Here is a 59,938-nt window from a genome sequence, read left to right as displayed (position 1 = left end):
TTTTTTAGTTGAATGGTTAGTAACTAAATAATAATATTCTTGAATATTAATATCCTAATAAAATCTTGAAATTAATAACAATTCTATATCTCATTGACAACTTATGCGTGAAGGCACAACATCTTCATCGAAAATTCGAAGTAGCCTTTTTTTTTTTTTTGCTTCTATATGAAGAAAAAATACCATTGAGTGAAAGAAGTAGTGAAATCATATTTACTGATAATTAAATTAAATTAAATTAGATTAGACTGATGCTTTATTATGAACTGATGGGTGACTGTGGATTAGGTACGTGCTATGTGGGGTGGGGTTATCAGCACACCTCATTTAGATATTTTGGATATGGGCGACGACGGAGCTCAATTAGTGGTAACAGAGAAAAGTCACGTGCAAACAAAGTTTACGCTCTCGCTTCTGGTCCCATACCTATTTATGTGAGCTCAAGCACTCTACTCGATTCACTGGCGCGTATACTACACCACCGCAGTCGATGTTTGGCGTCATGCAGAGAAAAAGGCTTTTAAATTAAGAATCAAAACGTGAGTCATCATTAGCATGGTGGGTGGTCAACCAATGCTTCGAATTAAAAAATAATAATAATAATTGCTTTTTTTTTATGCATATTCAATCTACTGTTTCAGAATTTGGAGTCTCGTGAAGTTAATGTATAAAGAATACAAGGATTTTAGAATTTTGACATAATTTTTATTTTTATTCTATAAATTTCGAAGGTACTTGTATGTATCTTTATGTTTTAAAGCTTGTTTTATATAAAATATATATTCTAAAAATTATTTATTATTCCACAACTATTTTTAGTTTAGTTAATGTTTATTTCGGTAAGGAATAGAGAAAAAAAAACGTTAATATTTATCTCATTTAGTTTTATCTCCACATAACTCAATCCAAACCGAGTTCTTCTGGGATTTATCAGCAGAACCTGTTTGTTTATGCATTTTAAAAGTGTTTTTGAAAAATATTAAAAAAATTTTATTTTTTTCTTTATTTTAAATTAATATTTTTTTAGTGTTTTTAAATATTTTAATGTGTTGATGTTAAAAATAATTTTTAAAAATAAAAAAATATTATTTTAATATATTTTCAAGTAAAAATTATTTTAAAAAATAAATACTCTCTGCCAAGGATTAAGGTTATGTATTTTTTTTTTAATATAAGAGAAAAGAAAAGAAAAGAACAGGGGGGGTTTTTCACGCTCCAATGGCTGCGGATTGGAAAGGAAGTTCTGGCACACCAGTTGCTAGTGCTACACATGCACAGCCAGAAGTATTCATAATTTTGAAAGATAGAAGATATTCAGTATTATCCAAGAATAACCATTTTTTCTGTTCAAAGTTTTTGTTTGTTTCTCTAACTCTATTAAAACCAAGAAAGCAAATCATCATCACTCAACGAGAGAGAGAGAGATACAGAGATGATAAAGCTTTTTTTGGATAAAGCTTTTTTATTTATTAGAACTTAGAACAGAGAGAGAGAGAGAGAGAGAGAGAGGTCTGCCATAGAAATGTGCGTTCTGATAAGGACTTGTGTTAAAGAGAGCTAGGAATAATTACTTCTTCCTTCACACACTCATTCTTATGCCCTTTCTTTCTTTGTGTACATTATCAGTCCTGAACAAAACTGCTCGACCTTTAATGTCTCTCCTCGTATGTTTTTTTTCAAAACTTTCCACTGCAGAGTTGAAAAGTGTTCGACTTTTAACACCGTTCATTATTTTGAGTTATTGTTTTTGTCCTTGTTAGTTTTCAACTTCTTGGTCTGGGAGAGAAAAAGGGTTGTCTTTACATTTTCAAATTCTGGGCTTTGAGTCGTTTAGACAGTGGCATTGACTTGAGGCAAATCTTGTGTTGGTTTTGGGGTTTGGCTTCATCTTTAAGGTTTTTTCGAGTAATGGTTTGGTGAGATTGTGGACCTGTTTATCTTCAAAATGAAGGGTTTTTTTTTAATATATATTTTCTATGTTGTTTCTTGTTTGGTTTGGTAAGCTGTAAAAATTAGCTAGCATTTTTGTCTTACCTTTTAAGTTCCTAGATTCTCAGATTTCAATTTCTTTTCCTTCCCCTTCTTGTTGCTTAAGATTCTTCGCTTTCCCATTTATTTAGCCTTTTTTAATTATTTAATTTTGCTGTTTACAATCTCTTCCTTTTTTAAGTTTCTTTAAACCTTGGAGTTCTTTTCTTTGCTTTTTTCTGCATTTCTAGCTTGTTAGGTTCTCATCTCTTGAGAAAATGTTGCTTTTGTAGTTTTGCCCAGCTTGAATTGAAGTACATTTTTTTTAGAATGTGAGCTGTATGATCCAGTACTCTCTATAGCACTTGTCCCCATCATTTGCCTCGAAGGCATACCGTGTAGAAAAGTTCCCTTCCTCGCTGTTCATACTAAGGTTTCTCACTAAAATTCAAAGAAGATAGGAGAAATCTATTTTTGCAAATAATTGAAAATCAGGTTCAATTTTCTCGGGAGCGAGACTAGCAAGTAGTACATGCATGGATCGAAGGGATGCTATGGCGATTTCGGGCTCTGCCTCATTTTATATGCACAGAGGGATAACTAGTTCTGGTAGTATGAATGTTTCATCTAACATAAATACTTTATCTAACACAAATGTAGCATTTCAACCAAATATTGGAGCCAATACCATGGGATCGACATTACCAATGGAGCATCCAGTAGCAATTTCACCCCATGGAGTCAATGTGGGTGTGCCATCTACAATGCCACCCTCCGGTGAACCTGTAAAAAGAAAAAGGGGAAGGCCCCGGAAATATGGACCTGATGGGGCTGTATCATTGGCACTGTCTTCCTCATTGTCTACTCATCCAGGGACAATAACCCCATCCCAGAAGCGGGGTAGAGGGCGGCCACCAGGGACTGGGAGGAAGCAACAATTGGCTTCCCTTGGTAAGATTTCTTTGTAAAAGTTGCTCTTTGTGTTTCGTTTAGATGGACTTGGATGAATTGATGCTGGATTTTACTGAAAAGGTTATTGCCTTGTGTCATTGTGTCGACATGCAGATGAAATATTACCGCTTTGTGTAAGGGATCATGTTGCATGCTTTAATTAAAAAAATTTCAAGCATCATAATGCAACTTCTGTACTGTGAGTGATCTTCTTTTTAATCTAAAATAGTTGACCAAATTGCTTGTCATTCATCCGAGATGAATCATAGGTTCTTACTTAAGGAGAAGATTCTGTCATTACAATTCAAACATGCCAGGAAGTGCACAAAATCTTGAATGCTTCTCTTTCATATACTTAGAGGTGAAATTGCACGAGTAGAATTTAAAAACTATTAGATGCATCCAGTGACATTCTAACCTAGATCAAGTAGGGATAAACAGAGCCAAAAATAGGTTAATTTAATTTAAAATGATGGGCTATTAACTTAGTATTCAGAAAGAAAAAGAAAAAAGAAAAGAAAGAAAAAGAAATGATTAGTTAGTAATGCAACCTTTAGTCAACTGTAAAGCGCATATTATAAGCAGCTAACACAGGTGAGGTCAGTAAACAAGTCTCCAAGTTAACCATTAATATAGATGAAGCTTCAAGGAGAAGCCATAGCAGCAGTTGATAAAGCATCCTGGATTGCAAAATTATGTTCTTGATGAAAAATTATGACCTAATTTATAGTGTTCGAAGGTGCTGAAAATTCCACATGCAGCAGCGTTTGCTATACGTGTTTATGTACATATGGGCACGCGCGCGCATAACAAAAAATACATGTTATGCTTGTATTTAATTGTTTGTGTATCTTTGATATGGGTATCTAGAGGTGTTCAATTCCTGGATAATTTCAAAATTCTTTCATACATTAACTGTCTAAGAGTGATCCTATTAAAATGAGACCCAAGTGTTGGTGGATTTATCTGAGATCTATAATTTGAACTTAAGTTTGTTTTTTCTGCTCTTGTCCTTGCGGTATTTGAATGATGCAAACTGTAATTGTTTTGCTAGGTGAGTGGCTGTCTGGTTCGGCTGGGATGGGTTTTACTCCACATATCATCACTATTGCAGTAGGAGAAGTATGCTGTTTCTTATTTAATAATCTGTTTTTTTTTTTTTTTTTTTGTCTACCTTGTAGCATTTATTTGAAAAGGGCCAAAAGCTATAGCAACACGCTGTTCCCTCTATAATTATTCTGGTCAACCTATGATGTGGCTGGATGGAGCAGGGTTGATGCAACATATTAACTTGTGTTATAAAATCTTTACTAGCAAATAGGACGCACCAAGTGCTCTGATGATACTACAGCAGCCTATTTATTGTGTTCTAAGAGAGAATTTGAGAAGGATGAAGCAGGAGTATGCAGATGACATTGGTGTGCAACAAAATTCAGATGAAAATATAGATGAAAAAGAAATAAAAAGGATCTACTCTTGGCTGGTCTGATATCATTTGATCGTTCTCTGATGACTAGTATCTATTTCATTTATTCTTTCTCTGATGGCTATTGTCTATATCATTTAGTCTTTATCTGGTGCAACATAATGCACGCACCCAAGAACAATCTCTACATGGAAAAAAGAAAACAATAACGCCTGATTTGTTGTTTATCTTACCCCAGCATGCTTGCTTCATCAGTGTCCTTTGATATTTTGGTTCTATTGGCATTTGTTTCTTTCCTATTGAAAATGCAAACTTCTTCTGCAGGACATTGCAACAAAAATAATGTCATTCTCACAGCAGGGTCCAAGAGCTGTATGCATCTTGTCAGCAAATGGTGCTGTTTCTACCGTGACTCTACGTCAGCCATCAACCTCTGGAGGCACTGTCACATATGAGGTCTGATTTCTTAATCTTTAGATGTGTGAGCTTTATACCTGGAGGTCAAGCTTCAAGAATATGCTCACATCCATAGAAGCTTGTGACTAAAGGTGTTATCCTAATTGACACTTGTTGTTTGACCCAAGCATATGCATCGGGCATTATGGATCCTCTCTTCTCAATGACTGATACAAGGAGTTCTTTGAATTTAGGAAAGGTTAATCTGACTTATTTTGATTTGGACGAACTCGCCATGTGAAAAGTGGTTTTGCTTCTAGAACTTGTTAAATGCTCACTCTGCACAAGTCTTTGTTGGTTGTTTAGGGATTTAGACTCTATGATAGCTGGATAACTTCTTCTTTTTTTGCTAGTGAATTTTTGAGACCATTCTGGCATTAAGTGATCAATGTATCGTTCCCTGCCCTCCAAATCCACCATGTACAGATAGGGACGTAGATTGACATGAACACTCATTTGTTTTTATAATAAAACTCTCATCTTGTAACTACTCAACTAGATGTGCAGACCTGTCACCCTTATTTTAGGCCTTTGCTTTGAGATATCTGGTTGTTCTCTTTCTCTATCTTTTGCGGATCTTATATCAACTGAATCCCTTTTTTGTTTGTTTCTATAGGGACGCTTTGAGATTTTATGCTTGTCAGGCTCTTACCTGCTCACTAATGATGGTGGCTCTCGCAATCGATCTGGTGGTTTGAGTGTCTCCCTTGCTAGTCCTGATGGTCGTGTTATCGGTGGAGGAGTTGGTGGAGTGCTTATTGCAGCAAGCCCTGTTCAGGTAACATTTTGCTTGTTCTGGCTCTCTAGTATACGCGCTTTGCACTCAAAACTGCAATCCTTAAATTGGTCATAAAACTTATCGATGGTGAGATATTAAATGGATTTAGTGCCATTTTGATATAAATGTGAAAGTTTTATCAACAGGCATTCAATAATCGCACAGAAGTAGATGTACTTTGTTAATAAAGTTTCAGTTCAAATTAATTTCATTGTCCATGGTAGAATGAGGCAGGGAATGTTTTGCCTTGATTGTCTGTTGCAAATTAGCCCTTTGCTTTGTGCTTGATAGTTAGGCATTATGTTTATGCCATGAGTCCATGATAAAATCAGGCATGATTTATGTCATGATGTAAAATGCTTTACTTATTTGATGTGATTCCAGGTGATAGTCGGGAGTTTCTTGTGGGGTGGTGGTTCAAAGACAAAGAACAAGAAAGTGGAAGGTCCAGAAGGAGCCAGAGACTCGGACCATCAGACAGTTGAGAATCCAGTAACTCCAACTAGTGTTCAACCAAGTCAAAATCTTACTCCAACCTCCTCTATGGGCGTCTGGCCTGGTTCACGGCCAGTGGATATGCGTAGCACCCATGTTGACATTGATCTGATGCGTGGATAAAGATTCTGTTGATTAAACTGTGAGCAATGTATATAATTTCCTGTTTCAGCACAGCTTGAATATAATCTTCTGAAGTCCAATGATGAAGATTGAGGACATCTGATTCTGCACTTGACATTTCTCGCTTCATTTACTTATGATTGACCATGGGTCGAACTCATCTTATGTAGCTTAATGACATTGTAGTTCCACGTTTTAGTGTTATTTCAACTTATCTGTTTTTCTGGAGGTAAAAGCTTTTTTCTATCCTACAGGGCACTTAGGCTTAGTGATTCTTCATATCTTGGTAACGTCACTCTTTCTGTTGTTATTGGGCAAGCATGTCATTGTCCTGTACAAATCAGCAGATTGCTTTTTTATCCTTCCCTCAATTTTTCCACAGAAATAGAAATGCTGCTTTGTTCTGGTTATAATCTTTCAGTTCTTTTCTTTATGTGATTTATAGGCCGTGGTCATAGAGAGACACAAGTGACATAACCTTTGAATTTCTTCTTCTTCCTTTCCTTTTTCTTCGTTGACAAGGACGAGAGCAAGAGCAGAAAAAAACAAGCGCATATCAGCAACCAACGTGCAAACAGGCACAAAACAAACAACAATAAAGAAATTGAAGTAGAAAATGTTAGCGATTCTTAAGCTTCTCCCAGTTTCCATGCAAATATCTCTTCTTATTCGTAGAATTTCAATCAACTATCGTTGAACACATTATTTGTTACCTTGAAAATTTCCTGTTAATTGACCCACAAGAAAAACAATCGTGCAAGATTTTGTAAAACCAAAAGACATTGTTAAAAAACTAAAACCTGTGGCGCGAATCAAGCATCAGACCAGGTAATATCTAAACCACCCCAGTCATCACTAGGCACACCCAAGGCTACCCAGACAGCCTTTGAAGCATCAACAATGTTGTTATCACATGGAGGTTGATAATCATGGGCTTCATCGCAACCTCTCATGGAGTCACACTCATCCACCACCATGGCCTTCACTTTGCGTCCGTTACCGCTAATGGTGATGTTGTTGAAACACCTACCTTTCTTGTGAAACCAACCGGTCGAGAGTGCCACAATTGGTATGTCATCAGAATGGAATTTTTTGTCACATTCAGATGGACCTCCGCCATCTCCATTCTTCTCGAAGCTGTTGAGAGTGAGATATGCCTTGGTATGATGAGTGACTGGTGGTGAACAATTGAAGGTTGAGTAAAGCTCGCCTTCGGCGCAGCAAACAGAGTCGTTCTCTTTGTTGCATTTTTTTGGAGGTGGTTTTTTGCCTCTAATTTTGCCACTAGGCTTGCAAGCCTTGGCTTCAATCTCCCAGAAAGAATTTGTAACAAAGAGCACGAGTAACATAATTATGTACAGTGCCAAGCTGAAATTCTTCATTTTGTCCTCAATCTTTGGCACTTGATGCATAAAGCGAATGATGGAGGCTATATATAGAGATTGCCTTAAGTGATAAACAATATGCAGAAGTAATAGACTTCGACAATGAGCTTCGTAATAAACAATCCATGGCTGGCATAATGGATTTCTCCTTTTTAAATTACTGGTGACAGGGCCGTTTTTACAAGGTGACTAAAAACAGATTGACAGCATGGCAATGACTCGACAAGTAATGTTTGTAGAACATGTACTCGAGCAGAAACAACGATGCCACCAATGTAATCTTCTTTATTAATTAATAATAGGAAAAAAGTATCCAAGTGAACCTATAAGTCGTTTGATTCTTGTAATGATCGCATCACGTCAACATGTCCATGTACTAGGTAGCTTTATCAAGTAGATTCCAATGCTGAATATTCTGGGGTTGTGTATGGACAGAGTTGTAGATATGAAATAGCAGGGTAGCATCTTGGTTTAATCACTGCTGAGAAATGCTAAACATTACTGCTAATAAGATTTATACCTTCAATATTGAAGTGAATAGATATGATATTAATTAGCGTGATTCACTACAGAAAATCTGCAAGGCTACAAACTTCCATGTAGTTAAACAGCAATAATACTAGGGATGATATTTTTGTTCATAGGAAAATGATATGAAAACTAAGCATGATCAGTCCATGTAATTTCAAGCCAACCCCAATTATCTTCCGGCACGCCCAAAGCTTTCCACACCGCCTTTGAAGCATCAACAATGTTGTTATCACATGGCGGCTGATAATCATGGACTTCATCGCATCCCATAGTCGAGTCGCACTCGTCGACAACCATGGCTGCAACACTGCGTCCGTTTGCTGTTATGGTGATGTTGTTATGGCACCTACTCTTATGATTAAACCATCCAGTTGATAATGCAGCAACTGGTGTATCATCAGAATGGTACTGCTTGTCACATTCTGATGGACCACCACCATCACCACCTGCCTCAAAACTGTTCAGAGTGAGGAAGGCTTTGGTGTGGCTAGTCACCTGTGGTGAACATTTATAAGTTGTGTAGTACTTGCCGTCTTTACAACAATCTGAATCATTTTCTTGGTTGCATTGGTTGGGAGGTGGCTTCCTGCCCCTAATTTGGCCACTTGGACGGCATTGCTGAGCTTCAATGTCTAAAGAGTATGTTAAAAGGAGAACGATTAGGAGAAGAACAGAATTCTTCATGCTAAAAACCTTCATTCTCCTCAACTAATTCTGCCTGGCCCCTATTAGTTGTTTTGCTTATTGTGTTTGACGTAGGATAGGATTTCCCCGGCCGTCAGTATTTATAACAATGAGCTGATCCCATTACTGTCAGAATATTATAGAATGACCAGGCACGTCTGTTTTCCTTATCGTTTGAATTTTGATGGTTAAAATGGCATTGTGCTACTTGGGTTTTCCAGCAAAATCAAAATAAAGGCATCAGAATTAAGTGTGGCGGCATTCAACGTCCGCCTGACGGACCAAAAAGTGGCACCATCAGAATAATTGTCGTTTGTTTTTGTGTGGTTGTTTTATGCAGACTCCTTTAATAATCTTTTCTGATGAAATTCAAGAGTATTTTAATGTTGCAATAACACGACTCTGCCCCGTAACCGGATCATAAATTTTATTATGTTTAATAATTTTATTTTTAAAAAAAAAATTATTTTTTATTTAATGATACGATAATAAAAATAGATATTTATAAATTTAAGCACCAATCAAATATCATGATTTTTATTTGAAACTGAAATAACCTCACAAAAAGCAAATCAAAACAAGTTATGAAGACAATTTAAAATTAATCAAATATTGAATGATTAAATTGAAAAACAAAAGGGCAAAAAAGATTTAATCAAAAGAAAAAACAAATTAGAAGATGGAATTTAAAAAAAAAAGACAAAAAAGAGCTCGATCTAGACGATCAATCTTGAAACCTCTCGACCTAATTCCTTACTTAACCTAGGTTAAAAATTAGCATTCTTGACGTGATCTAATCAACTTGGTTGGTCCGAAGATAACACGAATGATCGTTAGAAAATGTGGTTTGTTTTTTAAAATAATGAAGATGAAATTTTTTTTTTAACATTGAGATAATGACATATTAGATCGACCTGAGTTTTATGGTTTAACCTGTCAAATCCACGATACTGACCATAGACTCCACTGAGTTTAAATTTTTTCTAACTATCTCTAATTTAATGAAATGATAACAAAAATATGTGCTTACAAAAATTAAACATCAACTAAATATAAAGATTTTTGTTTGAAATTGTGATAATCTTATAAAAAACAAAATAAAATAAATTGTGAAAAAATTCATTCGAGGAAAGGAAAAAAATCTAAAAGAAAAAAAACAACTCCTTCACTGTTTATATGAACACTGTTTAGACTTCAGATCATTTTCAATCCAGTTTCATGAGGTAATTAATCGATCTTCAAGTTCAAACCTGACATAATAGTCTCAGAAAAAAATCTCAGCATCATTATGGTGCCATACCTTATATTCAACTTTCCTTCGGTAAATTTCTGACAAATTTTGATTAAATAGACTAGAATTTCCCATTAACCTTTTCTCGATCTACATTGGATTTCGACTGAAATCTCACTGACGTACGTGTGTAATTTGTTAGCCTAAGATAATAATGCGCGGCTTGTTAATTCAACGAAAATTTCTGTAGTTAATTTATCTGCCTGAAAGCATGATATCTTGTAAGCAAATGTGACTTCAGCATGGAAGTTTCCACAAACTTTCTCATGTCCTCCCCCCTGTCTCGTGAGGGGAAGCTGATAGCTGATTCGTTTGAGAATTCAGAGGCTGTCACAGTGTAGTCATTAAATGCTTGTATAATCAGTAGCCTGATCAAGCTAACAGTTCTTGTTGAAGACATCATTTCTTTTATTCAAATAAAAACAGAGTCACATTTTCAGAATTAGGATTTTATGGATAAAGATAAACATAATATTACAACCCTTTTCTTGCTTTAACACACAATGTACCGGTTACATGGTATAGGGTATGCATCAACCAGATGCCACAAAAAAATGAGAAAGCCACAGGTATCGGATCAGGCATCAGACCAGTAAATATCCATTTCACCCCAGTCGCTTTCAGGAACTCCCAATGCTTTCCAAACAGCTTTCGAAGCATCCACGATGTTGTTAGGACAAGGAGGCTGATAATCATGGTCAGAATCACATCCCATTGTAGAGTCGCATTCATCAACTACCATGGCCTTAACACTCTTTCCATTACCATGGATATTTATGTAGTTTAAGCATCTATTCCCGTTGCTATACCATCCAGTTGAAAGCGCCACCACAGGTGTGTCATCGGAGTGGTATTGATTGTCACACTCTGATGGTGCACCTCCATCCCCACCCTTCTGAAAGCTGTTCAGGGTAAGGGTTGCTTTTGTGCTGCTGGACGCCGGCGGTGAACATTTGTAGGTTGTGTAGTACTTGCCGTTTTTGCAACAGTCCGAATCATTCTCTTGGTTGCATTGGTCCGGAGGAGGATTCGTTCCCCTGATTCGGCCGCTTGGATGGCATTGCTGAGCTTCAATGTGTAAAGTATAGGTTAAGACTAGAATGGCTAGGAGAAAAACAGAGTTTTTCATGCTAAAAGCCTTCATTCTCTCACTCTTCTGTATATCTGTTATTGCCTTAAATGAGTTTGCTGGACAGGATATCCTAGCCTGCATTTATAGCAATGACCTTATGAAATTTACCACGTTACTCTTGAAATATTACAAAATGACCAGCTATACTGTTTTCCCTTCTGAGTTTTCTTCGAAACTTGGTTTTGTTAATAAAAACAATATAAAGGCATCAGAATTGTGGAAGCACGCAGCGTCTGCCTCAGGATACTATCAACACGATTGTCCTGTCCTGATATAGTGTGAACTAATATTCCACTTCCAATTATTTACCCTCTTTTATGTGTTTATTATATATGACTGCTGTCTTCATCTTTTTTGATAAACTGCTGAAAGGCATCGTATCCGATATGCAGGTAGGAACGATTCCTGCTCAGTCGCATCACAATGTCTCGTGGCAAGGAAATCTCAAAAGATCATCTTGTCACATCTGCATCATAAATCCATGATCAATAGTTTGTCTGCTTGAGTAATTTTAGACCATTCGTTTAGAGCCTCAGAGTACCAGCTTTAAAATATTTATCTTTAAACATGGAAAGGCACTTTTTACACGAAATATATCAGCTGTGTTTACTATATGTTGGATTATCTTTATGCAATCATAAGCTGAAATAAATTTTCTGGTAGTGGCAATATACCCTGAGTTGCTACCTGAAATTTTTCAACGGCTTCTGTAATCTTTGAGCCTCATTTATGGTGCTAGAGAAGCTTTAAATCAATAGTCTCTCTGGTTTTCCATGTTTTTAGAATTCTCATTTTATGAAAACATTAAAAATTATGTCATCTGATATCCAGTGGGTGCTTTTCCTGTCCATGATCCTCATTTCCAAGTGATTGAAACCAAATGCTGTCACACCCTTTTGGCTTGTTAGTTTCAATTGAAGCTTGAGTTTTTTTTAGAATCAATCTCAACTCAAAGCAAAACCAATAATAAGTTTGAAGCTCATCCTGCGGTGAGTTCTTTGCTTTTTCTTAGTTGCATCATGCATGGTCTTTCTAAAAATATTGGTATTTCTGACTTGATTAAAAATAACTGCTGCGATATTTGGCTACTTAATGGCAGAATCATTAGGACTAAAAAGCTTTTTCAAGAAAAGAATCTTCATATTTAATAGAGGATCATATAGGCTGAATGCAGGCCACCTAATTGGATTGAACTTGACAATTTTTTTGGAGAAGAGTTTTTGTTCCCACTAAATCAAAATGTCATGGAATCGCATCTTCATAATATAGATTCACAGACATAATCTTGCAACTCCTTCTAGCTCCATTAGACGTTTAAACAGAGAATATAATCTAGAGTGTGCATCAAACAGATACAAGTACAACAAGACTGCAGATATGATAGATCATGCATTGGACCATTATATTTCCATTTCACCCCAGTCAATTCCAGGCACTCCCAGGGCTTTCCAAACTGCTTTTGAGGCTTCTATGTTGTTATTGCAACGAGGCTGGTAATGATGGTCAGAATCACATCTCATTGTAGAGTCACTCATCAACTACCATGGCCTTAACCATCTTTCCATTACCATGGATATTTATGAAGTTCAAGCATCTATTCCCATGGTTGTACCATCCAGTTGAAAGTACCACCACACCACAGGTGTATTATCCGAGTGATATTAGTTATTATTAGAGAATAATATAAATCATGTCTTGAAATCTTACCTAACAGCTTAAGTTTTAGGTTGAATTGGTTATTTGACATGGTATTAGTTTTAATGACCAAGCGGTCACGAGTCCGAATCTCATCATCTCTATTTATTTAATAAAAATTAAACACAAAGTTTTGTGAGTCTGTTTAAGTTTCAAGCCCAAAAAACTTTCACTTAAAGTGATGTGTTAAAGAATAATATAAATAATATCTTAAAAACTCACCTAACAACTTATATTTTAGTTTGAATTAATTCATTGACAGTTATCATATTTTTGTTGTGCATCACCATCTCCACCTTTTTGAAGGTTGTTCAGTGTGAGGGTTGTTTTTGTGTGGCTGGACACTGGTGGTGAACACATGTTAACAGTTAATGACGAGATTAATTATTTTTCCTAATTGAACTTTAGTAAATAATTAATTATTTAAATTCAATCAAAACAATTTTAATGAAAGGTATAATGGGAATATAGATGAATTCAAGCCCTTCTTTATCCTCGCAAAAATCTAAACTTTTTGTTCTGTTTATGTAAGATATTAGATGTCTCTAAAATCTAATAAACCTAATCAATTAAAAGTTTATAGATGGGGAAATATCTGCTGAAGTTGAGAGCACAATCGAAAAGATCAGTTGAAGACAGTACAATTAAACAGGCGAGTTTAAAGACAGGAGGCTATTTATGTTACGGCACACTAGCCTTGTTCTTGAATTCATGGATGAGTTTCTGTCTTTGTTCTATGACAATGACTTCGGAATTTTAGAAACTCTAGCAAACCTAAATGAAAGTACATCTGGGCTAGATAAATTTTGTATGGGACAGAGTTTAGTCCTGTTGGGGCAAAGCTTGATGCAGTGCGTTTCTACTTTGAAATGAATCTCAGACAGCCAAAAATAGTGTGCCACATTTGAGTGATTCCAGCTTTAAGAAAATGCTGTCTTGTCCTAAAAGGACTGGATGAGAAAGGGATCAAACCAGCCGCACTGCATGATAATACGAAGTTTCAGAGCACAGCATTTTGGGGGATTGTGATTGAGCACCTAATAATTTGATTCTATCAAATGGAACTATATTAAACTAAATGGTGCTGTTGCATTGCTGAAGAGTGGAGAGATGCCTCAAAGGCAGTTTGGAAGGCCTTGGGAGTGCCTGAAACCAACTGGGGTTAGATGGACATATACTGCCTGATCCAACATGATTGATTCATGCTTGGTGTTCTGAAATATAGCATCCTATCTGTAAAAAGTTCTCAAAGACTAGAAGAGTTAGGTGATAGATGGTTGCAGCAATGCAGTTTACGAGCCTATTCTTTTCTTAGTTCTGTTTCAGGTGTATTGGGTGATCAAGGATTTCAAAAGTTTCATGCGGGCATTTTTCTTTTTGTAATCTAATCGCCCTTGTTTGCTATTTACTCATTGTTCTATTTGTCTGGAACTACTCAGTCCCCATGAGCACAAATACCTTCTAGTGAGCACAAGACTTGCCGATGGAGCTATTGGTCTCTGCCAACAAGAGCTATTTTCTTGACCAGAAATGTGATTGGACAATTTTCTGCAAGAGAAGCCATGCCCTTCACCCATTCCCAAAACAAACCCCTGTTCTAAAGAATGCAGAAACATAACCATAGGCACCATTCTAAAGCATCATAATTTCCTGCAAGGATTAAGCAGATTTTTTATGCATTAAGATCAAGAAGTAATTCATAACACCAGTATCACTAACAATGGCAAAATGATATCATGATTCTGCTCAGAAACCCAGAAGCAACAGTGGCATCTGATGCTGAGTCCGCTCCATTATATACCAAAAGCATAAATACAAGATCTCTATGGTTAACTTAATTTACTGTCATGTATAAATTTGTACCGATATCCAGGGAAACAAAACACCAAGTGAAAAACAAGCATCCAGAGATTCACAAGCACTACTGAGACCATCCAGATCTGGCACCCTTGCGAGGCTTTTGCCTGAACAAACCAATTACAACTTCACAACATACTATCTGTCCTCGCCGGCAGACGACGGAAGAAATTAATTGGTGCTGATGGAGTCTTGTGACGAAACCTAGGATGCCTCATAAAGTAAAACCCCCCAAGAAGAGCAAGCACCTGAAAAGGTGTTGCATACAACACTATGGCAACCACTAGACAGAAAATCAAGAAGATAGTTGTGGCGCGAGGATCCCTCCAGCTTAGTAGCGCTTGAACCCGCTCTCCTTGGGTAGCCACATCACCCACAACAGTCTGGATCCTCCCAGCCACACTCCTTAGTCGATCATACCTAAAACGAACTATCTCTGGACTCTGTCTTGATGGAAATGTGTCGAATTCCTCATCAAGCTCATCAGGATTCACTGCATCTGCATGAGAAATTCTTGTGTTCATGTGGGGAGGGTAACGTGGTCGGAAACGATAATTCCAAACCCCTATCAGAAACATGTATAGAAACGCAGTTGGCAAAATCAGTTCTGGAAAATAGAGAAGCATAACAAAGAGGATTTGTACTAGAACTGTAGTGATGGGATTCTTCCACATGCAAACTTCACCAAACCATTTTCCTACAGAAAGTAATCCCGAGAAAACTGACATCAGCCTGAAGAAGTTTGCCTTGCTACGCCTCATGCTCCAAAGATGCGAGTCTGCATCAGATATGTATTCTATGACTTCTTTCCTAAGAGGAGGTTCAGACCGACCAAGACGAGCTGCTACTACATTGACAGCCTGATGACGTAGCATGTCCTGCTGCATTACAGTCAATGGCCTTACATAGTGCATCTTTGGCAAAAGTGGTCGTGAGTATTGAAACACCATGTTTGTGAATGATGTGTTGGAGAATCTTATGGCTAGATGTAACTCACCCATCTTCTTGACACCAGAAGGGTGAAGGACTAGCAGCGGGTATGAATGTGTATAAACACGACCAGTTTCAAGGGTAGAGAGTCGAATCCGAACCTTGCCAATTTTTGTGTCTTTATTACCATTGGAACCACCATGCTGGTTGTTATCGAAAACCCCTACAATGAGAACTGTTGCAGTATCAAAAACCTCCCATGTGTACTGCTCGTTGTATTTTGGGCTGAGGCTGTTGATTATGGTTCGAGTCCGAATCCATTTCTGACCATACTTTGCCACACAGTATGTATCTGAGGTACCCTTCCCCTCTCTTGTTTTCATTGGGTGGAGCCCTTCAGCATTTAAAACCCCAAGCTCCAAAACACCTATTGATGGCTTCCAAAGCTGCTTTGCTGTTGGTCGAAGATCACTGCTGTAGTGAGTTGACTCATCAAGCACATGGTACCCTCCATCAAGCACAACTTGCAGATGGAGTCTACTAGAAAACTTATCCTTCTTCACCTGATGCTCATCCATGGCAGCTGACACGGACCTTTCAAGGCCGAACCACCGACTACGAATAATGTGATCATCAGCACGCTTCTCAACAGTGTTCAATGGTATAACAACCTTCCCTATGCTCTCATCTTTGTTGGGCCCAGTGCGGTCTTCAACCACAAGGATCAGATGATCATCAAAGGGTTCAGCAGCAACAAACATTAGCTCGTCATTCCACACTGGATTCATTGTCCGACTCTGAGCCATCTTTGTCTTCAAAACCTGGTTACCAATCTGTACCTTGACATAAGCTTCTGGAAACCGATTCTTGTCAGATACCACTAGGTCTTGAGCCTCAATCACCTTAACACGGACATACCACAGTCTTGGAGAATGATATACTTTAGAGCGGATAAGTGTAGAGATGAAGGAAGAACTATCAGGAGAAATTGCATCTGAGTGCCAAGCATCAGGGAATGCCTCATCAGCTTGAGTACCATACCAGACAGCAAGCATCAGTTCCCCTTTCACTTTCTCTCCTTTCTTGTCTTCAAGCCGATACCATTCTGGAGCCAATGGACTATCAGGTGGAACCCTAGTAGGAACCTCATTCCTGTCAAACCTTACAATCCCAACAAAGTCATCCTTAACCAGATCCTTATCCTTGACCATGACTTCCAATACAGATGACTGCAATCTATCACCTGCAAAGGCAAACACCTCATTCCACTCAGGGTTTTTGTTCTTCTCAAAGTGTTTTGTGATTCCTTTATAATTCCCAACTTTTACTTCAACATATGGATCAAGGCTCCCAGTCACATCCATGGTAGGAAGGTCATGAGCCTTCACAACTCGCACATAAAGGTACTTCATCTGTTCAACAAGATCATAGCTGCTGGAAGGTCTATCTCCACGTATGACTCGCCCTCCGACTATTTGCCCCCCTCCAAGAAAAGGACTAGTCTCTTTAAGTGCGTAATCGACAGGTTGTGCTGACGAGCCTGAGAACATGCGAACAACTCTTGGAGCCTGAGGTTCAGATTTCATCTCATGAATCCCATAATCCATTGGTGGCTGAGTTGCTGCAGGTGGAACATGCTGCTGTTTCTGTGACTGACTAGGGTTTGGAAGGTGATGAAATGTTTGTCTTGACTCAGATTTGTCGTCAGAAAACATTTTTTGGGCCACATTTGGAATCTGTTGTTCTGAAGCTTGAGTTTGGGTAGCACGAGAGTCTGAAAACGGAGAAGATTCCATAGCAGGGAGTGGGTTTGAGGATCTTATAGAAGGACCATCCGTAACAAATACTTTCAAACCAAGCTCTCCTTTGACACGAGATAAAATGCCTTGTTTTTCAAGTGGGTAGTGCAAAACAACAGCATCCGAGTAGGGTACAAAAGATGTCCCAGTGAGACGAACTTTTCCAAGGATGGATTGGGAGCTGTTCTCTCTGTTATGGTGGTAGACAATGGCCTCGAGACTGAGGTTAGAAAGTTTGTTTGGATCAGAGATGTTGAAGTAGAAGCTTTCATTCCAAACAGGACTGAGATCTTTGTCTTTAATAGCAGTGCGAAATTTCTGATGGTCAAAACGAAGCTCAACAAACGTATTGGCTGAGCCCTGCCCATCTTTGGGCATAAGGTCATGGGCGCCCACTACCTCCACTCCCAGCTTGAGATTATTCATCAGATCTCTATATCAAATTGACAAAGGACTACGTACGGGGAAATTTAATTTGCTTTTGCAGGAATTGACAGGAAACAACTGGTACCTGAAATGAATGAAACAGAGAATTACAGTGTAATCAGATAATAATACAAACCGATATAAAGGTGGTCGCAACAACATTGATTTGAATGCTTAACAACCTTCGGGACCCAAAAATAAATGGAAAACAAAATGCAGAAGACTTCAAATTCATGGTGGTGCCAAATGGTATAAATTAGAAGTGAACAATTGCAAGGGAGAACTCAAAAGTGAAAAGATTCAACAGCTGATTAACCCATATGCAGCCATGTGAAAACAGAAATACAACATGTACCAAACATTTGCAAAATAGCCTAACAGACAACCAATTACCAACTTCAGTCTAAACTGATGGTAGACTAATTTATAAACACAAAGTTGTTCCATACAGGTATTTCAGCAGAGAGTTTTAACCTAGATTTCCACAAAAAAATTCCAACAGATCCCTGTAAAATTACTTTTAACAAAAACAACAACGGTTGTTAACATTTAGTTTGTAAGTTAAATGTAATATTAAGTTCAAATCTCTGATCTTGACTGCTTAAACACCATAAATAAAAATCCTTTAATTCATATGAATGACCCTCCCTCCAAAAAATAAAATCTAGACACCATAGAAAATTTGTTTCACAATTTCCTTTCCGTTAAGTAACTAAAATTATCAAGAGAGCTAGAAGGAGTACCTTAATAAGCTGAACAAAGAGAAAATACATTCAATTGAACAAGGGAGATTCTCTTGTATAAAGTTTAGAGGCTTTTTAGCTTCTTATAAAGAACATACAAATCACAAAGTAAAGAGAAAAAAAAAAGGGAGAACCAAAAGGACCTTCGGCTGTCCAGATTCCATGAGTGATTTAACAAAAGAATTTTCCTTTTTTTTCCCACTTGGTCTATTAGCAAAAAGGTGGACCAGAATATTTGGAATCATCCCATTTCACTTTTGCAATTTTCTCAGCCACCAAGCAGAGCATAAAAGGAGACATAGCCCAGGAATTATTTTATTTTATTTATGGAGTATTTACCACTTATCTCGAGTTAACAGAAAATCAACAAAGCTTCGCTTACTACGGCCACTTGAGCTATTACTTGCTTTCTTTTCTTTCTTCTTTTTCTTCTCGTTCCACGGAAAAAAACTCAAGCAAAACTTTTTTCTTTCTTGCCAAACAGAGAAACAGACAACCTGATCATTCAAAAAAAAAAGGCCCAGAAAACTTCTCAAGACCAAAGTTTTTTGCTTAATCTCTCAAAACTCAAACTTTCTTTGATTCCATCAACGATCAAAGAACCACGACCCGAAAAAAAACAAAAGAAGATTCCACACAAACGTGAAGCAAGGACAAACACAAAACATGTCTTACTTAAAACTCATTAAACCCAACAAAAATACGGGTTGCAAAACTCCCCAAACAGCTCAAAAGAAAACAATAAAAACCCATTAAAAAAGAAGACCAAGGGAAGCATACCTTTTTTTCCTTCAAAGCTCGAGAATTAAGTTGAAATTTGAGGAAGTGAAGAGAAGAGAAAAGAAGAGAAGAGAAGAGAAGAGAAGACAAGTCAGAAAGATTATTGATATACTTGAGAAGTCTAAAAAAAAAAGCGGGGACTTAATAGAAATGTTGCAGAGAGGATTAATAATTTCAATGATGCTTCGCAGAGAAAGACTGCAAAATAGTCGTCGAAAACGAGTTAAATGCTCGTTTTATTTCATTTCATGGACGAAAAGGAGAGGAAGGGTCTCCTTTCCTTCTTGTTGAGAAAATGAAACTATTTGGTTTCTTGTGTTCGTTTTCATGTCCCACGACAGGGCAGATTGATTCGAAATTAAATTACGAATACCATAATTAAATTCTTTTTTTCTTTTTAAAAAAGAAATTGCTAATAGGGGCCACAGTTCACGGACAAATTGTTAGCATACAAAACAGAAACAAAATAGAAATAACGAATTATCATATCTACCAAAAAAAAAAATTAAATAGCATTTTAAAAAAAAAATCTAAACCACAACATCAATTAAATATCATAATTCAGAATTGTTTTTTATTAATATTACGATTCACAACCATAACATTAATTAAATTCATAACTAATTAGTTCATCGGTTCATAATAATTAGTTAAATCGATCAACCAGTTCAAAAATAACATGTAAAATTATAAAGGCAATATTTTTGAAAAATTAAAGATTTGACGATTAGATTTGCGATTCCACAACTACTTTATGAAAAACAGCTTTTGAAAATATCTATAAAAATTTGAGTACGATCCAATAGTCAAATCAAAAGTTATGTCCCTTTTAAGATATCATTCTAATTTAGCACAATCGTCTTCTCTTAAGTTTAGACTTATCACATTGGTCCATAAAATGCGTTTATTTGGCCATCCACGTAGAGTATGTTTGGTATAATAGTGGCGGTTGTTTTTCAAAGTTTTTTTTACTTTGAAATATATCAAAATAATATTTTATTATTATTTTTTACATCAACGCATCAAAATGATTTGAAAACATCAAAAAATAATTTGAAGCAAATAAAAAAATCATTTTTTTCTGAATTGTTTTTGAAACCCAAAAACAAACGGGCTTGTAATCTGTCTGGGGTAGATCCTCATCTAGTTATAGCAGTGTCATGCCTAATTGCTCGAAATCATTTATTATCGCAAGCCCAACTACATCATCGACACTCATAAAATATATTTGAAAGAAAATTTTTTATAAAATTATAGTTTTATGTAAAACAATCAACCAATTCATATAACTAGATTAATAGGTCAATCGGTTGAGCTAAGAAATTGACAATGAAGCTACATATTAAATTGTTGCCGCTTTAGAAATACGATATGTTTAATTGTCTCTATAATAAAGTGCAACAATTATCTTGCTCTGCTTAAAAATATCAGTATTTAATAAATATAACGCTTTAAAAACACAACAAAATGAAAATATGTTTTTTCATTAATTTTTTCAAATAGTGTTGTTAATCATAACTTTTATCTTAATGTGCTGATGATTTTTTTTATTATTAAATCCAACAATTCACATCGCTTTCCGCTCTAAAGATCAATTATGGAATCTATGTTGTTAAAATGGCGCAATCAATGGCAATCCTCATGGCTTTGAATCTGTTTGACTGTTACATTTTAACTGTGGTAACTTAATTTAACTTTTATTTACTGATATATTGCTAAAAATAATGTTGCTATGCACTATTTTAATTAACAAATCTTATCTCTCAAAGCTTATATTTATTGAACTCTATTAAGATTATTATTTTTTGTTTTAGCTGCGAGAGTATTATTAGATTATTTTTATTTTAATTGATGAATTATCAAAAGTCATTTTTCATCTTAAATAATTATGAATTTCTTAGTATAAGATGATAGATTCTCAAATTCTTTTTTTATTTCTGGATTTGATTTTTTTTTTTTTGTAAATCAATGATGAGTATTTTAGCTAAAAATCAAAGTTTAGTAAATTGCATAAATATCCATAATTAAACACAAAATTCACTGAAATTATTTTAAATGAGCAGTATATATTGATACCGAAACGTATAAATGATACTGAGAAAAAGTAATCATATGATGCAAGCAATATTGGACTAAACAGCCTCCTTTTCTTATTTTCAATAATAAAGCAGTTCAAATTGATTGATCTTAGCTTGTTTGGTGGAATTCTGATTAAATTAATTGTCTTTTTTAAAGCATGTTTGTGGTTAAATTAATTGTCTTTTTTAAAGTAGGGTTTGGATGTTTTTTATTTTAAAATAAATTAAAATAATATATATTTTTTATTTTTTAAATTTTATTTTTAACATAGAAAAAAAACATTAAAGAAAAAAAGTTGTAATACTGACAAATATGAAAATGACAAATACCTTCGAAGATGGGTACACAGTACACTGCTGTGCACAACAGGAAGGAATATGAAAATGACTGTTTCGCCCTCGGAATTTGACTTCGCTGACAAGCATGCATTGCATACACCACAATGAGCGAAGTTGTCAGCTGTGAAGCTCCTATCAGTATCCAAAAGAGTCGTGACAACTGACAGAGCAGGGCCCACTCCACGTAGATAAATGTGGTGGCAGCCAAGCTACTTTTTTATTGGGATCTTTTTCTTTTGTTTTTTTTTACTGATTCTATTCTTTATGTCAAGTTTTTATTAAATTTTATTATTTGATATTTAATTGAAAATAAATTAATTTTTATATTTTATATTATTTAATGAAATTAAAAAAAATTAATTTAATCTAATACAATCTATAACATATTAGGATTAACCGAGATTATTTTTAAAATTTTTTATTTTATTTTTTAACTTTGATATGCTTTGTCTATAAAATCATTAAAAATTAATTTTTATATAATTTAATTTAAGATGCAGGTTAAATAAAGAGTTGGCCTCGGTGTTTTCAAATTTCAATTGTTGAGTTCAATAACTATCTCAAAAAAATAATAATTAAATTCAGTGTAGATATTATTTTTTTAACTTTCAAAATAATTTTGGTCCAAACCACAATAATAGCACGGAAATGGGCTAGCTTTTGCTAAACCAACCAGAGGCACAGAAGCCTTGACAAAATATATGTTACTAGCGTATAAAAACAAATGTCTCAATCCTATGGTTCAGATGTTCGTTCGTGCTTGCAAGACTGGGCTACCACTACTTTTTGGGTGACTAGACACCTAGAAAGCAAAAGATATACTGTTATTAAAATTAAATTAATTTTTTTAAAAAAAAGTATTACTTATAATCTAAAATATATGGGCTAAACATTATGCATACACAATACTATTTATCTTCATATATTTTACTGCGGACACGCTGTCAAAATTTTATTTTTTTCAATTTAGTCCTCAAAGTTTTTGCGTGATTTGCAATTTTTTTTTTCCAAATTCAAGGACAATTTAATTAAATTTGATAACAAAGGACAAAACTAAAAAACATAGAACCAAGACTAAAAAGACTCCATAAATAGATAATAGTTTCAAAGTTCACATAAAATATTTATTTAGCACTTGAAACTTTACAATCTATATATATTCGGTCCCTAAATATTTTTTTCAATTCAATTTTAGTACAAAACTTCATTTTTGTTATTTTATAGTCTTTAGTTTTAGAAAGAAAAGAGAGAAGTTGCTGGAAATCAGCAATAGAGAGACAAAATTGATATTTTTTTTAATAAATTTTGACCATAAAAATGATCAATTTTAATGTTAAAGAGTTCTATTTGGAGAGAAGAGTTTTATTTATGTGTTTTTTAACCTTCAAATGGCCTAAAAACCAAATATAAGCTCATAAAGATTTTTTGTTTTAGTTTGTAAATGTCTATGCCTTTTTCTGGATGTTTTAGATCAAAAATTAATTGATTTATGTAAAAAAAAACATATATCTTGTTTTCTTGGCCACCATAATGACCAAAATTTAAGGAATCTCATGTGAAAAATTGTCTAGGATATTCTTTTCAAAAAATATTAGGTTCATCTACCCCTGTTATATTTTAAAAAAATAGGGCTCATGCGCGACCTACTCTTTAATGCGTCAGGCGTTGGCATGGCCTGTCTCTTTTATTTTTTTTGTAATTTTTCCTTTAAAAAAACTTATTTTTTTTATATGTGTTTCTAATATTTTTAAAATTATATTTCAATTAATATTCCTTCTTTATGGTTTTTATTTTTTGTATTTTGTTTTTTTAATTAGTTTATTTTGCATGTATTTAATTTTTGAAAAGGTTATTCTAATTCTTTTTATGTTATATATAATTGAACTTTAAAAAAAAATTATTTTTATACTATTTCTAATAAATGCAAAGTTGCGATCTAAATTTTCCTCTCAACTTTTCTAGATATATATTTAATTATTATTGATGTTATTTTCATTTATTGACACAAATTATTATTGATTTATTAAATTAGACGTGTTTATAAGCTTTTTTTTATTCATTTTTAATATTTTTCATGTAAAAAAACATATTAAAAAAGATTACACATTTAAAATATCTATTTTCAGATAATATTTTTAATACAGGTAACCTTATATTTTTCCATCCCTTAATTAAAAAGTCATATCAATGTCTTCTTTTTTTTGTATTAAAAATTAACTTAAAATTTTATCCTGCGCAGGGCATGCGTGTTAGTTGCTGTATATAATTTCTGATGGCTCTCTCTTGTATTCTATCTCGGACCTTGTAAGAACGTGGAATATAATGGAACCATATTAACTATTTTGTACACCAATTTCAATAAATGGCCATTATTTATTTTACCTTGGGCTTGTGGTTTTTGATTTTCCTTGTATTATGCTTTCAAATTGGACGAATAAGTCCTCCTCTATTAATAGCCTTTCGTTCTTGAAGAAATCTTTCAATACCAATTATTGAGTAACATGTCGTGTTGATAATCAAGTTTGTGGTTGCCGTTTCGCAGTGTCTGGCTTGATATGGCCAGAAATAATAATAATATTTTTTTTTAAAAAAAAAATCATACGTGTAATCCTTCTATGAGGATATGACGAGTCTGTGGTCTTGTCGAAGGAGGACTCGAAGGTTGTGGTTTTGGTCGTCCATGCGGCGGTCTTGGTCAACGGAGATGGTGAAGGAGATGAGAATGGGTAAATAAGGGTATTTTAAGTAATAATAAAATCATAGTACATGTTGAATGATAAACTTATAATATTTTATATGTTTTTTATTGATTCGATAAATTAATATTTAACATAAAAATAATAGCATATAAATTATAATAAATAAAATAATAGCATATAAAATACTATCGCTAATAAAACACGAAGTATTTCTAATAATTTATGTTTTTGTTTATTAGCAACGGGGAATGGCTGGGAAGAGGAGGATTTCAAAAGGAATATTCTCTAGCTTTATATCCCACGTGGCTCCACGCAAGGAGCAAAAGTAAAGCTTGAGATAACATTGACAGATGGAAAAATTAATTCAAATTTGAATAATTTCAGTTTAGTTTACCTCTTATCAATATCACTAGTTACATGACCGGTCAATTTTTTTATATATATAAAAAATATTAAAAAAATCTAAGATCTAAAAAGTATTAGGTTTTTTTACAAAGGTATACCCAAGAGTTTTGGGTTTGACTGCAATGTCTGATCCAAGTGTAATATTTATAATAACATTAAACTTGAATGATCTAAGTTTAAATGGATCTAGTTGCAATACCAAACCCAATAGTTTTTGATGTGGGTCTGGCTGTAAGGTTATATCATAAAAGTATGATAATTAAATAGATTAATTAAAAAGACAAAAACAAAGAGAAAAAAACTAACATGAAGAAAAAAACTAATGAAGAAAAAAAAAATCTGAATTAACTGGTTTAACCCGTCAAACCTGAAATCCGTGTCATGAAAGTCTGATAACTAAATAGAAAAAAATTTAATATCAACAAATTAAATAAAAAAAGTTAATTAAAAAGAAAAAAAAAGCATTGGCCTTTTCATCGTGGACTGTACTGTGCAGTCCACAATGAAACACATAAAAAGCAAAAAAAAAAAAAACTAAAGACATCAGTCATTTCACCGTGGACTGCATACAATATTAAAAGATGAAATTGAAATAACAAAACTAATGAGGAATAAGAAAAACAATCTGACTCAACTGGGTTAACCCGCCAAATCAGGTTAACCGTCAAACATGAGATTCGTGTCATCAAAGTATGATAACTAAATAGAAAAAAAATTTAATACTAATGAACTAAATAAAAAAAAATTAATTAAAAGGAAAAAGCAAAGAGAAAAAAAACCTATAGAAAGAAAAAAAAAACTAATGAAGAAAAGGAAAAAAAATCTGAATTAACTGAGTTAAGCCGTCAAACCAGGTTAACTCGTCAAACCAGATTAACCCGTCAAACCTGGGATCCGTGTCATGAAAGTTTGATAATTAAACATAAAAAATTTAATATTAAGAAACTAAATTAAAAAAAATAATTACAAAACAAAAAAAAGACAAAAAAAAAACTAAAAGTATCAGCTTTTTCACTGTGGACTGCACTATGCAGTTCACAGTAAAAGGCTTAAAAAGGAAAAGGAAAAAAAAACAAATCAAAGGCATACACCACAGGTTATTTTTTTTCCCTGCACAAAAAATATCAAAAAAATGCTAAGATGTAAGAGTATTATGTCCTTCTATAAAGATATACCCAAGAGCCTTTGGTTTATCTGCAACGCTTGATCCAAGAGTAATATTTATAATTTTAATAATAATATTAAACTTCTATGACTCCAGTTTAAGTAAGTCTAGTTGCAACATCGGACCTAGGAGCCTTGGATGTGGGTTTGGCTGCAAGGTCGTGTCATAAAAGTGTGATAATTAAATAGATTAATTAAAAAAAAAACAAAGAAAAAAAAACCAACAGGAAGAAAAAAAACTAACGAAGAAAAAGGAAAAAAATATGAATTAACTGGGTTAACCCTTCAAACCAGGTTAACCCGTCAAACCTTAGATTTGCGTCATGAAAGTTTGATAACTAAATAGAAAAAAACATTTGACGGGTTAACCTGTTAAGCTCGGGATACGTGTCATGAAAGTTTGGTAATTAAATAGAAAGAAATTTAACATTAACAAACTAAACTAAACGAAAAAAAATTAATTAAAAAGAAAAAAAGCAAAAAAAAATAAAATTCCGGGCTAACTCGTCAAACCAGGTTAACCCGTCAAACTTGAGATTCGTGTCATGAAAGTCTGATAACTAAATAAAAAAATTTACTATTAACAAACTAAATTAAACAAAAAAAATTCATTTAAAAAAACACAAAGAAAAAAGCAAAAAAAAAAAAAAACCCCATAAAGGCATAAAAAACAAACAAATAAATAAAATATAAAAAAAATAAAAAAATATGTTATAATATAATAATAATAATAATAATATATAAGTACAATTAAATTAAAAGGCATGGGGAAAGCTACATTGCTTTCCATATACCTTTTAGAATATTACTTAATGTTTCTGTTAAAAAGATTACCTGTACCATGTTTTTTTTTATAAAAAAAATATTAAAATAATTTATTATTATTATTATTATTATTTTATTTTTAATATCTACAAATCAAAATCATAAAAAAATTAAAAAACATCAATTTAATATTTTTTAAAATTAAATATAATTTTAAACAATTCTAAATGAGAAAATAAATTGAGCCTCCGACTAAAATTTGCATATATATTAAGGTTGCAATAACAAGGAGCAGAGTTTGGAACGGACAATGAGGGATTAGAGCAACAATAACAAGGAATTTAAAACACTCCTGTCTTCTCTATCCCAAAATATTAAGAATTTAAACAAATACTAAAAAAGTTTTGCCACCTGTGCATACCCGCTTTTATCCGATGCAGGACCAACATCCTCACACTAGCAAGTGTTTTTTACCTTCTTTTGTAAAAAGTTTGTAATGATTAGTACACGTGTTTAAACTCTTCAAGGTACAAATTAATTATTTACAGCACATATGTTAGTACCATGCCATTGATAATGATACAATTATAATATTTCACAAATACCACCAACTGCATGAAAAATCAGATATATTAACTACTTTGTTTGTATGATTTTATAAAGGCCCAGCTGTGTGGGCCTTAATAAAATGGTCAAGCGATCTGACCTTAATTGATAGGCCCAGTGGGCCTGACTTTTTATTTTTATAAAAGAATATTTTTTTTTAAATTAATGATTTTGTTTTATATTTTTTATTTGTATTTAGATTAATATCTTTTATCTTTTATCTCGTTCAAAGAACATCTTTTAAATAACAATTTTTTTTTGTTATTTTGTATGTATTTAATTTTGTAGAAGGTTCTTCCAATTCTTCTATATTTTTTTTTATCTTTGTATAAGTGAATTTTTTTAAAAAAAAGGTATTTATTTTCATATAATATTTTTAATATGTGTAGCCTTACATAATATTTTCCTTTTCCTTTTATTTTATCCAACCAATTTAATGTGTGTGTTTATTTTTATTATCGTTCGATTGAATAAAAAAATTATTTTAATAAACAAATTTAGCAAACACGACTAAATAAATATTTTGTCTTGCGAGATTAAATATTTTTATCTATACCCATCTCTTAATTTTTCCAGTTTTATTTTTAGTTATTATTTTTAGTTTTATTTTTATTAACACATATAATTCTTAATTTATTTGATTATATGTATACATAAACCTTTTGATTTTCGCTTAGAATATTTTTAACTTTAAAAACATTTTAAAAAAACTTATATATATAATTTTTTTTAAAAAAAATATTTAACCAACAACAAAAACACGAGCATAACTATCTTAATTATATATATTTGGAAGTTGTCGGATAACTTAGTACACGGGATTAGCTGGATTGGATTTTTCTAAATATATATATTCACCCTACTGAAATTAGATTTTTCTAAAAAAATGCTGCCTAAAATTAACTCTAACTTCTCACTACGTTAGAACCTGGGAATGGGGGAACGGTCAAATTACAAGGGATCTTTTTTTTTTTTTTCCCTTCATCTTCAGGTTAATCTGATTTTAAAAAGATATCTAAAAATTTAAATTTTTGAATTAAAATAAAAATTAAATATAAAATAGTGTAAATTTATGTAAATTTTAAATTTAAAAAGCTTTTATTGAAGAAGATATATTAAAAAATTATATATATTTTATTTTAAAACGTTACGTAATCAAGTTTAAATTATTGAGTCGAGGTAATTATTATTTGATATAAATACTAATGCTGACAAAAACAGCCACAAGCTTGATTACAGTAACAAAGTGGACAGCAATTAGATTTAGGAGATAGGGTAATTGCTTGAAAGCACCTATTTGGTTACAACAAATAAGAACGAAAAAAGAGAGAGAGAGTAAATTAGATTAATCGGTTTCTATTGCTTCTTACTTAATTTTTCCCAATATTCATTTTCCCACGACTCTACTTGCTTAGTTGATTTGTCTTTTCTATCCCGCAAACTTCCAAGAACCGAAGGATCATGGGGAGGCAAGGTGCACGGGATTGCATCACTCGGAGACAGCACCATGGATTCCTCCATGAACTTTCTATGTATACCATTTGTGGGGCACGCCATTGTTTCTGGACATAGCTCATCTGCTCCTGGGGGTATTTTTGGCTTGAATTTCAAGAGCTTTGCATACTCGTTTAGTAGATGAAATATGTAATCATACACATAATCTATCTTCATATCCTCATGAATGAAGTTGCTAGCAGCCTCTCCTATGGCTTGTGCCTGCAACACCAGAATTTAGTGCAGAAGTTACGTCAATGGCTACAGTTTTGAGATAAGCATTGTTTGGATATACAGTGTGTAAATTATCTGGACAATTATCCACATGAACATGAGGTATGCAAGTAGATAAAAAGCAATGACAGATTCATGACACTTATCTTCACCTACCTCTTTGGTGTGATTGTTGCCCCATTCCACGGCGAACTTGAGAGAAGTGCACTTGCTGTTGTCCCTAATAGGCCAGTAGTGCTGCAATGGCACCATGCCTCTTATAAAGAAATCATGGTAACGAGGCCTCACGTACAAGGTCACTGAATCACAAGCTAAGATATATTTCTCGCTTACAGACCAGGCCCATCCTTCTATGTAGATCTTATATCTGCAAAGAAATAACTTTCATCAATATTAACAAGAACCTTTTCTTCTTCTTCTTTTTTTTTTTTGGGGGGGGGGGGGTGCTTTCTGCTTACCTATGGGTGCATTGATCTTGTAGATTTGATTCTCTGTACCCTTCTTTAGATTGTTTTACCCAGTCCTAAAATAATGTTGAAGAGAAAATTGTAGATGCCTCCATTTAATCATCATTGACAAATTAAAAAAAAAGAGAAGAGAAAGCACGTATTACCTGAAGATACAGGCGAGTGTTCCAGTCATTCTGTTCAGAGACATTGCACTTGAGGAGGTCCTGCCTTATTGGAGACACCCATGGGTTACCTCTCCAGTAAGCATAGGGTGTCCTGTCCTTCCATTTAGTTCTGCTGTTACCTTCTTTGATTTCCTTCAACAAGTTTTTCCATGGCCGTATATTGGTCTCAGCCCTACCATACCAAACACAACAAGAATGTTATAAATGGCACGGGCCTTTATAGAGCCGAAAGGGCCTGGGATCAGTAGCCCAATAGAGCCTATTTGCCAATTGATTATCATTAGATCCTAAGATTATGCTTTTAATTTTTTGGAGAAGAATGATAAAATTTGCCTTTAAATTTTCATATACCAAACTTCTTAGCACATCGAGTCAATTGGGTAAAGCTCAAAGCTTTTCGTGGATCCAAAAGTGACGCAACTAATTTAAATTAGTCATGGAAAATTAATTGTTAGGACATGGAAGGAATCCGCAGAAAAATATTGAAAACAAGAATGAATAAATAAATAAATAAAGATGGAGTTAAGAAAGGGATAACGTACCAGCCCCAAAATGACCAATCCGGGAACACAATATCTAAGCTCTGCCAATCTGAACAGTATCGAAACAATGGCGGTGGGGCAGCATTTGGGCCCCTAAAATGCTTCGATGGAATGACCGGCCGATCGTCACAGTCAAACATGAGCTCCAAATCAGGCAATCTACCAGGATACAATCTTAGAAGCTGTAAAATACCCCATAAGGTGAACATATCTCTCGTCTGTATTGATTGCCTGTACTTCTCTACATAGGCCTTCCCGTTGACAATCACAAGCCTAAAATGTGCTGTTTTTCGAGCCCGTTCGATCATGTCCTGCGTGATTCCTGTCTCTTTCCAGTGTCGTAGATCATCATGGATCCATTGGAAGTATGATGGGCATGTAGAAGTAAGGTTTGACGGGCGGTCAGGATTTGTGGTGGGGTTGTGTTTAGTAGGATAGTTTTCTGGACAGGTTTGCTTCAGGTTTCCTGTGGCGCATCGGAGTGGGAACTCTGAAGGCATTCCTGTGGGTGTCAGGGTTGGTTTTCGAGAAATACCTCGAAATACCGACTGAAAATTACAGGCATCGCTTGTATTAGCAATATGTAAACAACAACAACAAATTAACACCATTCTCTTCTAAAATTTAAAGAAAATAAGCAACCAAACGAAGTAAGACAACAAAATTATAGAGACAACCCCCCCCAACCCCACCCCAGCGATGTTAATTAATTGGAAAACAGTAAAAATAGGGGGCTGGAATAAACACCATATATTGATTTTGTGAAGGAAATTATCATGAAAGTTAAAATTACTACAAACAAAAAAAAAACAAGAAAAGGGGTTTGATAGGATCATACGTACATACATACAGATATGGATAGTTATCTAAAGGGTTTTGCATATATTGTCAAGGCTTCGTAGGACTTAGTTTTTTGTTATTTAAACAAAAAACAGAAAAAGGGTTTGATAGAACTTACAGCATCAAACCAACCCACAAATACTAAGGCGCCAAGGAAGAGGATGAGAAAGAAGGCTACCAAAACAGTGGCAGCATCTCTCTTTTTCACTGTTCTCCACGGTTGCTTTGTCAAGTATCTTTCAAACCCTGAGTGCCAGATATCATTTGCATATTTTTCTTTCTCCCTCATGATTTCACAGGCTCTATCCGGCCTCTACCTTGAAAAGCTCTAATTTGACTTGTGATTGTATATAGCTCTACATTACCTTTTGGTGCACGTAATTACATGTGGAGAGTTTTTGAGTCCTTTGCTCAAGGTCTTCCCTCTTAAAGAGTTAATTTCTTGAAGTCTCTATTCAAAGAAAAAGAATAGTTGAGAGAAGATACGAGATGGACTGTTTGTCCAAAAAAAACAAGAAGAAATGGACTGTCCCAAGTCTGGCTAGATACAGAGAAGAAGAAGAAGAGAGGTTAATTAGAAGCAGAGTCCTGATCAGTTGTCTCTATTGCATTTATGAAGACATTTAGCTAATTAGTTCATGTTCAAAGTCCTCCATCGGATTTCTATTTATCAAAAAAGTCAGTCCTTGGATTTCTCCTAGCACTTTTTTTTATATATATATATAAAAAAAAAGAAGCATAACGTTTTGAAGGGGCTTTTAGAATCTAGTGGTGCGTAGTAATTAAGCATGACTAAAGCACTTGAATCCCTAATCACCCTCCTCGTGACAGAGGATGAATATTATAGCCTGGCAACATTGTCTTTTCATATTCAAGAATCACTTCCATTGATCCACGAATGTGAGATTTTCAACACTAATTGTTTTCTTTTACTTAATTTAGTTATTGAGTTCAGAATTGATATGATATTTCAGACATAATTAATTATGGATGTTGCTTTTTAAATATATATGATATGGTCTGAATTCATTAATTAATTATTTCCTAGTATGATGAAACGAGAAGAAAACTCTGGTGAGAAAATTCCAGTGCGAATCTCTGATTGGATAGCAGCCTTGACTACTTGACGGGATTAAAAATTCTTAAAACTAAGTTCCCTGTAAGATAAGCACACGGCTCCCCACCAATCCAGTGCCCAAAGTCTCATAATTAATTATTAAGCTAGCTTAGTGGGAAATTAAAGTTAAAGGTAATTAATTATTTCTCAGAAGAGAATGACAAGGATAATCAATAACATAAGGTACGATCCTGTTGTGCGAAGATTAATACAATATAGTTGCCATCACCAGCGGTCAAAACGTTTAATGGAGTTTTAAATTAGTGTTTAAAGTCAAATTAGCCTAAAACAACACAAATCTTCCAACTTGAAAGAAGGAAAATGTGAGAGGAAGCGTTTAAATGAGGGATTTACATTGAGGAAAACTCTCGTGGGCACAGTCATAATAATTAATTAAAGAGTGAATCGGAAGAAAAAACGTGAATCGTCCATGATCATGGTGCCAGTTGGACTTAATCCATGTGAAATGGGGTGCAAAGCAAGCAGCGTAGGCGTCAATAAAAGCCTGAGGAGACAGAGACATAGGGTCGGCATAGCTCATTCTTTATACACGAGATCGAACCCATCTTGTCTAGCTTCATGTCCAGATGTAAGATTTAACAAAATCTCTTATCGTTGGGAGAAAAAAAAAAAAAAAAAACCAAATTGCTAAGAGTTTGCATTGATTGTTGAGGTCAAAGGAAGAAATGAAAGGGTAGAAACTCGCAAGGCCAAGGTTCTCTGATTTTCATAGGATCTGGAGCTGGAAATCACTGTTGAAGTGGGATTCCTACGATCCCAGATTTCAGAGTTTGAACAATCACTGCTATACGGTAGCTAATCTGCTATCTGCCTCGTACTAATTGCTCTTAAGGAAATTTTCTTACACTTAAGAACTTGGCTTGCGTGAGGATGGTGGCATTCGCCATGTGCTTCTAGAGTGAAAAAGCATTTTCTTACGGTGTGAAGTTGAGGCGTAGAGGTAGCCAACAGGAAAAAAAATAATGTTTGGTCCATTTATCATCAAGACAAATCACGAATTCCGCAGCCATGTCCATCTTTTGATAATGTTTGGTCAATTTACGCCAAAGAAAAAGAAGAAGAAAGAAAATGAGAATGGCCAGTTCTACCATCTTTTGATAAATTTACATATATTGTTTTTTAAAATATGTTTTTATTTAAAAATATATTAAAATGATATTTTTTTATCTTTTAAAATTTATTTTTAATATCAATACGGAAAAACTATTTAAAAATACATACAAAAATTAATTTAAAGCTAAAAAATAATTTAGTTTTTTTTAAAATACAGTTAGATCGCAATACCAAACACCACAAAAATATTGAATATTAATTTTCTTGATTTTTTTAATACACTTGACACATCTTTTCTGTTAAGGTTTTGATTAGTTGATTTTTTATATTATTAATATCAATAATAAACCTCTTTTTAGTGTATTCAACTAAATCATGGATATGTATTATGTTGTGAGTCAATTTAAATATTATTTTTATTAAAAAAATATTGAAATATTGCTAACGTATTTTTTAATAAACTTTTTTATTTACGTTTTAAATTTTTTTTATATAAAAAAATATATCAAAATAGTTTTTACATATAATATTTTTTTAAAAAATAATTGATGGGATCGCGAGTCATCTGAAATCGGGTTGCGAGGTGGTAGTGGCGGTACTAATTAACTGGCACCTGTTTTAGTGGGAACACGCATCATAAGGATCGAGACAATACTCCCCAGTCCCACCACCATAGAATTAAAATGGTTGATTGGCCAAGCAAACTGAACCATTCACATGCAACTCTTAACTTATCCCTTCCAGATCCTCTGAGTCGATGGAAACAACAGAGTATTAACGAGGAAGGTCATGATCACCAGTGACAATGTGTTCTACGAGTTCAGAATCTTTTATCCCCATCTTATCTATTTTCATATCGTTTTGAGCCTCTCAACCTCTGCTTCAAACCGTGCTCTCTGTCTTTTGCTTTCAAGAGACCTGAGAGCATTCCTGATGGCAAACGCAAGTCGAAAAGGCTAAATGATGATTAATACAGCGTTTTGAATAGTATAAATATAGTGTGTTTTACTTTTATCACGTACTAACAATTTGTTTATATTTTAATATATTTGAATAACATGAACATCAAGTGCCTCAAAAACATTTCCCTTGACTTCACTCAGTTTCTCTGTATTTCCAGTAACAAGAGCAGTAATTGCCAGCTCCTCTCCTTCATTTCTCGTCTCCCTCGACGCAATTGGCGACACTTTATTTACTATTTCGTTGACGAGAGACTTAGGTGTCGATTCCCACATGGGGTTTGGCTGTGGCGGAGGGGTCAGTAGTGGGTTTATTGTGGAGTTTAAGGATTTGAAGAGAGATTGTGGGCTTGAGGTTAATAGGATTTTGACCGAGTTTGAAAGTCGTTGTAAATGGCGGTCCCAGAATAAGAGAGATGCTGTGTCCGTGTGGTGGAGTAAGCTCCTGGATTGGATGCGAGCGCCCACGCCCTAATTTGTCTTTTTTCCAATCGGACAACCAACAGGACGAGGTAGAGCAACTTGCAAAGAACACGATTAATCATCAACAATGATGCTTTGGAATTTGAAGTTCTTGGACGAGAATACCAAACACACACATTCAGTTTGCAGATTCTATTGAAAAATTATCACAATTGTACCCTTCAACATCTTCATATTTGGTTAAATATGAATTAAGTTTTTTCATTTATTTCTATTTGTTTTCTATGAAATTATCTCAGTCTCGTTACCTGAAACACAAGTATTGTGAGTTAACCCGAGTAGATTTAGATTGTTTTATGATCTATGAAATTATATTTTTATTAGCTGTTCAAGTTATTTTTAGACTCGTCTAGTCTCTTATATTTTTAGGAGTTTTAGAAATTTAAATTGTATAATTTAAAGTTAATTTATTTTTAGATTTGAATTGAAATTATGTGTGTTGAATATATAATAAAAAAGAATTAATTTATTTTTAGATTTAAATTGAATTATATTTGTTAAATATAAAGAGAGTATAACCCTGAAACTACTGTTAAAATACTCTGAAATCAAAACATATAGTTTTAATAAAAAATAAAAAAAACAGAACATTAACCATAACGAAATTGATAACCTTGTCCTTCTCTTTTATCAAGTCAACATGCAGAGGAAGTAATTGTAAACTTCGAAATCAAAACATACCACATTTCAATTGAAACAAAAAACGTTAACCGAAACAGAATTTACAATTTGTCTTCTCTTTTATCAAGTCAACATGTATGGGAAGAGTGTGTGTGTGTGTGTGTGTGTGTGTGTAGAGAGAGAGAGAGAGAGAGAGAGAGACGCACACTGACTGGCAAGAAAGATGAACTTTTTGGCAAGCGGTCTTGGGGTTGAATACCCGAGAGGAACGCTTTATCAAGTGACACGACAGGTTGAATCAGTTCTAATTCAACCGATTCAAGTTTGCCGGTTTTTTACCACTTTTGATCGGTGGAAACCAGGTTTGATCGGGTTTCGACTGATCAGTGCACAAACAATCCTGGCCACTAACCAAAACTGATTCAGGATCTGGCTCGTCAATTCTTGAGCTGAGCTGGCTAGCGGTAGCTATGCACCTAACACTTTCTTGTCAATTTTTTTATTGTAACATACATCCGGCCAAGGCCAACTGACTGACTGGTGGTGGCTATGCCCTTAACATTTGGTTTTTGTCCAAATCTTTCATTTCCTTTAACTGATTTTTAAAATAAAGACAGTAATTAAGATTGTTAATTTAATTAGTTTCCACATGTATTTCAAATTATGTGGTTTAGTATTTTATTGTAAGCATAAAAATTATAATTGGTTAATTTGGTTCAAAACCAGGTGTAAGGGTTTAAAGGTATGATAGGTCTTGTGCATCATTCTTCAGTCAGATCTCTTTCGAGTCCATGCACAGGCCACAGCTAAACATATTTGGAATTTTCAAGTGCCCGCAATTCAGATACTTAAAGAGTACAAAGTCAACGTCAAATCACATGTACGTGGGCATTATAGAGAGGTTCACCTAAAATGTTATGGCAGTGTGTTTAACATGTTATTGCAGCACTCACTAGTTATGTGGCTCTGCCAAGAAGAAATTGTGAGCTCTCATCACAGCAGCTCTGGAGGATGTTAGAACAGTTCAGGAGTTCATACGATGTGCCGTGAGAATGTCATGAAGCAGCAAATGGTGCAAAAGCACCCATCAAGGTTCCAGCAAAAGATGTGCTCCCCCTTTGTGAATGGTCTGCCAAAAATGTGGATGATAGACACAGGTCCTCATCAGCAACACTTGATACTATATCAAGTTCCTGGGAGGCCTGAAGGGAGCAAGTTCACAACAATTTACTGCCTGTTAGTTTTTATCCCAAAAATTGGTTGCATCGTATCATATCTAGCTATGCATAAGATGGAGCTGGACAACCGACTGCCAGATGGTTAGTCAGCACAAGTAACAAGTTGTAATTACAAGTACCTGAAGTTGAGCGGCACATACCTCACTCCCTCAAAATGGAGAAGGCCTCAGAGTCCAAGGGTTTCAATGGCCAATTGTTAAAAGCCGCACTTTCTTTAAAAGATTTTGAAGTTGAACTGTACGCTTGAGCATTGTTCTGCAAGAGAATTTACTAAAGGAGTAAGATGAGATTCAATAGCCATACATGTATACATTGCAGACTTAATATGGCTACGAAAATGAAGTTTGGGAAGCATATGATCATACTGGAGGTCAATCTTACTGTACTAGCAACAAGAACCATAATGTTGATCTCCAGATAAACCAAGAACTTAAATTCTGCACATAATGTTGACGTACATTTATTATTATAAGAGAAGATTGGTTTATGCTGCCTGAATTTGCAAACTAATGGAAGAGACGAGAGCCAGTGAAAAATGTGAAATCCACAAACAACATGGACATTTACAATTTATCAACACAGCTTATAGCGTTTCAATGACAAGTTTATCCCATTCAAGCAAGACATCATCAAACTATTATTTAGAAAGAAAACCAACAGGAATAAGGATCTCAGGAAATAATGCAGAACCTTGAGTTCTCGATAAGAAATATCTTTGGCTGGGCATTTGCTCTGGAACTCCTGCTTTAATGTCAAGAAAACCTCCAATAACCGCTTTCTAGAACAAAAGAAGAAAGATTATGACTTGACAGTGATAACAATAACAGCAAAGGAAACCTTTCCACGAATAAGCCTAATTCTCAGTGTACTTGCATAGAGAGGACATGGTTGCTGGAGAAAGTGCCCCCTTAGCAGAAGTGCCTTGCTTTCTTCCAGTGGTCCCAAGGACGACTTCATGCATGCCAGACTTGCTCCAACATATGGAATACCTGGGTCAAGGCATAAGTATATTGTGACAAACAAACAGAGATAAATAATTGGTGCACCTAGAAGAGGAACAGGATCAATTCAAAATTACCCGCATGTCAAAGTTACCAGAGCAGTGTCAGCATGCTTAAATTCCATGGGTGGTTCAGGAGCTGCATAAAAAAGTGGCTGCTGGTAGTGTTATGTACCATAGATCATCACGAGCATGATCCGCTATATATTGAATGCTATGCTATTAAATACCTTGTCTAGATGGAAAGGAGAAACTAGTTCATTCGACAATGGCAGGATTCGATCATGCAAGGCTCTTTTCAAGTGATCTTCTAGACAAAAGTTTTTGGGACTATTAGAGGATTGCCCAACGGTTACCGAAGAAAGGTAAACGGGTTGAAGAAAGTAGGAAAGCAAAGCTCCTGAAATAAGAGGAATAAGAACTTTGTTACTTAACTAAAGCAATTATTAATTCCTATTGGTTACTTATATATAGTAAGTCATGAAGACAATTTTCTCAAAAAAACAAAAATTCATGAAGATAGTCAAAATAAGGCATCGTAAAATATATCACATGCATGTCTGTGCAAACAGAAAATGAGCCATCTTGTGCATATGATACCATTAATAGGTTACTCACATAAAATCAAAATTCGGTGCAAGTGTGTCAACTTCAGAAACATGACAATGGCGCACTATGATAATGGTATGCCAGACTTAAGAGCACAAAAACGATAAATTGAAAACAAAAATGGAAGACATGTTACATATTAATTAAGTTCACTAACTCAGAAAACTAGCATATTAATTTAGGCTGGAACAAAGGAAGAGCTACTTTGGAAATTTGGAAATAACATACCTTGAACTCCAACAACATTCCACCGAGCTATTTTGTCAGAGCAGCTAACTGACAATGTTGTATCACCACGACCAGGCTTCCTCTGAACCATGCCACTGATTTGTGAACCATTAGTGGAAAGTCTACCTGCTTATAAATAGTTTTGAGTCAAACAATGCTTACGTCAAGACCAATAAATCTCATCTTGATATAACTTTAAAGAAAATAATGTGCCAGCTTAAAAGAAACATGATAACTGATGAATAGAAGAGTTTTGAAAAATCTATTCAACCAGCCTAAGGAGGTGAATTAAAAAATTTGATAAAATAGCCATCACAGAAAACAACAATAAAATTGAAAAAGATAAGGCATAAGATCATGGAAGCAACAGAGATGAACATACTTCTTTTATTGCTTGCCCCAGAAAGAGAATAGCACTTCTCTGAGATCATACTATGCTTCCCAATGAATGTGAGTATTATGAAAGAAACTATGACACCGATCCCTACTTGGAGTAATATCAATAAATGCCATCTAAGATGACAAGACTATCCTACTTGGAGTAATAACACCATGCACTTTCCACCTCTAGTGCAACTTACAGAAATCTCAAATAAGCAGCTCAGCAAGAATCGAAAATAAAAGCAGGTGAAAATTGGAATAACCATAAGCCAAAAAAGAAACAAAAAAATATACAGAATCCATCTGTACCATTATTCTCTTTTGTAACCTCCAAAAGGTCACTTGTCGAACCATTCTCACATAGGGATGGTGGCAGATCCCCTTCTCTTGTGAAAACATTTCTCGCAGGAGACAACAGTGAACTTACAGAAGCATCCCCGCCTACAAGAAACAACTAAAACAAAACAAAGTCACAAAATGCATGCATACCCAAAGCTAGTTTAAGATCCAAACAAAGTAGAAACTGAGCATTCATTTAATTTTACAATCATCGCCGAGAATTACATGGCAATTGTGAAATGTACAGATGCAATTGCCAACCCTCTCTCAACTTAAACTTCTCTTCACTACAGCCACGCTGTTCCAGTTCAAAAATCCAGTTACTGCCATCATTAATTTTCACTTCTTTGCTTCCATTATTACATCCATCCTCAGATGAACCGCGAATAATGTGTAGAATCTCCGCATAGAAAAACCTAATTTAATTAATTAAAAAAATCAAACAAAAAAAATACTTAGGGAATCAATGCTATTACAGGAAAGAGGGAGGGAAAAAAAATTCAGCATACAGAAAAACGCATTAATTCGCCAAAAATAGTAATAAACCTAATTAAAGCTCTTCTAGCAATAATCTCAGCATGTGAATCATTGAGAATATCACCGCGGTTGCTCAGAAGTGAGCGTCCAACGCATTTCGTACCGGTCCCCAACGCAACAACTTCCAATTCTGAGAAAAAAGTAAAATCCAAATCAGAAAGAGATTGAGTTTATAAGAAATAGCAAAAACGCAGTGTTTAGTGACCTTGAGAAGGAGAGGAAAGGAGAAATGAAGCTAAGACGGTGACTTCGCAACCTTGAGGCTTTCCTTTTTTAGGGAGAGATTTGTATGCTGACATCACTTTCTCTGATACTTTCTCTCCCCATTGTTTCTCTGTTGAATAACTTGGATTTGGAATGTCAGTGTTCATGGTTTCAATTTTAGTTGAATTTGTGAATTTGTTTTAGGGTTTCGACGACTGAAAGTTCTAATTTGGAGCACAAGAAATTATTCTACCGTCTTTTCCCGGGTTTTTCCCCGGGAGCCGAACAGACCGCGGCTAGTTTATTATTTTGATACGTCGTCGATTTGATAAAATCATGGATGAGTCCGTGCGTAATTTTTTATATTAAAAATAAAATATTAAATCATATAATTAAATTTAAGTATACTATTTAAAATATCTTAAAAATAAATTAAATTGGTAACTATTTTGTCTTCAAATTATTTCTTTTTATTAAAACAATATGACAAAAACCTTTATATTTATATTTATATTTATGGGCTGAAGAAATAAAACGCAGAGCAAGAAAATCAACATAGAAAGGCCCAATAGCCAGTCTACGTTAGTTGTTTATAGAACCCGAGATCCATATTGTTCAAATCCTGGATCAAGGCGGACCATGAAATAACTAAAATAAAGTAAATCATTATTGCAGAAATGCGATCAAGCTCTTTACTGTATAGGTTTGCTCCCTCTGTGATTTCAGGTTCGAATCATATAGTTGCTTATATGATGGTCACTGGAGGCTTACATGGTCGTTAACTTCAGGACCCGTGGGATTAGTCGAGGTGCGCGCAAGCTGGCCCTGACACCCACGTTAAACTAAAAAAAAAAAAAATAATTAAATTAGCAAGCACCATCATTATTAATTAGCAGTTCTAATATGTCACTTGTACGTGACTTATAAGCAATTATAATTATAAAAAAAAGAGCACTTAATTACCTTCATATCTCTTACAAAAGAAGGAAACTTGAAATTAATTCAAAGGAACATATATATATATGTGTGTGTGTGTGTGTGTGTGTGTGTGTGTGTGTGTGTGGAGGATAAGATGTACACTCCTGCATAACAACTAATTAAGCTTCGGAGCACAGGAGTTGTGACTCATCTCCACGTTGAGATGTTGAAAAATTGTTTTAATTAATATGATTTTAAAAATTTATGAGTAAATAATTAAGAAGTTACTTTAAAAAAAAATCTTGGTTTTTCTAGATTTAATTTATGGTTGTTAATGAAAGGTTAACAATGATGTAGATTAATTCTTATTTATTTTTTAATGGGGTAAAGGAAGAGTTTTCAACTTGAATTTTTTAGATTTTATATTTTTTTTCACCTTATATTTTAGTATTTTCTTCTCATTTTAAGTTTTAATTTTTCTCTCGGATCTAAAGCTTAGGTTTATTTTGCCGAGAAATATTTAAATTCATGATCTTTGATTTAAAGATCCTATTTAAAAATACATGTAAACCGAAATGATGTTGTTAGAATTATTAAAGATATGTTGCAAATAACTTAATTGTACAAGTGGGGATCAATAAAGCTTTAAAAACAAAATATTTACACTCGACAACAATAAAATTTTTATTAGTTTAAAATATTTCAACAAATAAGTATTTTTTTATTATTAAAAAATATTGTTTTCATTATAAAAAAAAAGTGATTTTGTTTCCTAACATGATTAAAAGGTACGATGTATACAAGGGCGGAGTCAAGAATTTTTCTTACCCTGGGCTATTAAATAAATATATAAATATTTTTTAAGATCAATTATTAACTCATATACATGAATTTTTAAAGTTAACAGTAAAATTTTAATTCAAATAAATTATCCAAAATATTAAAAAATAAATTTGAAAGCACATAAAATTAAAGTGAAAGTAAAACTAAATTCACTATTAAAGTTACATCCTTCGATGTTTTATGGAATATAATTCATCTATAATCGAATTTGAATCGATATTGTAACAACCCCTCAACCAGAATAAAATAACAATCTCATGTCAACTGGAAAACAAAGTAATTAAATTTTTCTCCTCTCTCAATTCCTCCTTCCTTCACTTGATTCTTTCTTAAATTAGTGTTTTATAAGTTGAACTTTGTAAGTTTACAAAGTTATTCTCTCACTTTTTTTTTATTTTTTTTCCTTTGATTTTTTTTATGTTTTTCCCTTAGATTTTTTTTTATGTTTTTCCCTTACTTTTTTATATTTCTCCCTAACCTTTTCTTTTATTTCTTTTTATATTCTGCTTCTGCCCAGTTGGCAACATATAAAAGGAAAGAAGAGCTGATTTGTTTTATTTTTTAACAGCAAATAACCCTTTTACTCTTAATGAGTCGTTTTGCTTTTATTTGATGGTTTTTTTTTGTTAGCACTACTAAATTTCGTTCATTCTAAAAATTTAACCAGGTTTTATTCAATATATTTTAAGATCCCTCGTAAAATTTCAGCTCAATCTGATGGTCGGATTGAAAATTACGCCCAATAACATAAAACTGGTCAAATTATGATTTTTCATCAAATTTCTGAATTTCTCAAAAAATTCTGAAATTTTAACCCAAGCTAAAACATCATATTATAAAGCTTCACGCAAATTTTCAAAAAAATTTAATAACTCAATCGAGAATTACAAATTTTTTTTACATAAAACTAGTAAAAATATATTGAAAAAATCTTGAACTGGGCTACAACCCACCCTAGCCCTTCTCATATATCCGCCCCTGGATGTATAACGTTAAACTTTATACCGTTTACATAAACAAGGAATTAAAAAAAGGCATCAGTGTATGATATTTGGAGTTTTCATATATAATTCACAATTTGTTATGAGATGTTAGATTGTATGATAAATAGATTTCTTTTTATCTCATCTTCGATTAATTAAATGTGAGAAAAGTTTTGTTTTCTTTTCAATGTCTAGCAATATTCATTGATAATTGAAAACTGGTTCAAGTATAATTTTAAGACCCGGTCCGGTGGCCGGCCTAGTCTAAGGCCCGGGTTCCGGGTTTTGACCGGGTCACCGGGCCAGTTTTTTTTTTTTAAATCAAAACGACGTCATTTTAGTTAAAAAACAAAAGATAAAAGTCAACGGGTTTGCAACCGGGTCTTGCCGGGTCAATCGGGTCACACCGAGTTTTTCCTTTCCCTGTTTTTTCTTCAACCCGGCCTGGTTCCAGCTTCGGGATCGACCGGGTCCCTGATCGACCAGCTGGGCCGGGCCAGGTTTCAAAACTATGGGTTCAAGTAAAGGCCTTAAGCGATTAGTACAAAATAATCCGGATAAAAAAATAGCTAACAGAAACCACTCTCAACTCTCAAACAAAACTTCAAATAAAACCAAGCAAGAAGCAGGCAGGAAGATGTTAATAACACTCGCTAGAAACGCTTTGAAATAGTTGTCGGAATTGTTTCTAATAGCTTTTCAAAGTATATTTTATTTTAAAATATATTAAAATAATATTTTATTATTTTATAAAAATATTTTTTTGATATTAGTATATAAAAATAATCTAAAAATAAAAATAAAAAAAATCAATTTTTTTAAGAGCACAATAGAATAATCTCAGCCTAGAAAAACCCTGAAAAGTGATTACGACATCACTGACCTATAAACATCCAATCAATAAAAGTTTTTCTCACAAGACGAGACAAAATAACAATAACAAGTGGTTCTAAATGATTATTAATTAAAATTTAATTTTTAATTTCGAAGGCATCATAATGAGTGTGCTAATCACAATCCTGTCGTTGATGGTGAAATTGGGTTTTCTTCCTCTACGTCGGTTGCATTAAACCATCAAAGGCTCAAAAATAAAAATATCTATTTGGGTAGGATTTTAATTCATTAACTTGAATGACAAGAGGCAAATCAATTTTTTTAAGAGCACAATAGAATAATCTTCAGCCTAGAAAAACCCTGAAAAGTGATTACGACATCACTGACCTATAAACATCCAATCAAAAAGTTTTTCTCACAAGACGAGACAAAATAACAATAACAAGTGGTTCTAAATGATATTAAAATTTAATTTTAATTTCGAAGGCATCATAATGAGTGTGCTAATCACAATCCTGTCGTTGATGGTGAAATTGGGTTTTCTTCCTCTACGTCGGTTGCATTAAACCATCAAAGGCTCAAAAATAAAAATATCTATTTGGGTAGGATTTTAATTCATTAACTTGAATGACAAGAGGCGTTGAATTGGCATCCGATTGTTTTTTGTGTTTATCAAGAAATAAAAAAAATAAAAAATCTATTTGGATCCATCACAGTCACATTATGAGAGATGCCATATTTATAATTATAGTTTGTGCAGCCAGACAATACATGCAATCATTTTTTTTTATAACCCGGGTGTCCGGGCCAGCTTGCGCGCACCACGATTATTCCCGGGATCTACTGAACATCCTGCAAGCCCAGTAGATAGGTAAGGCACCGCGGGGATGACAGGCGTGCATATGGAGGGCCGAACTCGGGACGGGGACAAGACAAGCCTTACCTGTTAACCACTGAGCTAGACCCTCAATCATCTTTGGTTTGCGAAGGGATTGGTGATTTGGGTGATCATAAGTTGTTTTTTTTAATATTTTTTATTTTAAAATATATTAAAATTATATATTTTTTATTTTTAAATATTTATTTTTAATATCAATATATAAAAATAATTTTAAAAAATATATAAATAAAAAAAATTATTTTTTTAAAAAATCGGCACAACGGCAGCTACAGATACGCCTTAATGAGCACTAATCACATCCTCCGCACGACAGCACTGAAAGCAACCGCCCAATTTGCGGGTCCCGTGCCTCACATGCCTCACAAGCCCAGCAGGCACCCGCACCCGCCGGTTCTCCGATAAACGACAGGAATGAGAAAGAGAGTGAAATGGAAACATGCTATTAGATAACACTGGATTATGGCATTCAAGAATCTACAACGAGAAGTACCCTGATTAGTGTATTATTACTCCGATAACAGCATTAATATACTATTTACAACCATGTGATATTGAAGTTAAAGGGTTTTGCTTTTTATATGGTTTCAGCTATGAAACCTATAGTTATTAATATAATGGCTACTAGAGCCTTACATAATTGTTAATTTTAGGACCCGTGGGATTAGTACGCGCAAGCTGACCCAGACACCCACGTTAATAATATATATATACACACACTATTTGCATGTCTAATATTATTACTAAATTCATCATATACTGTGCAAAAAAATGAGGTGAAGAACGAATGTTAATTTGGAAACAGTTAAAAGCAATGAAGTTGGGAAACTAGAACATATATTATAAGTTAGCACGAACCTAGATTATCGAGTTCAACTAGTTCATTCCCGCGCTCTTGCTAGGGCTTGGATAAAAATTGTTCGAATGTAAACAAAATAATATTTAAATTGTAGATTTTTTTTTAATGTTATCATTAAATTCAATATAATAGTTTGAAAATATTTAATTTGAGTTTTTGTTCGGTCTGAATTTTAGATTAAATTGCATAAGTTACTCTTATATGATATTTTCAGATGTAAAGAAAAAAAATTAAATTAATCTTAATCAACTTGCTAAATTCACGGATCCAAGTTATGGAGGACTCTATATGGATAAAATAATTTATTTTATATATATTTTATTATATAATAAAAAAATATAAAAATTGATATATCATCAATACAATACTGAAATGTAAGATTCAATAAAAAAAACAAAAATTGGGGAAAAAAAATACACAGAAAATAAGTTATCTTGTAGAAAATACCAGCAACCTCAGCGCTTTTTTAACCCACAACCTTAGCTTCGGCCACGCCAACCACTTGAGCTGTGGCATAAAATTATTATGTAAAGGACTAAGAAAATATATTAATTTTTTAAAAAACACAATTACTTCACCAAGTAAACATCCGTTTTCATTCATTCATGGAGTGCAAGCATTGAACTAATGCATGCAATCAATAAAGTATCCCATCAAAATAAATTGGGGATAGTTTCTTGGGTCCCAAGAAAATCGTTGGCAGGCTGCCGAACCGTGACAATAGCACAGGGGAGGGAGTTTGATGGACCCCATTTCGCATTTTATTTATTCTCAATTAATCCACGCAGTCAAGTTTATCTTTTCAACTGGCCCCACTTCGACAGGCAATCATTTCATCCATTTTTGTATTTATCCGCTCTACGTCGTCGTATGAAGGAGCCAACGCCCCTACTCGTTACGTGGCACTCTCTACCTGTTTTACCTGTCGGCAAAAGGCAATTATCCACGCTTCGTACGCGAATCCTTCTTTAAGTTCACTTTACATATTTACCGCCATATTAAAAGAATTTCTTGTTTTGTATTCTAAATCGACGGTGTAGAACCCACGAGCGAGAGTAACCTGCGGTGATGACACACGCTGTCTGGGGCTATAAAGGGCACGAGAAGATATTGTTGAAGTCGCCAAAGTGAAAGATTTTCAAGCTAACTGTTAATAGTTGAAGAGAAGCTGAAGAGGAAAAGAAATGGCTGAGCAAGAAGTGAAGAAGGTAGAAACTGAGACGCCGGTGACTCCAGCTCCGGTGGAAACTAAAAGCGATGTGGCGGATGAGAAAGCTATAGTTCCACCACCTCCAGCAGCTGAAGAGAAAGAGAAGGTAGCCGATGAATTAAAAGCTCTTGCTGTTGTTGAAAGTAAGTTCTTTATCTTTGTTTATATTTTTCTGGAAAATTATGAGAAACCAAAACCCATGATCATTTTGTCTTCAAATGATGCTGTGCTTGGGAAATTTTAGAGTGGTCTGAATGGAAATGGCTGGATTTGGTAGTTTTTTTCATTAATTTTGTGTTGAGAAGTTGACCCAATTAGTATGATATTGAGTTGAATTTCTTTCTTTAAAGAAAGAAATTTCTATCAATTTCTGATTTCTCTTCATATCTGGGTGAATGCAGATAAATTCAAGTATCCGTTACTGTCACTGTTTCCCTCACCTTTTCTTTAAGCAAAGAATACTTGCAAGTAAAAATATCCAGATAGATGTGGCAACTTTGCTGCTCTTTCAAGGGATTAAATTTTCTACAATTACTTCATCAGATAGGATATGCAAAAGAAAAAGAAATTTTTACTCTTAAGGTATCAAACACATGATTCATTAATGGCATAGAAGCTCACTGATACCTTTGCATATCAAGAGAGTGAGATCTCGAGTTTCTTGTTAATTGTAATCCATCATTTATCTCGAAAAAAAAAAAACCCAGAGAGGAACACTGGCCTAGTTACATACAGGTGAAAGATTTTAAATTTTGTGAGAGTAATAATAATATATTTTCAAGATGGAATATATTAAAAGGAGAATCTTTCTTTTAGAGAGGGTTGTCTATTCCTGCCCTGGGAGTCAGATGGATCTCTGGCTGTATGATTTCCATATCTTGATTTTGAAGACATTGATCATAAGCGCATTGCACCCTGTATCCAGATAATTTTAGTGGATGGGCATCTATCTTTTGTTGTTATGTAGTTGTTGAAAAACCAAGATGTTTGGATTTTTGACTGTTTCTTCTTTCTGTCAAATGATATTATTAGCTGGAGAAAATACGAACATGACATAGACACACTGTCTATTAGAGTTCTTCTTTATGCTAGCTCAATTATTTTTATGTCTTACAGAAAATAGAAATAGTCCCTACATAGCATAATGGTATTTAAATAATTAATTTTATTGATAGAAAGTGTCCCTACTTAGATAATGGCATCCACAAACATTTTTTTAGTTGAAAACAGTCCCTACTTAGCACAATGGTATCCAAAGATTTTATTTTTTAGTAGATATTGTCCATATCTTGTATAATGACATCCAACAAGGAATTATTGGGTTGATACACTTATTATCCATAGTTGGCTTTATGCTTATACATGGCTTTATAAAGGAATGGGTGATGGTTTGCTTTAGTAACATCAATCATGCAATTCTACACTCTGCAATAGGACCTCGACTTTCCCATGCTTTCTGATGTGAAAATTGCAAAACTACACTTCATCATGTTAGACTTTTTTTGCATCAAAGTTGTCTGTTGTGGCCCTTTTGGGTTAGATGTGCCTTTTCTCATCAATCTTTTTACTGTTACCTTTTGAAAGGATTAATTTGTTACTCAACAATGATCATTCAAGGAAAACAGCCTCCTTTCATTCTTACTGGATACGTCAAAAGTGATGGCGCCTCTGTTGTAATACAAGCTAGAATATGATAACTAATGAAAGGGGTCAATATACGTGCAGGTGTTAAGCACTAACTCTGTGCTGATTGAGTTGTTAGAGTACATTTCATGACTTCATTACTCCAGAATTAAACATGATTTGCGAGGCCTAAACCTTGTTGCTGTTTCGATTTTTTTTCTCCTTTTAGTTTGATTATCGTGTATATTGCTTGTATTGGAACTAAATAAATAAGGATGTTGGTGACTGAACAGAATTTCTTTCTCTATGAATCACATCCTCAACAACCTAATTTTACCATCCATATAATAAATTCTTTAGCTGCTTCTAATTTTTTTCTTTTTTTCTTTTTTTTTGGCAGAGACAGAACCTGCTCCGAAAAAGATTTCAGGTGGATCAATTGACAGAGGTACCTTTTGTTAGCCACAAAGAATAATGGAGCAGTAGGATGTTCTTTGTAAATGAACGAGTCTATTTCTGTTTGAATCTTCTTATACTTGCCGAGGGATTCTGTCCAGTTTTAGTCCGCTGTCATCTTTTTGGAAATTCCTTACACGCATTAAGACCTTCACGTGATGTTGTCTCTAATCTCTAATCTCTTCAGTGATTAATGTTATGTACATGTAAATGCTGTTTCGAGTTTGTATACGTGCGCATGCTAACTTCCTCGGCAGACCACGATTAAGAAAGTTTCATTAAAAGTAACTTATTCTTTGATTGTTTTTGTTTTCAGATATAGCTCTTGCTGACCTTGAAAAAGAAAAGAGACTGTCCTTTATCAAGGCATGGGAAGACAGCGAGAAAACTAAAGCGGAAAACAAGTAAGGTCTTCTTGTTTCTCTCCTTTTGCTTTCAATGTACAGCGGTGCTGCTATAATAATCCAAATAAATCTGTTAGCAATGTGTTTAAAAAAGTGGAAAAAATTGGGTTTCTCTTGGTCTGTGCATCTGAGTAGGGTTTTCCTCTCTAATGCTTCATTTAAGCCATTAAGTAAGCTTCTTATAAGAACGTTTAGATCTCTATTTCTATTCCAACATGGCTTTAGAAATACACATTCTATGCATAACAGGAATAGGTCCTCCACTTGACCTCAGAATATTGAAAGTTGAAGAATTGAAACTGAACTTGTGCATTGAGAAATTAATCACATCTATCTGATGCGATAAACTGCGAGGTGTCTCTTTCCGATAACAATATGATCTGAAGGAATGTAATTGCTGACAATTTGCAATGGGCTATAACTGATTAACAGGTCTCAGAAAAAGCTCTCTGCTGTTGTTGCATGGGAGAACAGCAAAAAGGCAGCTCTGGAAGCCACACTAAGAAAGATGGAGGTAATTGAACTCTTGTAATCCTGGTTCTTTGTTCATTTCTGAAATTCTTTTCACAGTCAGGTGCATCAATAATTTAATCCTCTCTGGTAGATCCAATCAGTATTCTTAGTGTTCCAAGTGACTGAATCTCCCCCCCCCCCCACTTATAATGTCCTTGTAACAATCTCAGGATGACAGACTTTAAAATTAACAAACTGAAGAGATTACTTTCCTTATGCTTATAGTATATAGTTCTTTTAGCATTTCGGATTCGAGAGTGACAAAACAAAGAACTGACAGGAAAAATTGGAGAAACAAAAGGCAGAATACGCAGAGAAAATGAAAAACAAGGTTGCTTTGATTCATAAAGATGCTGAAGAACAGAGGGCCATGGTTGAAGCCAAACGTGGCGAAGAATTCTTAAAAGCAGAGGAGATGGCAGCGAAATATCGTGCTACTGGGCAAACCCCGAAGAAGCTTCTTGGTTGCTTCTGAAGCAGAGCAACTTTAGGAGCCTAGCATGGAAGCAGCAAGTTGAATCATCAGTCGTCCTCTGCATATAGTGTTTGTAATTCCTTTTTTCATCTTAATGCTTTTCATGTTTGTTTTTTTCCACATAGTTTTATGTCTTATTTCATAAAACATCAGAAAATTTAAATATTCAGTGTGTTTATGTAAAGGAATACAATATTTGATCTATGAGAAAAAAGTTTTAACATGTTTGTAAAGATGGCATGAAGTTGCCTTGTCGCAACATCTCTTGCTTTTTCTATTTTTCGATCTTACGAAAGCTAATGACCGATGAGAAGTCACGATAAGAAAATTTTAATGTTTGGTGACAAGAAGCAATTATTGATTTACTAAGGTGGTTTCAGAAACATGTAATAACTAGGTATACAAAAACGCAATGAACTGTTTTGTCCTTCAGCAGTGTTGTTCCCATTCGGAAGTTGACTACTAATCTACCATATTGCTCAGGCAGTATAACAGGCTAGCATCTACTGCTGATTGCCTAAATAGGAAAGTTTCCACCCAACTGAATCTTATCAAATCCAAAAATCGCCTCACAAAACATGATCAAAAGTTCATAGCTTGGTGCGGACAGAATTCTAATGAACAAGTAGAATCAATGATCCCAGTGAGACGATTTTAGCATTACATAAATAGCATACATGCGAGGCTAAACCTGGAAGTTTAGGTCGCAAAGGATACGTGTCTTCTATATATAATCACCAGGGTACTAGTAAATAAAAAACGCTAACTGTAGGCTGAAAAACTACCCACAACTGCCGTCAGCTTAGCTCACAAGTTTCTGTGCTCGTAAACTAGCTTCACAGCTTGTAGTGCCAAAAAAAAAAAGAAGAGGAGCATGTCAAAATCCCAGCAAAAGAAGATTCATTATACAGAGCAACATTTTCATGCATGCTTCACAAGGGAGCTATCATGGAGGTTCCAGTCAACATTCCAGATGAGGTGGCATAGCTGTCTATATTTCCTTCTAGGAAGCTCATGTCGTTGTTAATGGGGAAATCCAGCAGAAGTTGTAATGTGGAGTCTGTCGAATCCTCCGATTCAGCTGAACTTGATGAGTCAGGCCCAGCCATCACATCTTCTGCATCGGATCTACAGCTCTTGCACTCCATATCTTCATTTTGATTGCTTGCGGCAGCAGAGGACCCTGCTAAGTTGGGGCTAATATCTGCTGTGATAGCTGAAATTGATCCACATTTTGTCGATGAAGAAGCCTGAGAAACCGGACTTGGGCAGGCAGTCTTAGCACCTCCCATGTTGATCCTTCGAAAAGATTCTCCAACTTCAGAGTTCCATATGCGCAGAAAATAATCACAATCAATTTTTCCCGGTATCGGTGGAAGGAAGAGTGATGACTCCCTTGAAAGGCGTGCCTCAGCTTCAAGCCGAGCACTCTCCCATTGCGTCATATGGCGAGTAGCTGGGGATGCAGGTCCTTTATTGGCTGGTCCACGGGACGTAAAGGGCTCATGAGTTTGGGGATCAAGTCCCAAGCAAAGAAGGCGCTTCTTCAGGTGGGTATTCCACAAGTTCTTGATCTCGTTATCTGTTCTGCCTGGTAGTTGAGAAGCAATGGCCGCCCACCTGAAAGTCATTGATGCAGCACTCGGAAGAGTTAATTACAAACTGCACAGGGGTCTATATCGCATATAAGCAACCAAATCCTATTTTCCCATTCCAAAAGCAGTTTGACACAGTTGAATTGATAACACTTGCCGCAAACAATTACAAACTTCTTGGTGTTGTCACCACACAAAATTGTCAAGTGTTTACTTTCTGAAATAATTATGGCCACTTTCTATCCAAAATTAGTGCTCACCAATGAAACTTAACGTCCAAGTTTGCTTTCAAATTCTAGTGGTTCTATGGAAATTTAGAACACAAAAAGAGGCTGGTTGTGAGGACGGTTTGCTCATCCTAGTTTGTATATGCATACAACTATAAGGGGGAAAATCAGCTGAAAAAAGCTTGCAGGAGTTCGAAGGATGTAGTCTAGCTATATTTAGAGAATTGGTAAGCCCAGAATTGCAATTGTACATGCACAATATTATTCGTAATGCTTCTTTAAAAGAAATCGATCAATTTAAGACACTTTGGTCCAACAACTTTGCGAAGTACTTGCAGTATTCTCAATTTTCATATAGCAAGAAAATACCTGTTTCCAAGAATGCCATGAAGCTGAATGACAAGCTTCTCCTCCTCGAGAGTAAAAGGATGCCGTTTAATATCAGGCCGAAGATAGTTTGTCCATCTAAGCCTGCAACTCTTTCCACAGCGAAGAAGACCTGCAAAACAAACAAATTAGTTGCAAGGTACTTCCTATTTTTGCAGATCTGTTTCAAGAAATTCAAGCGCAGAAAATTAACTTTACAAGAAAGAAAGAAGATTTCTGAAAGGCCAATCTCCTTTTGGAAGAGAGCATGTTTCCTATCAACAGTACCACTGAAAACGTTGTAGCATACAGGTCAATTTCGTACAACTATAATCAAGGGACTTGATAGTGAAGATCAAGACATTAAAAAGAAAAGAACAAAAAAGGATGAAGAAAGTTTTAGCTTGAGTAGGAAACAGTCATGTGAAGTAGTGTGAACATCCAACAACATCCATTCAACAGGAAAGAACACAATACTGTGAAGTAGCTTTCAACCACTTGAATATTCAAAGCATTTTACAATACCATAATGATACTATCCAAGTCCAACAAATATTCTAGTGACCCAACAAATGCAAAACATTTTCAGCACTTTCCAAGCTGGTGACATATAACTCCATGAAAGAAACAAAATAAGATCAACGCAACTTTAGCTTCGGAAACCTAAAGAAAGCAGTGGCTTTAGTTTATACCTGCAAGCTTAGGGAGAGAGCGCCAGCTACCATGTCCATTCTTCTTGATGTAACTAACAAGAAGCTCATCTTCTTCAGGTGTCCATGCCCCTTTCTTCAAACCGTTCTTATCACAACAAGGTGTCCTCCCCATCTCCTCGATCAATCCTTCACTTTTTATCACCTCAACAACAATTTCCAACAAAAGTAAACTCACTTCTAATTTACCGTGAAAGATAAAAAATACAAAATAAAAAAAAAGCAAGATGAAAAGCAAGTGCCTCTAAAGTTCACTCGGAGACAAGCTTTTTCAAAGAGAAAACTGAGAAGCTTTATATATATATAGAGAGAGAGAGGCTATAAATTAAATGCTAGAGTAGTATTATCCAGGTGGTGGTTATTATTTTTTACTCCGTATTTTTTTATGCTCTGATATAAAATTTAAACTCGTGATAGTATGAGTTTGTTATATATTCAGTTTAAGTTAGCATAATTTTGACTCGAATTTATTTATATATTGAGTTTAAATTAACATGAATCTAATAAATTATTAAATTTAAATTATTTTCACTCAGCATAGTAACATGGGTCTAATAAATTACTAAATTTAATATATTTAGGCTCAACCATGTACTGAACCAAAAACAATGTGGATCTGACAACTTATTAGACTCAATATATTTAGGTTCAACTTAAGTTAACGTGAGTCTTATAAATGACTAAATCCAAGGAGTTCAGAATTTTTATTATTTAAGTATTTATATCTTAATTTTTAAAACATTAAAATAAAAATAAAAATTATTTTTCTTGAAATTTAAAGTTTTTATTTATTTATTTATTACATTATCTTATTAAAATCTTAAGTTTCAAGATTAATAACCATTTAAATACTAAATAATTATTTTGATGAGCATACCGAGATTTTGGATATCATCATGGAAATCGAAAGCTATACTTTATTGTGGATTGTGCAATAAAGGTTCATCGGCAAGTTTCAAGCTGGCAATGCAATAAATGTACGTATATACAGTGTAAGTATTTATGCACGATAATTACAGGTATTGTCCCATTTGAGGGAGGCCTTGCAGCATCATTCAACCAGAAATTATAGGGTTTTCTTTTCTTATTTTTTCACGTACATTTTTTATTGAGCAAAACAGGAAAGAGAAAGAGAGAGGGGATTCCAGTGAAGGTGAAAGGGAAAGCATTAATGGTGGATTATTGACAGAGAAAATTTATGGGGAAAGAGAGAACTAATGGCATTTGGACAATGACTGCACCTGCTCTGTACGACGATCCATGACATCTTTGAGTATTGACCCTCTCCTCCCCTCTAATTTCTTTCTTGTAGTAGTATTTACCCTCGCTATATTATCGTTTGTTCGGCTGATGAGAAAAAATGACGCATCAATAATATGTTTTTTTTAATTATTAATATGAATATTTAGATAGTTTGGACAAATCTCGACTAATCTAATATATTCTAAAATTAATAATCATGTAAATTTTTAGTGATCCTGAGATTTATGAGACTTGAACTGGTGACCCATAACCTAACCAGTTAAGCTACACCTCTTAGGATTGACAATCATAATTTTTATATATATATATATATATATATATATATTATATTTAATGTGAAAGGGAGAAGAAAAATGTATGAATTTTTTGTTTTTGCTTTTAAAATGTAAGAGTTAAACAAGAAGGATTCAAGATTAATATTTACTGTAATGGGGAAATTCTCTGCAGAAATAAGAAAACAAAGATATAATGAAATTAAAATACAATAAACTTGCATTTCTCCATTGTGATTGCTAGATACAAAACAAATTTATATAAGAAAATATGTAAAATTACAAAGAATGAATGAATATATATATATATATATATTGAAATGTATGAGCACTAAATTTCGTGATGAAAGAAATAATTGTGAAGGGATAATAAGCTATACTCTATTTGCTAAAGCACAGTTTTCACCTATATTCTACAACTCGTTTTTCAGCATATGCTATGTGCAGTGGCAGCCCAGAAACTTAGCTCAATGGAGTCAAAGCACAACTTAAATATTATAAACATTATATTTTCATTATCTATATAGTTGTAAACATAACATTGTACAAATATTCACATGTCAATTCTGATTTTGAATAAAACTTAGATCACAAAAAAAAGAATATTGATGATAAATTTGATATGATTAATAATTAAATCTGTATAAAGAGTAAACACTACCTGAATTTTGAATATCACCGACGGATTATCCTGTATTTAGATATTGATTCTGTCGGAAATAATTTTACCAACGAAATCATGGATGGTTACTGTTCGTCGGGAAACTTATTATCTGTGATTTTTATTATGTTGGCCATTCCGTCAGTAATAAAATCACCGATGGATTTACAAACAGCAAAAACGCACCAGACAAAAACAAAATTATTGACATCATTTCATCGGTAATATCATATCTGAGTATGGCATATCACCGACATAAAAAACCATTTGTAATCACATCGGTGATTTATTTTCATATTACCGACGGACTAAACTCATTGATGATTTACCTATTTTCAGTGGCATTTCATGTGATTTTTTTCAACTCTCTAGGAACTCTTTGAGGATTTACTCAGTTGGTAATTCCATCAGTAATTTGTTTAAAACTGTTTTTTTTTTAAATCAAATAAATAGACTAGAAAAAAATTCAAATAAATAAAACTAAAATAAAAAAACAAAATAAAATATTTATTACAAGTTTAAAAATTATCAGTTTGAATACGATTCATCTAGGGGACAAGAGCTGAATGAGGATGAGGCGGATCCTCTCTAGGATCGGGGGCCGATTAAGTGGACCACATTTACCACCCATGTTTGACAACAGTTGCAAGTACAATCTTCTAAGTTTGGTTGTCTCACTATTAAGTTGTCATGTCTCAGTAGCCGAGTTGTCTAAGCTCGAACTTGTTATTGTACAATCGCCTGAAACTCCAGAGATTGAGAGCTTGAACCCGATTATGAGGAACCAACAGTCGATACACTATGACCCATCTGCAAATCCTCAACTATTGTGTTTGAGATACTGTAAATCTAATTTCTATTGGGTCCACCAGACAATCCAGCCTCCAACCACGTATCCGGATTGATTTCTGGATGGGTCGAAGAATTGTCTATGTATCTCTCCTACTATCGAGTAGTATATATTTCCTAAAAAGAAACTAGACATCTAATTTTTAAAAATAAGAACTTAATTTTTTTTTTGTTAAAATCAAACTTACCACGAACTTTTGAATTCAACTATCCACAAGTTGTTACACCTATTTAAAACGGTTATCATTTCGCATGTGAGTTTCTATAAAAAGCTCTATCAATCTTGGTTTGCATTCAAGAGTTGTAGCCTATAAAATGAAATTGTTGTTAGTTAAACATTTTCACATAAAACAATAATTTTAAAAAAATAGATGTAATAAAAAAGAATCTTACAATTCGCCTCGTATGCGAAACAAACAGAATGGATTTGCTAGTGTGCGTGGTAATTGAATCATGAATCTTCTTATTTTGGTTCTTCGCACCGGATTGCGACCGCTGCACGAAACACCTAAACATCACGTGCTAGATATAAGCTTACCCAAACAAAATTTTAACATTGAAATAAAAAAATATAAAAATTTAATTAAATCTTATGTGGTTGCGTTGTCATTCTCCCAAACTCTTCTTGCAACAATGTTATAAGCCTTGTCCCAGTAAAAATCTTCCTTGCACGTCAAATTTATAAAAGAATTAGTTCGTTAAAAATTAATATAAATTTTTTTTAGGAACTTGACTCCAATGAAACAATGACATTTCTATCGACAATATCATCACCGATGTTATTGTGCTAGTATCATATACATTTGTAATCTGAAATTTTATTCGTTAATTGAAATCAATTAGTAAAAAAATTATTCACTGAGCAATGTACTTCACATTGTATATATTATGCTTAGAAAGGACATCCCCTCTGAGTGGCAACATTGCGCTCAACAAGCGTGCGTTGATAGAGGGTGCCTGTTTATTGTCGGCACCTAGTGGTTTATGGTCATCAAATACGCTGCTAGAAGAACTAGCAGTGCTCTTATCTGTATTATGCACTAATAACTTTTCTCTTAGAATCTATATAAATTAAAGGATTAAAAAAGTAATAACATTATATTTTAGAAAAAAATTGACAGCACCTTTTCTATACAAAATATTACTCAAAATCTTATTACCAAAAAATACAAATCAATAAATAAAGCCAAATAAAACTTGTTTTGTGGTCTAGCTAACAAATACGAACTCTTATCTTCCACCAGCTTCAGCTCTGCGGGGGATTAGAATGCAGAGAGAGCTAACTCAATATTTGCAACAACTGGCTACCACACCGGTCCTTATCTTGCATCCAGGATGTTAAATTGAACGTACATGTGCTTACTTGCACGCGAGCGCGCGTGTGGGGACCTCCCCCCCCCCCCCCAAAAAAAAAAAAAAAACTATACATTTATTTTTGTTCATCTTTGCCAAGAGAACGATCCCTCTCAAACGATGATATCTAGGATGAAATAAATCAAATACTTAAGCTCAGGCTCGGCCTCAAAATCACCCACATAACAGTTTGCTTCATAAGCCTTCGATTCAACAGTGCCAGACTAAAACAATTAGGCTTTGCATAAATACATTACAATTTATGGCATTCCCAGGCAAGAATTAATGCGATATGTGTACATTTCATGGGTAAAATTTCAAATTTCAAAGATATATTGGACGAAAGATGCATGCTGGTGGGAATTATCGACAGAGGATGGAATTGCTTTTTGATCACAAGATTCAATGGAGCGCAAGTGTTGAACAACCGGACATGGCGCTACAGAATCAAAAGGTGGAAGAAGGAAAGGAAAAAACTCCATTTTTCTTGCTATTTGCATGGGCTGGCAGAGACGACTGGGTTCGTGGGTTTCAGTTTTTTCTGTTGCTCTCTTACCACCAAATTTAAGAGTTTCCAGATAGCATAGCATTTAAAGTTCGGGCATCTGAGACCCGTGAATGACACGTTTCTCACCAAACCAGGAACCATAAAATAAGAAAAAGGCAAGAATTACTTGTTGTTCATTCTTGTTAACTAATGGGGCGTGTAAAGTCTATTTAACAGCAATTTTATGGAGTAATTAATGATATTTTATTAGTTATTTTATAAATTTATTTAAAAAAGTTTACACAAATAAAAGATAGAAAGTAAAATTTATAATACACTAAAAATAATAAAAATATTTTAACTCATAGGTTTTTTTTCTTTAAAATATACTCGAAAAATAACTAATAACTAATATCATTGATTTCTTCCCTCCTAGAAGTTCTCTAAAATTTTCCTCAATTCAACTGCAATAAATACAGTCGGCCACAAGTCAAAGGAACTGCAGAGGGTCTTGCTGTTTGAGGTTGATGACTCCCTGGTAAGACTGACAGCTGCTGCTGCGCTTCTTCCACAAATTTGCAATCGCATATGCTCTCACATGCATGAATGCTTGGGCTCAGGCATGTTCATGGATCTATACACCCATTTAGATCCATGGATAGATGTTCTTCTCTCTTCTTGCTGTTACAGTGGACGCTGCATCGTTCTAAGATTGTTCAAATGGCGCTTTGAAGTCTTCTTGCTTTTATTCTCCTCTCTTTCACGTCAAATCAAGTGATATGAAATCTTAATGCGACACAGCAAACTGTCAAAGACCCGAAGCATTTAAATCAGCATTATAAACTTCAGCATGGATAAAAGACAAGCAGGGTATTTATAGCACTGTACTATCTGATGCTTAGTAAGAGCTGTGTTGCCAGTGCAATAGCTTTTATTATCAGATATTTTTTTGAAAATTGTTTTTCACTTGTAATTAGATTAGAATAATTTTTTTATTTTTAATATTAGTATATTAAAATAAATAAAATACTAAAAAATTAATTTAATATTTTTTTCAAATTAATCATATTTTTTAAATGCACTCAAATATGGTTTCAACCGCGATCCTAATAAGACATTTTAGATTTTCTCTGTAAGGTACGATGATCGTTACATACAACAATAACTTATTGACTAGATTAGTGACTCGCGCTACGTCTAATTTTTTTAATGTTAAAATAGAATGCTCAAGCGATGATAGTGTTTTTAAAAAGAGTATGAAAAACACATTACTCAAGCCATTAACTTGATTGCATCCAATGAGATCAAGTAATTTAATAATTTGATCTAAATTGCAGGCAATGACAACAAACAAAATGTAAAAAAAAATCTGGCAACAATCAACTACAAAAAAAGAGCCAAATATAGCATACATGTAAGGAGAAGAAAGAAAAGACCTTGAGAAACCCATTGTCATTCCACTGTAGATATCGTCCATGACCAAAAGAGTTTGCTGAGACGTTTCGAATTCCACTACAAAAAGTTATATGACGACATTGAAAGAAGTCGCATGGATCACTAGAGCAATGTCCAACAAAGGCAAACCGAACAAAACACAATGAAGTGGAGATTGCCTATATTAAATCAATCAATTTTATTTAATTTAAAAGTAAAATTCTTTTTAAATAAATTAACTTAACAAAGAACAACAAATAAAAAAATTTAAGATAACCCAATTAAAAATATCAAAAAACAAAAAAAAAATGATGTAGAAAGAAAAAAAACAAAGCCCAATGTTCAATTAAATAAATATTGAAGGATTAAATTGAAAAAACACTATCTTAAAAAAATGATAAAATAAAAAGTCAAAGCTACCCCAAGCGAAGCTCCTAAAGCTAGATTAACTTTCTTAAAAACCCACAACTCATGAAATCTCAAACATGGATTTAATTAAAAAGCTCAAATCCAAACCAATTTAATATTAAAAGATAAAATCGAGTAAAAAGAAATATTAACCTAAAAAATTCGGCAAAGCAAAAAGAAATCAAAAGAATTAGAAAAAAATGACAAGGGTGAAATCACAAAAAAAAAATCAATTCTAAAATGATCACATATTATAT

At 34.1% G+C, this 59,938-nt stretch overlaps 8 protein-coding genes and 1 long non-coding RNA gene across 14 annotated transcripts; 3 read left to right on the top strand and 6 right to left on the bottom strand.

The window, feature by feature from the left end:
- The first annotated feature begins 1,315 nt into the window (after positions 1-1,315).
- On the top strand, positions 1,316-6,465 carry LOC7496961 (AT-hook motif nuclear-localized protein 9). Its single transcript, XM_002320749.4, has 5 exons — positions 1,316-2,919; positions 3,974-4,041; positions 4,670-4,801; positions 5,418-5,579; positions 5,964-6,465. The coding sequence occupies exons 1-5, from the start codon at positions 2,505-2,507 to the stop codon at positions 6,195-6,197; spliced, it is 1,011 nt and encodes a 336-aa protein (XP_002320785.1). The 5' UTR covers positions 1,316-2,504; the 3' UTR covers positions 6,198-6,465.
- A 544-nt stretch (positions 6,466-7,009) lies between these two features.
- Positions 7,010-8,861, bottom strand: LOC7496959 (putative ripening-related protein 1). The gene is made up of 2 exons (XM_002320088.3): positions 8,249-8,861; positions 7,010-7,495 (listed from the first exon to the last, which is right to left on the bottom strand). Exons 1-2 carry the CDS (start codon positions 8,810-8,812, stop codon positions 7,010-7,012), a joined length of 1,050 nt encoding a protein of 349 aa, XP_002320124.2. The 5' UTR covers positions 8,813-8,861.
- A 1,610-nt stretch (positions 8,862-10,471) lies between these two features.
- Positions 10,472-11,548, bottom strand: LOC7496958 (putative ripening-related protein 1). The gene has a single exon (XM_002320087.4). The coding sequence runs from the start codon at positions 11,299-11,301 to the stop codon at positions 10,666-10,668; it is 636 nt and encodes a 211-aa protein (XP_002320123.3). The 5' UTR covers positions 11,302-11,548; the 3' UTR covers positions 10,472-10,665.
- A 3,060-nt stretch (positions 11,549-14,608) lies between these two features.
- LOC7496957 (FT-interacting protein 3) lies at positions 14,609-19,755 on the bottom strand. Of its 2 annotated transcripts, none has more exons than XM_002320086.4 (2): positions 19,451-19,755; positions 14,609-18,012 (listed from the first exon to the last, which is right to left on the bottom strand). In XM_002320086.4, exon 2 carries the CDS (start codon positions 17,925-17,927, stop codon positions 14,901-14,903), a length of 3,027 nt encoding a protein of 1,008 aa, XP_002320122.2. In that variant the 5' UTR covers positions 17,928-18,012; positions 19,451-19,755; the 3' UTR covers positions 14,609-14,900. The 2 variants fall into 2 exon arrangements, with proteins under 2 accessions (XP_002320122.2, XP_052302803.1); XM_052446843.1 differs by lacking the exon at positions 19,451-19,755 and adding an exon at positions 19,010-19,167.
- An 8,925-nt stretch (positions 19,756-28,680) lies between these two features.
- Positions 28,681-31,912, bottom strand: LOC7496955 (uncharacterized). Its single transcript, XM_002320084.4, has 6 exons — positions 31,369-31,912; positions 30,411-30,958; positions 29,848-30,040; positions 29,693-29,757; positions 29,391-29,601; positions 28,681-29,222 (listed from the first exon to the last, which is right to left on the bottom strand). The coding sequence occupies exons 1-6, from the start codon at positions 31,537-31,539 to the stop codon at positions 28,863-28,865; spliced, it is 1,548 nt and encodes a 515-aa protein (XP_002320120.4). The 5' UTR covers positions 31,540-31,912; the 3' UTR covers positions 28,681-28,862.
- Positions 31,913-34,203: 2,291 nt separating this feature from the next.
- On the top strand, positions 34,204-35,097 carry LOC112323999 (uncharacterized). Its single transcript, XR_002977525.2, has 2 exons — positions 34,204-34,387; positions 34,562-35,097. It is a non-coding gene; the product is annotated as an uncharacterized LOC112323999 (long non-coding RNA).
- A 1,222-nt stretch (positions 35,098-36,319) lies between these two features.
- LOC7464922 (tRNA-specific adenosine deaminase TAD1) lies at positions 36,320-40,353 on the bottom strand. Of its 5 annotated transcripts, none has more exons than XM_024584557.2 (11): positions 40,042-40,353; positions 39,846-39,966; positions 39,525-39,715; positions 39,270-39,401; positions 38,580-38,708; positions 37,973-38,142; positions 37,821-37,897; positions 37,612-37,731; positions 37,433-37,520; positions 36,862-36,997; positions 36,320-36,706 (listed from the first exon to the last, which is right to left on the bottom strand). In XM_024584557.2, exons 1-10 carry the CDS (start codon positions 40,205-40,207, stop codon positions 36,884-36,886), a joined length of 1,308 nt encoding a protein of 435 aa, XP_024440325.1. In that variant the 5' UTR covers positions 40,208-40,353; the 3' UTR covers positions 36,320-36,706; positions 36,862-36,883. The 5 variants fall into 5 exon arrangements, 4 of the variants coding, with proteins under 4 accessions (XP_024440325.1, XP_024440327.1, XP_024440330.1 ...); XM_024584559.2 differs by having other exon boundaries at positions 36,883-36,997; XM_024584562.2 differs by having other exon boundaries at positions 38,580-38,705.
- Positions 40,354-46,391: 6,038 nt separating this feature from the next.
- LOC7496953 (remorin) lies at positions 46,392-50,289 on the top strand. Its single transcript, XM_002320748.3, has 5 exons — positions 46,392-46,728; positions 48,609-48,656; positions 48,981-49,068; positions 49,501-49,582; positions 49,862-50,289. Exons 1-5 carry the CDS (start codon positions 46,560-46,562, stop codon positions 50,054-50,056), a joined length of 582 nt encoding a protein of 193 aa, XP_002320784.1. The 5' UTR covers positions 46,392-46,559; the 3' UTR covers positions 50,057-50,289.
- A 393-nt stretch (positions 50,290-50,682) lies between these two features.
- Positions 50,683-53,234, bottom strand: LOC7496952 (transcription factor MYB17). Its single transcript, XM_002320081.3, has 3 exons — positions 52,937-53,234; positions 52,248-52,377; positions 50,683-51,676 (listed from the first exon to the last, which is right to left on the bottom strand). The coding sequence occupies exons 1-3, from the start codon at positions 53,067-53,069 to the stop codon at positions 50,989-50,991; spliced, it is 951 nt and encodes a 316-aa protein (XP_002320117.1). The 5' UTR covers positions 53,070-53,234; the 3' UTR covers positions 50,683-50,988.
- Positions 53,235-59,938: the final 6,704 nt, after the last annotated feature.

This window comes from Populus trichocarpa, chromosome 14 (assembly GCF_000002775.5).
Source record: "Populus trichocarpa isolate Nisqually-1 chromosome 14, P.trichocarpa_v4.1, whole genome shotgun sequence".
Classification (NCBI taxonomy): domain Eukaryota; kingdom Viridiplantae; phylum Streptophyta; class Magnoliopsida; order Malpighiales; family Salicaceae; genus Populus; species Populus trichocarpa.
Note: the sequence above shows the minus strand (reverse complement) of the source record. Positions and strands in the feature narration are given on the sequence as shown.

What these genes read in the sequence shown, in the direction of transcription:
- LOC7496961 (XM_002320749.4), top strand. Translation starts at nt 2,505, where the DNA reads ATGGATCGAAGGGATGCTATGGCGATTTCGGGCTCTGCCTCATTTTAT. An exon ending in GCAACAATTGGCTTCCCTTG is followed by an intron (nt 2,920 to 3,973) that starts GTAAGATTTCTT and finishes TTGTTTTGCTAG; the next exon opens with GTGAGTGGCTGTCTGGTTCG. An exon ending in TCACTATTGCAGTAGGAGAA is followed by an intron (nt 4,042 to 4,669) that starts GTATGCTGTTTC and finishes CTTCTTCTGCAG; the next exon opens with GACATTGCAACAAAAATAAT.
- LOC7496959 (XM_002320088.3), bottom strand. Translation starts at nt 8,812, where the DNA reads ATGAAGGTTTTTAGCATGAAGAATTCTGTTCTTCTCCTAATCGTTCTC. An exon ending in AAATTACATGGACTGATCAT is followed by an intron (nt 7,496 to 8,248) that starts GCTTAGTTTTCA and finishes ATTGAAGCCAAG; the next exon opens with GCTTGCAAGCCTAGTGGCAA.
- LOC7496958 (XM_002320087.4), bottom strand. Translation starts at nt 11,301, where the DNA reads ATGCAGGCTAGGATATCCTGTCCAGCAAACTCATTTAAGGCAATAACA.
- LOC7496957 (XM_002320086.4), bottom strand. Translation starts at nt 17,927, where the DNA reads ATGAATAATCTCAAGCTGGGAGTGGAGGTAGTGGGCGCCCATGACCTT.
- LOC7496955 (XM_002320084.4), bottom strand. Translation starts at nt 31,539, where the DNA reads ATGAGGGAGAAAGAAAAATATGCAAATGATATCTGGCACTCAGGGTTT. An exon ending in GATTGGTCATTTTGGGGCTG is followed by an intron (nt 30,041 to 30,410) that starts GTACGTTATCCC and finishes TTGGTATGGTAG; the next exon opens with GGCTGAGACCAATATACGGC. An exon ending in GCAACAATCACACCAAAGAG is followed by an intron (nt 29,223 to 29,390) that starts GTAGGTGAAGAT and finishes CTGGTGTTGCAG; the next exon opens with GCACAAGCCATAGGAGAGGC.
- LOC7464922 (XM_024584557.2), bottom strand. Translation starts at nt 40,207, where the DNA reads ATGAACACTGACATTCCAAATCCAAGTTATTCAACAGAGAAACAATGG. An exon ending in CCTTTCCTCTCCTTCTCAAG is followed by an intron (nt 39,967 to 40,041) that starts GTCACTAAACAC and finishes CTTTTTTCTCAG; the next exon opens with AATTGGAAGTTGTTGCGTTG. An exon ending in ACCATGTCCTCTCTATGCAA is followed by an intron (nt 37,521 to 37,611) that starts GTACACTGAGAA and finishes CTTTTGTTCTAG; the next exon opens with AAAGCGGTTATTGGAGGTTT.
- LOC7496953 (XM_002320748.3), top strand. Translation starts at nt 46,560, where the DNA reads ATGGCTGAGCAAGAAGTGAAGAAGGTAGAAACTGAGACGCCGGTGACT. An exon ending in AGCTCTTGCTGTTGTTGAAA is followed by an intron (nt 46,729 to 48,608) that starts GTAAGTTCTTTA and finishes TTTTTTTGGCAG; the next exon opens with AGACAGAACCTGCTCCGAAA. An exon ending in AAAACTAAAGCGGAAAACAA is followed by an intron (nt 49,069 to 49,500) that starts GTAAGGTCTTCT and finishes ACTGATTAACAG; the next exon opens with GTCTCAGAAAAAGCTCTCTG.
- LOC7496952 (XM_002320081.3), bottom strand. Translation starts at nt 53,069, where the DNA reads ATGGGGAGGACACCTTGTTGTGATAAGAACGGTTTGAAGAAAGGGGCA. An exon ending in CTCTCTCCCTAAGCTTGCAG is followed by an intron (nt 52,378 to 52,936) that starts GTATAAACTAAA and finishes TTTGTTTTGCAG; the next exon opens with GTCTTCTTCGCTGTGGAAAG. An exon ending in CATGGCATTCTTGGAAACAG is followed by an intron (nt 51,677 to 52,247) that starts GTATTTTCTTGC and finishes AATGACTTTCAG; the next exon opens with GTGGGCGGCCATTGCTTCTC.